This window comes from Osmerus mordax, chromosome 21 (assembly GCF_038355195.1).
Source record: "Osmerus mordax isolate fOsmMor3 chromosome 21, fOsmMor3.pri, whole genome shotgun sequence".
NCBI classification, from domain to species: domain Eukaryota; kingdom Metazoa; phylum Chordata; class Actinopteri; order Osmeriformes; family Osmeridae; genus Osmerus; species Osmerus mordax.
The window spans coordinates 12,459,493-12,521,780 of NC_090070.1; the positions used below are offsets into that span (position 1 = coordinate 12,459,493).

The 62,288-nt window shown below is 48.3% G+C and overlaps 3 protein-coding genes and 2 long non-coding RNA genes across 6 annotated transcripts; 3 read left to right on the forward strand and 2 right to left on the reverse strand.

The window, feature by feature from the left end:
* Nucleotides 1-863: 863 nt before the first annotated feature.
* Nucleotides 864-36,189, forward strand: LOC136964897 (pancreatic secretory granule membrane major glycoprotein GP2-like). Of its 2 annotated transcripts, none has more exons than XM_067258858.1 (4): nt 864-1,073; nt 35,631-35,790; nt 35,984-36,059; nt 36,154-36,189. In XM_067258858.1, the coding sequence occupies exons 1-4, from the start codon at nt 874-876 to the stop codon at nt 36,171-36,173; spliced, it is 456 nt and encodes a 151-aa protein (XP_067114959.1). In that variant the 5' UTR covers nt 864-873; the 3' UTR covers nt 36,174-36,189. The 2 variants fall into 2 exon arrangements, with proteins under 2 accessions (XP_067114959.1, XP_067114958.1); XM_067258857.1 differs by lacking the exon at nt 864-1,073 and adding an exon at nt 35,345-35,559.
* LOC136964906 (uncharacterized) lies at nt 26,107-27,015 on the forward strand. Its single transcript, XR_010879270.1, has 4 exons — nt 26,107-26,276; nt 26,453-26,517; nt 26,604-26,758; nt 26,959-27,015. It is a non-coding gene; the product is annotated as an uncharacterized lncRNA (long non-coding RNA).
* On the forward strand, nt 30,414-31,293 carry LOC136964907 (uncharacterized). The gene is made up of 4 exons (XR_010879271.1): nt 30,414-30,554; nt 30,731-30,795; nt 30,882-31,036; nt 31,237-31,293. It is a non-coding gene; the product is annotated as an uncharacterized lncRNA (long non-coding RNA).
* A 1,001-nt stretch (nt 36,190-37,190) lies between the features above and the next one.
* LOC136964971 (pancreatic secretory granule membrane major glycoprotein GP2-like) lies at nt 37,191-43,715 on the reverse strand. The gene is made up of 9 exons (XM_067258950.1): nt 43,700-43,715; nt 40,428-40,969; nt 39,990-40,080; nt 39,502-39,871; nt 38,927-39,089; nt 38,461-38,612; nt 38,046-38,291; nt 37,737-37,896; nt 37,191-37,211 (listed from the first exon to the last, which is right to left on the reverse strand). Exons 1-9 carry the CDS (start codon nt 43,713-43,715, stop codon nt 37,191-37,193), a joined length of 1,761 nt encoding a protein of 586 aa, XP_067115051.1.
* A 2,140-nt stretch (nt 43,716-45,855) lies between these two features.
* Nucleotides 45,856-54,170, reverse strand: LOC136965436 (NLR family CARD domain-containing protein 3-like). Its single transcript, XM_067259591.1, has 9 exons — nt 53,933-54,170; nt 53,563-53,599; nt 51,652-53,427; nt 50,916-51,092; nt 49,996-50,169; nt 49,618-49,788; nt 49,305-49,463; nt 49,013-49,062; nt 45,856-48,874 (listed from the first exon to the last, which is right to left on the reverse strand). Exons 1-9 carry the CDS (start codon nt 54,168-54,170, stop codon nt 48,327-48,329), a joined length of 3,330 nt encoding a protein of 1,109 aa, XP_067115692.1. The 3' UTR covers nt 45,856-48,326.
* Nucleotides 54,171-62,288: the final 8,118 nt, after the last annotated feature.

Consider the following 62,288-nt stretch of genomic DNA (forward strand, 5'->3'; position numbering starts at 1 on the left):
CGGTAAGAGGATACAATTATTTGTGAGCAGAAATTATGAAATATTCTAAGGTCTAAGCAAAGGGATGGAAATGTTCTACCTACAGACAGGCTGAAACAGGCTGCTGCTGCTTAGCCTAGATGATTCAATACGTTTATCTATTGATTAACTAAATTTTTGCACTTTTATCCACAACTTAGCATCAGATGGAAAGACTAACAACCCTCCTTCCTTTTCCTTCCTTTGCCTCTTCTAATCCCTTCAATTTCTTCTTCATCGCCTTTCCTTCCTTCTCCCTGTCTTCTTGTTATACCCCGCGCCCCGCGTCCATCTATCTCTCCAGGCAAACACCACCCACGCCATCTACTCCAACACTCTGTTCCTCTACGCTGTGGGCCAAAACAGGGTCAGCACCCCTATCGATGTTCCATTCAGCTGCGTTTATCCCATGAACACCCACGCCAGCATTGACCTGGCCGTCGTGCCCCGCATGCCGTATGTAAGGGCGCCTCAACACCCTCTCGCTTGAGCACTCAGACCAATGTATTTATAGATTAATAGAGAAGTGTGCACAAAATCAATTTGGAAAGTTAGAAAATTAACATTGTTTGAGACTTAAAACTTTAAACTTTAAAATTCACGTAGACTGACATTTGTACAACACGTTGTACAAAATAGGAAATTCTAAGAAATAGACGATATGAGTCCAAGACACCAAGACGATTAACGTCTAACGGTTTCTTAGGACATCATTGGACTTTAGGCAAGAAAAATCTAATTCCATTAATACTTTAGCCAATGCAGGAACATGATAAAAAATCCACAATTTCTTGGTCTGTGGACAGGATGAATGGAATCGGAATTGTAGCAGTTGGTCCCAAGGCCAGGGCCTCCATGTCCCTGTTCCCCAACTCCAGCTACACAGCTCCTTACCCAGCAGGCCCGGTCACTCTGCCCCTGGGCTCCGTCCTGCATGTGGGCGTGTCTGTTGAGGAGACGGAGATTGGACGCTTTGTGGTCGTTCTGGAGGACTGCTACGCCACCCACTCCCCTGATCCTAATGACCTCCTGAAATACCTCCTCATCCAGCACAAGTATGTGACCCTGAATATTGACATGTGTGTTTGTGTGTGTGTAAAATCAGCTGAAGAGAGATTTGTGTTTATTTTCCCTCTCTCTCTCTCTCTCTCCTCCTCCAGGTGTCCTACTGACCGTCACCAGGTGACCATGGAGGAGAGTGGCTTGTCCCTCCAGGCTCGCTTCTCTGCACTGCTGTTCCTGTTCCAGGGGGACTACAGGGACGTCTACCTGCACTGCAGCCTCAACCTGTGTGACCAGAGGAACTCCTCCTGCTCTCCTGTGAGTCCTCCCACCCTCCTTCCTGGTCTCTCTGACTCTCTGATCTCTCTGCCTCTAGTCCATCTGCCTCTGGTCTCTCTGCCTCTGGTCTCTCTGACTCTCTGGTCTCTCTGTGTGTGGTCTCTCTGTCTCTGGTGTCTTTGCCTCTGATCTCTCTGTGTTTGGTCTCTCTGCTTCTAGTCCATCTGCCTCTGGTATCTCTGTGTCTCGTCTCTCTGCCTCTAGTCCATCTGCCTCTGGTCTCTCTACCTCTCGTCTCTCTTGTACTTAAAATCTATCTCTCTTCAATTCCCTTTGAGATTTTTTTCTTAACTCTCTCTCCGGTCTCTCTCTACAGGTGTGTTCTAGAAGGACGGGCCGCTCTGTCTCTGAGTCCCTCAAGCCCCTCACCATCGGACCAATCACCTGTGAGTATGGGGTCCAGCCCCGCCTCCCGATCTGTCAATCATGATGATGTCACAGTGAAGGTCTCTAAAGTAAGAGTTTGTGTCTTACCTTTCAGGGACCAGAGTCTAAAGTGATCTGATGTCACTCCTTCCTCAGAACTGATTTCTGGAAAAACAACATGTAGCCATAATCATAGTGACCACGACATAATCTCTCCTGTCTAATGTAAACTGCGGTGTTTCACTGTGTAACCTTTGTAATGGAAAATAATGGTACTTCTTTGCATCAACGCACTACCATCTTAGAAAACACCACCATTGTTTTATAGTGGTTATTTTCAGTTCCTTATTGGGTGTCGTCCTTTCATAAATAAAATGTATCTGTCAGAATCCAAGTGTGGACCCAAAAGCAGACTCCAAAAATAAGTGTCTTAAAGATCCTGTAAAGTGGAATTAAAAACGAGTTTCAAGTTCACCACACCACAGAATAATGTGTTATTAACTACCCTTCCAAATCCGAATGAAAAAACCCCACCGACAAGTATGTTAAATTATGCTTTGAAATCGTAAGAAAATCATCAGTCTTCTCTGTTCGAGACTGGGGGGACGTGTCGCCTGAAGGACCTGAAGCTCGGCCCCCTCTCTCAAGTAAGCTACCTACGACCCAGATAATGGACGCTACGTCAAGCCAAACAAAACAGTGTAGAATTAAAATGTATTTGTTCAATGAGTGAAACATACAGATGCATATAAATGAAATGTTCCCCTGAGCTGTAACACAGGAGTAAAAGCCTAATATCAAGTTAGAGGTTTGACATTCTCCCCGAGGCAAGTAGGGTGAAGTGCCTTGCCCAAGACACAACGTCATTTGGCACGGCTGGGAATCAAATCAACAACCTTCTGATTAATAGCCCGACTCCCTAACCGTTCAGCCATCAGAATCAGAATCAGAATGGGATTTATTCGCCATGAAAGTTTGCACAGACAAGGAATTTGCTTTGGCAGGAAGGTGCATACAATAAACATATACCTAAAATTTAAATATGTGGACTATCTATACTAAGGGTACATAAACTAGCAGTACTAAGTGGGATTAGAATAGAATTAAATATACAATAAAATAAAATATAAGTTGCCGTAAATTACAATATAAAAATATAAAAATACAAAAATACAAATATTAAAAAAAATACAAATGTAAAAGATACCATTATTGTAATGCAGTGCAAAAAGCAGTGTGTTTTAAGCAAGAAGTCATTAGAGTCAATGTGGTCCGTTGGCCTTGTTGAAGAGGCCAACAGCGGAAGGGAAGAAACTGTTTTTGTGGCGTGAGGTATTGGTCCTGATGGACCGCAGTCTTCTGCCGGAGAGGAGTGACTGAAACAGGGAGTGTCCAGGGTGGGAGGAGTCGGCCACAATCTTCCTCGCTCGCCTCAGGGTCCTCGAGGTGTGCCTACCTCAATTCTGGACTTCTGTGTGCGTGCTGCAGTGGCTGTTTGGCAAGCTCAGAAGAGCGTGCTGACATGGAATTCTGCTGACATCGTTTTGTGTTTTCGGTTAAACTGCTTTGATTTTTCAAGCGTGATTGGGATACTGTGTTTTTTTTCCGGGATTATCAATCTAAATTAATGCACTGACCAATAAAGTTAATTGTTAAAACTCAAACTTTAGATTTTACTGGGGCACAGCAGATTTATACTGGGGCACGTGCCCCACTATAAAGGGTTTAGCGACGCCCCTGGATCATCTCTACAAAGATAATCCACCAAAGGCCGAACAAAACTCAAAAACATCTGTTACTATGAAAATTAATTAAATATTACTGAATTATTATTATTATTATATTTATTAAATGTAATGTACATAAACAGAAACATCCAAGGTCGTGAAAATAATCGTGTCTTCTTCTGACCCTTCTGGCTCTAAGCACACACTGACCCTTCTGGCTCTAAGCACACACTGACCCTTCTGGCTCTAAGCACACACTGACCCTTCTGGCTCTAAGCACACACTGACCCTTCTGGCTCTAAGCAAGCTTCCTTTGGCACTTACTTTGGTTGTTCACAATGTGTGCTTCATGTTTTGGCTACTCGCGATGTTTTTTGGCTATCTTGTTGTTATGATCAGTGACCTATGCACTTTGTAAAGCTCTCTCTTGGAAGTCGCTTTGGATAAAAGCGTCTGCTAAATGAATAAATGTAATGTAAGCACATACTGACCCTTTTGGCTCAAACTCCACACTGTGGAAGGTTACGTGAATAATTTCTCTCTCTGGATATGGACTCACTACTGGAGCAAAATAAGATACCTGACAAACTCACGCATGTTGCACACGCACATACACACACATATACACAAATACACATACACACGCATACACACTCATACACACAAACACATATACACATATCGCCAAATCCCTCACACAGCTAATCACACAACCTGACAGGGTGACATTTGTCCTGTCAGGTATGAAGCAGGTATGATGCAATGTGCAACATGTGAAGAACCTGAGCAGCAATATGTGCTGTGCTGTCCATTCCAAAAAACTGTAGCCGAGCAGGTTCTTGTGCAGAAGTGAATACACAACTCACATTCCTGTTCATACTGTGTGAGTGTCTAAAAGTATGTGAATATGCAAATTGTTTAACATTTAAGAAACATTCTGAATGTTCCATGCCTCAATGGAATACCAGTCATGCTATGTATACAGGGGCGCCACCAGGAATTTTTGGCCCCATGAAAAAAATAAAAGAAGCTTGAGCTTGTTTCCATTACACACCTGCTCCTGATCATCGTTACCACTACTTAACCTGTGGCCTGACATACAGTCCCTGCCGGATCGTTAGACGTACCAGTACGTTGCGCTTTAGTGCCTGTATTTAAAGTATTCCACTAGTCATTCGCTTTGCAAATTTTTCCTTATTTTTCTGACCGGACTCCTGCTCCTCTGTTTCAGCCTCTGCACCCTTGAGACCCATTCACTCCCGCCTAGCCACCCTCACCACCGACCTGCACGTTTGTTACCACCATCACCTGTACCCACCCGTCACCAATAAATACCTTTTTTTTCACCACCTACCAGTCCCGGTCTGCATTTGGGTCCCATCACTGGGATTTGTGACAATTAGATTCTAAGGGCCCCTGTCAGTCAGGGGCCCTTAGAATCGTCACAACTTTTCCCCCTATACGGTGCCCCTGTATGTACACTATGTGCCTTGTCCCTCTATACGGTGCCCCTGTATGTACACTATGTGCCTTGTCCCCCTATACGGTGCCCCTGTATGTACACTATGTGCCTTGTCCCCCTATACGGTGCCCCTGTATGTACACTATGTGCCTTGTCCCCCTATACGGTGCCCCTGTATGTACACTATGTGCCTTGTCCCCCTATACGGTGCCCCTGTATGTACACTATGTGCCTTGTCCCCCTATACGGTGCCCCTGTATGTACACTATGTGCCTTGTCCCCCTATACGGTGCCCCTGTATGTACACTATGTGCCTTGTCCCCCTATATGGTGCCCCTGTATGTACACTATGTGCCTTGTCTTTATAAGTTCCCAGACATTTTGTGAAAGATAACCTGTAGCGTGATCAGGGGCTTGGTTGTCAGCCGGTGACAAGGAGACACAAACAGGTTCAGGTTGTTTTTTTCTAAAACCAGCAAGTCTCACACTGAACCCGATGTGTTTATTTCTGATCAAAGAATCAAGATTGTGAAGGAATACAAATATCTTGGTATCTTGATTGATAATCAACTTACTTTTAAAAAACATGTTAAAAAATATGCAAACATTTAAAATTCACCTTAGCCAACTTTAGGCATCTTAGAAATCACATGTTCACCAAGGCTGCTAAAATGTACTTGTTCTCGTTGTTTTTATCTCATATTAACTACTGCTTACCCACCTGGTCTACTGCCAACTCCACTACCCTTAAACCAGTAATGTCTCTTTACAAACAGGCTCTCAAAATACTTGACAAAAAGCCTAAATCACACCATCACTGTTTAGTCCTCCATAAGTACAGACTTTTAAGTTGGGACAACATGATCACATTCAAGAACTGCTGTTTAATGTTCAAAATCCGGTTTAACCTGGCCCCCCCCACCACTATGCAGCCTAGTCAAGTTTAGAACACCAGCAACCAGTGCTACTCAAGGGGCAGCAAGAGGAGACTGTGTTATTCCTTTTAAAAAAAAGTGTATTTGGACAGTCGGTTTTCTCAATTAGGTCAGCCCGGGAATGGAACCATCTACCTCAAAACATTAGAGAATCAACCTCATCCAACTGTTTTAAAAGTCATCTTAAAACATGGTTGATAAATAACCAAAAATGTGATCACTAGTGGGTAAGCAGTAGAACTTGTATATTGGGATTGTATTTTATTTTATTGTTTCTTATTTTTTATTTTTTTTTGTATATATTGTCAATGTTATGTTTGATATACGTTATATTTCCCTCTGGCACAGGGACTGCCAATGGAAATTAGCCTTTTGGCTATAATAGGGTGCATTTACATTTTAATGTTTATGAATGTACACTGTCCCTCTTGATCAAATAAACAAATTAAAAAAAAAATAATAATAATTGAACGGCTTCATGACCATCCCTATGGCAAACCAGCTCAGGCTCTCTCCTGTCTTTTTAAATGTTTTAATCCTGGAAATGATGACAGAACACCCTGCATATAAATAACTATAAGCTTTAAATTGTGGGTTTCTGTTTCTGAAGGTTTGCATTCTATAATTATTAATTTCATACTAGGGAATAGTGGGAACACTGGGAAATAAGTATAGCCTACTAAATAAACATACTACATTTCCTTTAACGTAATCACTTATCTGGACCAAAACCAGGGATTTATGTGTAATAGTCAAGGCTTGATGAAATCTGACTCTAATAAAGAAGTAAAAATTGCCGTCATCAGATTTATTCGCTGCAAACCTCAATCACAGGCCTCAACTACAGTTTGTTAGTAAAGGTTATTATGAGATATAGAAAAAACAGAGATGGAAATAAAACACAAGCAGACACTAATACTGTTTTTAGGTTATGCCAGTATAAATAGTGAAGATCGGTTCAAACAAGAATGTTTTCTCTTCCTAGTTCAAAACTGTAGATCTCTATGTTTACACTAGAAGGCAGTATTTAACCAATGTACCGTAGTAAACAGTGCCAGCTTTGGCCAAGTCATCGGGCCTTTCTAGCGACACAATGTCTTTTCATCTTTAACAGCCATCATGATGATGCAGATCTGGAATGTGAGGATATGCGTGAACATTTTAAATCATATTTTAGTCATCCATCCAGCATCATCTTCAATCTGCATGGCCTCAACCACAGGCCTCAACCACAGGAATTAACCCTTGTGCTGCCTTCGGGTCACAATGACCCATCGTTGTGCTGCGACAACTTTACCCAATACAAAAACAAATAAAAAGCATTTTCTTTTGACCTTCGCTCTGTGGGGGGTCTGAGACAGCCCGACGGTTAAAAGAAAATGCTTCACTTTATTTTTGTATGAGGTAAAGTTGTCGCAACACGTGGGGGGGTCACAATGACTGAAGGGTCACAATGACCCGAAGATAACACAAGGGTTAAGTAAATCATTAATAATGAAGTTCATTATTATTATTAATCATTCACAGATTATGTACCATACAATAAAATAATACTTGTACATTGTACAACATTTCACAACAATCCACCCCTGCAATGCTGATGCTACCAACCCTTTTCAAAATCTAACATACTGTTCTGACGTTTCATGTTGAAATTTGCCAGAAGGGGATGTGATTTTGATAACTTACCATAAAGGAATTTACAAGTCAATTGTCAAAAGTCTTCCAAAACATACCAAAGGTCCACCACTATATCTGGAAAAATACAAATTAGCCACCAAAACTGTTTTTCTGTTAGGTCAGTATCAATGTTCAAGATCTGTCCAAGCAAGAATACATTTTCTCTTCCTAGTTCTAAACTGCAGATCTCAATGGTTACACTAGATGCCAGTCTTTAATCAATGAATGAAACAGTGCCAGCTTTGGCCAGGGTAGAGAACCCATCAAGAGAACCCATCAAGAGAACCCATCAAGAGAACCCATCCAGAGAACCCATCAAGAGAACCCATCAAGATAAACCCATCAAGAGAACCCATCCAGAGAACCCACCCAGAGAACCCATCAAGATAAACCCATCAAGAGAACCCATCCAGAGAACCCACCCAGAGAACCCATCAAGATAAACCCATCAAGAGAACCCATCTAGCTGTACGTCTTTTCATCTTTAACAGACATCATGGCCTAGGATGTGAAGAGATGTTTGAGTGTCTGTATGTGTGTGATGTGTGTATGTATGTGTGTGATGTGTGTATGTATGTGTGTGTGTGTCTGTGGGTGATCTAGCCCTGTGACTGCTGATGTAACTTCTTCCCATAGAAGTCTCCATGACAACTTCAGCTGCTCCCACTTCTAATGTCCTGCTGTCTGAAGTCTATCAAAACCCAGATCGGCGACTCAAATCAACAACCGTGTAACAATCCTAATACATTTATTTTGAGATTTGAAGTATTCATGCAACATTTCATGCTACAGTAGCTGCCTATCCAGGAGGTAGCTCTTTCATGTCCTGGAACTGTGGGGTGTTCTGATGGTTTATCTGATTTACTGGCACCGTTCTCTCCTTCCCTTAGGACAGTGGTTCCCAACAGTGGTTTTTAGGCTTGTGACCCCAATTTGACTCAAATCAACAACTGTGTAACAATCGTCGTTGTCGTCGTCATCTGCCGCTTGTCCGGGGGTCGGGTCGCGGGGGCAGCAACCTAAGCAGGGAGGCCCAGACTTCCCTCTCCCCGGCCACTTCCACCAGCTCTTCCTGGTCTAATACATTTATTTTGAGATTTGATGCATTCATGCAAATTTTCTCAGTGTGTTAGGCTCATTCTTTAGTGTCATGCCATCAAATGATGGGACGGTTCTAGCTAAGCAGGTTTATGTGCCAAAAGAACATACCACAACTCAAATAACTACTGAGTGTCTCAACAAGACAGAAATATGCAAATGTGATTCTACAGTAGCTGCCTATCCAGGAGGTAGCTCTTTCATGTCCTGGAATTTGTGGGGTGTTCTGATGGTTTATCTGATTTACTGGCACCGTTATCTCCTTCCCCGGGGACCTACCTGTGCTCTACCGACATTGAAATATTATTAAGTTACATTATTCCAATGTACTTGTACTTGTCATAAACGGCAATAAACTTGAAACTCAAACTGAATTTAAATAACTTCTAATGGTACAGCTCTGCATACAAGGACATTAGGAGCGTTACTCCAGTTGGTGCATTATACAAAGAAACAGCATACAAACCAAAACAAAAGGTCCTACCGAATATTAAATCATGTTGAACACACAACATTGCAGTGTTGTGAACTTGGTGTCATCCCAAGTAAACTTGAGCCCCATTAAAATATTCCACTGGGCTTCTCAGAGTCAGTCAGGCCAGGGATGCATTGCTCAATCAGAGGAAATTGGGTAGCATGTCAGGCAGTCAATGTGACGTGCTGTGTGACTACTTAAGTAGGGTGGTGTCCCTGTCAATAATTCAATTGATGCACTAATGCATTAATGTTCAATACTTCTTTCAGTTTTTTTCTACGTTTGTTTTATTCCAAATACAGTATCCTATAGTTTTTCCCTCTTCATTGATAAATACTGAGCTTGTGTCTGTCAGTACCATGGACAGAGGCTGTGGTTCCATCTTTAGGAGGGATCCTGCAGTGGACCCCTGCAGCACCACGGACAGCGGCCACTCTCTACCACCACTAATTTACTAATTTAAAGATCCTGTGAAGTGGACCTGAAAGTAAGTTTTAAGTTCGCCACACCACAGAATAATGTGTTATTAACTACCCATCCAAATTCGAATGAAAAAATAACACCGACAAGTATGTTAAATTAGGCTTTGAAATCGTGAAAAAATCAGCAGTCTTCTCTGCTTGAGACTGGGGGGGCGTGTCGCCTGAGGGAGCTGAAGCTCCGCCCCTCGCTGCCTAGCGCCTACCTCCGACCCAGATAATGGACGCTATGTCAAGCCGAACAAAACCATATAGAATTAGAATTTATTTGTTCAATGAGTGAAACATACAGATGCATATAAATGAAATGTTCCCCTGAGCTGTAACAGTAAAACCAGAAACAGCAGACAGTGAACTCTCCAACTAGGCTACTTCTAACACATTATCTACCATTTCACCAAAATACCATCATTCTACACCGAGTAGCCTAATATCAATTTAGCGGTTTGCATTAACTCATAGCAGAGATACCTCTGGAAAAGTGATCTAGTATAATTATAACAAGCACACAGAACTGAGTGATGAACTGCTGGCAGCGGTGGATGGTCCAGGTGCGACCGGAGGAGGAACGGCCGGGAGGGCGATGCTCGGTACGGCTCCGCGCTGCAAGAGAAGCCGTGTGTCCCTGAAACCCGTTTGTCTCTGGTCCATGTTAAAACTATCCGCCATGAAATGGTCACTGCAGAGGCGGCTGTTGGAGTTTATCCGAAGCTTTCCATCAGCGTGGCTCTTCACAAAATCTATCCACCTATTTTTCCTTTCATTATCAATAGGGAACTTAAATGGTGTTGCAGTGCAGCTGGAGTTCTTGCATCCAGGGAAGATGCAGTTGCGGTTGGTGGGAGACATCCTGAAGCTAGCTAGCTAGCTGATGTAGGCTACAATAACAGTACAGCAGGAGGAGCCATTCAGTGATCTGAGGTAGATAGGGCGAAATGACGTAGATAGGGCATTGTTTGGCTCCGCCCATTAAACCTGATCTGAAAACGGAGGAGAAACTGTTCTTCGGTCTAACTCCACATTTCAGTGCGACAAAGTTTTAGCGCTTTGCACATGCTTTCAGGAACTCATTTCACACGTATATAATGTGCTTAGAAGCAAAACATGGAATTTACTTTACAGGATCTTTAACAGTCACTTTTATCCAAAGCGATGCATACATAGTGTGTCTGGTAAGAACAGGACATCATTATGTCACAACCTCATTATATCTCAAACATAACATCACTAAAAGGTCAACTGCCACCCAAAAGCCTAATACCTCACATAGATAATCACACAACCTGACAGTGTGACATTTGTCCTGTCAGGTATGAAGCAGGTATGATGCAATGTGCAACATGTGAAGAACCTGAGCAGCAATATGTGCTGTGCTGTCCATTCCAAAAAACTGTAGCCGAGCAGGTTCTTGTGCAGAAGTGAATACACAACTCACATTCCTGTTCATACTGTGTGAGTGTCTAAAAGTATGTGAATATGCAAATTGTTTGACGTTTAAGAAACATTCTGAATGTCCCATGCCTCAAGGGAATACCAGTCATGCTATGTATACAGGGGCGCCACCAGGAATTTTGGGCCCCATGAAAAAAAAAAAAAAAAAGTTTAGAATTTCTATTCGTTTTTTATTTTATTTTCGGCCCCTGTCAGTCAGGGGCCCTTAGAATCGTCATACCTTTTCCCCCTATATGGTGCCCCTGTATTTACACTATGTGCCTTGTCTTTATAAGTTCCCATACATTTTGTGAAACATAACCTGTAGCGTGATCAGGGGCTTGGTTGTCAGCCGGTGACAAGGAGACACAAACAGGTTCAGGGTCTAGCCCCAAAATAATGGTTTTGTTATAATGAACAAGGAAGTAGGGTATTTTATACACAAAAATAAATGTATTCTTCTACTGGACGATTCAGGGCATTGGGTGTGTTTTCTCTTTGTACTATATGGTTCTGGACACCTCCTCCTCTCTCTCACCTCCCCACACTATCCTTACCCCTGGAATTCAGGTCCACATTCTCTTTATGAATAAACCTGAGAGCAACAGGTGCATTTACATCCCTCCTACCTGACAGAGAACTCGCCTACATGTGCTGACAGCAGGCAGGTGCAGAACAGAATTCAAAGGCCCATTTGAGGCTTTATCAGTGTCTTCACTTTGACTGAGGAGGAGAGAGCAGTGTGATCAGATCAATGTTCTAGTGCATGTAAGTACTAACATCTACCTGGGTACTTCAATGTGATTATATATTTGCATTTGCTTATCTTTCTTACAAACACGGATTACTTAATTCACAATGATGTGATATTTCTGATTTGGCTGCATTCTAAAACTGAAAACGCATCTGCAAATCCTCCCCTACATATTTTGTACAAATGTTCTCTTACTGTTACCCCAGATGTCTGACATCATGAATGTATATAAAGTCAAGAGAACCCGTAGACTAACTAAGGCAAGCAGGAACACAATTATTTAACCCTTGTGCTGCCTTCGGGTCATTGTGACCCATTGTGGTGTTGTGACAACTTTACCGAATACAAAAATAAAGTAAGGAATTTTATTTTAATCGTGGTTCACAATGACCTGAAGGTTACACAAGGGTTAAGGCTGGCAAATTAACTTGCTGGCAAAAAGCAGTTTATGCAGCTAATAGCAGGTGGAAGTCTGAAATTACAGCCGACTTGTTTATCGTTTTCCTTGAAAAGGTGCTTGTACTGTATTGGCAACATTGTTGCTACAGTAGATTACCTTTAGATTCATTTATTAGCAGGTGGAAAGTGTCTGGTAGCCTACTAATTACAGCAAACGTGTTTGTTTTCCTTAAAGGGGTGCCTGTATACTGTCCTTTATAAGGAATAGGATGACAAAGGATGGTGCAGATCAGGGCCATAATCATAATATATATTGGGGGGGGACACACATCCCCCTAATATTCGAGTGGGAGTCAGGTGGCTGAGCAGTTAGAGAATCGGGCTAGTAATCAGAAGTTCGCTGGTTCGATTCCCGGCCGTGTCAAATGACGTTGTGTCCTTGGGCAAGGCACTTCATCCTACTTGCCTCGGGGGAATGTCCCTGTACTTACTGTAAGTCGCTCTGGATAAGAGCATCTGCTAAATGACTAAATGTAAATATTCTAATCTGGTCAAAATGTCCCCCCAATATATTGATATGAAAATATAAATAAAATATAAATGTGCTACGCTACGACAGGCAACCACGCAAGCTGTCTGAAATTATCATAAACATTTTTAACATATTCATAACTAAACAGAAAAAGTTTTCAGAGGGGGACCCTCAGACTCTCCAGCAGGGATTTCGTCCTCCCCAGTGTTGACTCCATGGCTACGACCTTGGTGCAGATAGCCTACTGTAATGAGTGTTGTAATCAAGACCATCGAAACCGAGGCCAAGTCATGACCAAGACCAGAGTGTATAGTTCTTGGGCTGTTTAAGAATATGGTGCACCCTCAATTATCTTGGGCACTTTAATCTGACTCGAATTAAGACGGCTGCACACTGTACGGTTTGGGCTAAATTTGGTTGTCCAAGACAATCTGTCAGAGAATGACCAAACAAGACTGGGTTGTAAATTATATTCAGGTTTGGGGAGTAACGGATTACATGTAACGGCGGTACGTAATCGGGATACAAAAGAAAGGTATGTAGTCCGGTACAGTTACAAAAAAAAAAAGACGTAATCAGATTACAGATACTTTTAGGAAAAATTTGGATTACAAACAGGATTACACATATAAAATACGCATTTCTGTGGGCAATGTAGAACACAAGACAGATTAGAAATATCATATTTTGATTAAAAGTTATGACCATTATAGTGATTAGTGGAACATTTTGAAAAAACGGAATTCCCCTCCTCCAAAAGTAGCTAGCTAGCGCTATGGCTGGATACTGCTCTCCATAACTAAAAAACGTTCGACTTTCTTCCACAATCGACCAAATTGGCCAAACAAGGCATGTACATTTAGCTTAAAGTGTACATAATATAGCTAGAATTCATGTTTTTCCAAGTTTCACAGAAATCTGCTAAAATCGAGGCTAAAAAGTGCTCCTACTGTCATAGCTGCCTGACACGAATGGCCAAACCGGACACGTAATTCTTTCCTGAAATAACTCAGGTCACTCCCACAAACAAATTATTCGTAAGTAAAAGGTTTAGACTTTTAATTGACAATATTGACAACACGTATTAAGAAACTTGTCTTTACACATAATATCGTCTCCAATTTCAATTCGAAGCGGTAAATATTGGCAATCTCCCATGGTATCCGCTCTGCCTGTGCTTTGAAATAATCCAAAAGTAACGGAATGTAATCAGGTTACATTACTTAAATATTGTGATACTTGGATTAGGTTACTGATTACAATTTTTAACAGGTAAACGTATTGGATTACAATTTTTGAGTAATCCTCCCAACCCTGATTATATTGAACATGCCCCAGGACTCAAAAGTCCTTAAAAGGCTTGGTAACGCACAAGAGACAATCTGGAAGAGAATCCCCCAGTCTCAATCTCCACCCCAAACACTGAACCCTCACGTCTCAATCTCCACCACAAACCCAGGACCCTCACAGACTTTCTTGAAGTCACATGGAAAGTGATTGAAAGAAAGAGGCTTCAAGGGATCAAAATACTCTAAATAGGAATGGGACAGCATTTTCCGGCATTGTCCCGTGACCTTTTCAACGCCAAAACATGTTACCAGAGCCACCCCAAGGCATATGCGAACTAAGCGGCTGCTTAGGGCCCCCGTGGCCACCAGAGGGCCCCCAAGAGCACATAAAATTACAGTTTAATTATAAAATTATCTATATTATGTTGATGGTAATCATAAAAATTCAGAGGGCCCCTCTATGCCCAAGGGCCCCTGGGCACGTGCCCAGGTTGCCCATATGGTAGATCCGGCCTTGCCGACAAGACTGGATTGTAAAGGTGGGCAATCAGACTGATTAGCAAGGACACACACCTGTGACAGCAAAGGGCAACATAGAATATGGGGGACATCTAGTGGGGGAACAAAACACTACAACACAGAAACACAGAACAACTGAAGGAGGACATGGGGAGAGATGTCATACACAATCTAGCTAGTTGGGAACAAGAACCACGTGTCTGTGTTGTTAAATTGTCTTGAATGTGACAGAAATGTTAAACTTTAACTCTAGTCAAGATGGCCTAACTTATTTAGCTAATATGTGAATGTAATAACTTTCTCAAAACTTTTAAGGTTTTACTCTGGCTTGCATGATGGGTCGCATGATGATGATGTCAGGAGGTCTGCTGTTATTCCTGTCCATTCAAGCTCTTAATCACATCACAACCACAGCTGCTGCTGAAACGACAACCACAGCTGCTGCCACGACAACCACAGCTGCTGCTGAAACGACAACCACAGCTGCTGCTGAAACGACAACCATAGCTTCTGCCACGACAACCACAGCTGCTGCTGAAACGACAAACACAGCTGCTGCCACGACAGCCACAGCTGCTCCCACGACAAACACAGCTTCTCCCACGACCACCACAGCTGCTCCCACGACCACTACAGCTGCTCCCATGACCACCACAGCTGCTCCCACGACCACCACAGCTGCTCCCACGACCACCACAGCTGCTCCCACTACCACTACAGCTGCTCACACGACAACCACAGCTGCTCCCACGACCACCACAGCTGCTCCCACGACCACCACAGCTGCTCCCACTACCACTACAGCTGCTCACACGACAACCACAGCTGCTCCCACGACAACCACAGCTGCTCCCACGACTACCACAGCTGCTCCCACTACCACTACAGCTGCTCCCACTACCACTACAGCTGCTCCCACTACAACTACAGCTGCTCCCAAAACAACCACAGCTGCTCCCACTACCACTATAGCTGCTCCTACGACAACTATAGCTGCTCCCACGACAACCACAGCTGCTCCCACTACCACTACAGCTGCTCCTACGACAACCACAGCTGCTCCCACGACAACCACAGCTGCTCCCACGACAACCACAGCTGCTCCCACTACCACTACAGCTGCTCCCACTACCACTACAGCTGCTCCCACGACAACCACAGCTGCTCCCACGACAACCACAGATGCTCCCACGACAACCACAGGTGGTCCCACGACCACCACAGCTGCTCCCACGACCACCACAGCTGCTCCCACGACCACCACAGCTGCTCCCACGACCACCACAGCTGCTCCCACGACAACCACAGCTGCTCCCACGACCACTATAGCTACTCCCACGACAACCACAGCTGCTCCCACGACAACCACAGCTGCTCCCACGACCACCACAGCTGCTCCCACGACCATTACAGCTGCTCCCACGACAACCACAGCTGCTCCCACGACAACCACAGCTGCTCCCCTGACAACCACAGCTGCTTCCACGACAACTTCAGCTGCTCCCACGACAACCACAGCTGCTCGCACGACAACCACAGCTGCTCGCACAACAACCACAGCTGCTCCCACTACCACTACAGCTACTCCTACGACAACCACAGCTGCTCCCACGACAACCACAGCTGCTCCCACTACCACTACAGCTGCTCCTACGACAACCACAGTGGCTCCCACGACAACCACAGCTGCTCCCACGACAACCACAGGTGGTCCCACGACCACCACAGCTGCTCCCACTACCACTACAGCTGGTCCCACGACCACCACAGCTGCTCCCACGACCACCACAGCTGCTCCCACGACCATCACAGCTGCTCCCACTACCACTACAGCTGCTCTCACGACAACCACAGCTGCTCCCACGACAACCACAGCTGCTCCCACGACAACCACAGGTGCTCCCACGACCACCACAGCTGCTCCCACGACCACTACAGCTGCTCCCACGACAACAATAGCTGCTCCCACGACCACCACAGCTGCTCCCACGACAACCACAGCTGCTCCCACGACAACCACAGGTACTCCCACGACCACCACAGCTGCTCGCATGACAACCACAGCTGCTCCCACGACCACTACAGCTGCTCCTACGACAACCACAGCGGCTCCCACGTCAACCACAGCTGCTCCCACGACAACCACAGGTGGTCCCACGACCACCACAGCTGCTCTCACGACCACCACAGCTGCTCCCAATACCACTACTGCTTCTCCCACGACAACCACAGCTGCTCCCACTACCACTACAGCTGCTCCCACGACCACCACAGCCGCTCCCACTACCACTACAGCTGCACCTACGACAACCACAGCTGCTCCCACGACCACCACAGCTGCTCCCACGACAACCACAGCTGCTCCCACGACCACCACAGCTGCTCCCACTACCATTACAGCTGCTCCTACGACAACCTCAGCTGCTCCCACGACAACCACAGCTGCTCCCACTACCACTACAGCTGCTCCCACGACCACCACAGCGGCTCCCACTACCACTATAGCTGCACCTACGACAACCACAGCTGCTCCCACGACTACCACAGCTGCTCCCAATACCACTACAGCTGCTCCTACGACAACCACAGCTGCTCCTACTACCACTACAGCTGCTCCCACGACCACCACAGCTGCTCCTACGACAACCACAGCTGCTCCAACTACCACTACAGCTACTCCCACGACAACCACAGCTGCTCCTACTACCACTACAGCTGCTCCCACCACCACCACAGCTGCTCCTACGACAACCACAGCTGCTCCCACTACCACTACAGCTACTCCCACGACAACCACAGCTGCTCCCACGACAAACACAGCTGCTCCCACTACCACTACAGCTGCTCCCACGACCACCACAGCGGCTCCCACTACAACTACAGCTGCACCTACGACAACCACAGCTGCTCCCACGTCTACCACAGCTGCTCCCACTACCACTACAGCTGCTCCTACGACAACCACAGCTGCTCCCACTACCACTACAGCTGCTCCCACGACCACCACAGCTGCTCCCACGACCACCACAGCTGGTCCCACAACAACCACAGCTGCTCCCACGACAACCACCGCTGCTCCCCTGACAACCACAGCTGCTCCCACTACCATTACAGCTGCTCCTACGACAACCACAGCTGCTCCCACGACAACCACAGCTGCTCCCACTACCACTACAGCTGCTCCCACTACCACTACAGCTGCTCCCACGACCACCACAGTGGCTCCAACTACCACTACAGCTGCACCTACGACAACCACAGCTGCTCCCACGACAACCACAGCTGCTCCCACTACCACTACAGCTGCTCCTACGACAACCACAGCTGCTCCCACTACCATTACAGCTGCTCCCACGACCACCACAGCTGCTCCCACGACCACCACAGCTGCTCCCACAACAACCACAGCTGCTCCCACTACCAATACAGCTGCTCCTACGACAACCACAGCTGCTCCCACTACCACTACAGCTACTCCCACGACAACCACAGCTGCTCCCACGACAACCACAGCTGCTCCCACTACCACTACAGCTGTTCCCACGACCACCACAGCGGCTCCCACTACCACTACAGCTGCACCTACGACAACCACAGCTGCTCCCACGACTACCACAGGTGCTCCCACTACCACTACAGCTGCTCCTACGACAACCACAGCTGCTCCTACTACCACTACAGCTGCTCCCACGACCACCACAGCTGCTCCTACGACAACCACAGCTGCTCCCACTACCACTACAGCTACTCCCAGGACAACCACAGCTGCTCCCACGACAACCACAGCTGCTCCCACTACCACTACAGCTGCTCCCACGACCACCACAGCGGCTCCCACTACCACTACAGCTGCACCTACGACAACCACAGCTGCTCCCACGACTACCACAGCTGCTCCCACTACCACTACAGCTGCTCCTACGACAACCACAGCTGCTCCTACTACCACTACAGCTGCTCCAACAACCACCACAGCTGCTCCTACGACAACCACAGCTGCTCCCACTACCATTACAGCTGCTCCCACGACCACCACAGTGGCTCTAACTACCACTACAGCTGCACCTACGACAACCACAGCTGCTCCCACGACAACCACAGCTGCTCCCACTACCACTACAGCTGCTCCTACGACAACCACAGCTGCTCCCACGACAACCACAGCTGCTCCCACTACCACTACTGCTGCTCCCACGACCACCACAGCGGCTACCACTACAGCTGCACCTACGACAACCACAGCTGCTCCCACGACTACCACAGCTGCTCCCACTACCACTACAGCTGCTCCTACGACAACCACAGCGGCTCCTACTACCACTACAGCTGCTCCCACGACCACCACAGCTGCTCCTACAGCAACCACAGCTGCTCCCACTACCACTACAACTGCTCCCACGACCACCACAGCAGCTCCCACGACCACCACAGCTGCTCCCACAACAACCACAGCTGCTCCCACGACAACCACAGCTGCTCCCCTGACAACCACAGCTGCTCCCACTACCACTACAGCTACTCCCACGACAACCACAGCTGCTCCCACGACAACCACAGCTGCTCCCACTACCACTACAGTTGCTCCCACGACCACCACAGCGGCTCCCACTACCACTACAGCTGCACCTACGACAACCACAGCTGCTCCCACGACTACCACAGCTGCTCCCACTACCACTACAGCTGCTCCTACGACAACCACAGCTGCTCCCACTACCACTACAGCTACTCCCACGACAACCACAGCTGCTCCCACTACCATTAGAGCTGCTCCCACGACCACCACAGCTGCTCCCACGACCACCACAGCTGCTCCCACAACAACCACAGCTGCTCCCACTACCACTACAGCTACTCCCACGACAACCACAGCTGCTCCCACGACAACCACAGCTGCTCCCACTACCACTACAGCTGCTCCTACGACCACCACAGCGGCTCCCACTACCACTACAGCTGCACCTACGACAACCACAGCTGCTCCCACGACTACCACAGATGCTCCCACTACCACTACAGCTGCTCATACGACAACCACAGCTGCTCCTACTACCACTACAGCTGCTCCCACGACCACCACAGCTGCTCCCACTACCACTACAGCTACTCCCACGACAACCACAGCTGCTCCCACTACCACTACAGCTGCTCCCACGACAACCACAACTGCTCCCACTATCACTACAGCTGCGCCCACGACAACCACAGCTGCTCCCACGACAACTACAGCTAATCCCACGACAACCACAGCTGCTCCCACGACAACCACAGCTGCTCCCACTACCACTACAGCTGCTCCCACAACAACCACAGCTGCTCCCACTACCACTACAGCTGCTCCCACGACCACCACAGCTGCTCCCACGACAACCACAGCTGCTCCCACTACCACTACTGCTGCTCCCACGACCACCACAGCTGCTCCCACAACAACCACAGCTGCTCCCACGACAACCACCGCTGCTCCCCTGACAACCACAGCTGCTCCCACTACCATTACAGCTGCTCCTACGACAACCACAGCTGCTCCCACAACAACCACCGCTGCTCCCCTGACAACCACAGCTGCTCCCACTACCATTACAGCTGCTCCAACGACCACCACAGTGGCTCCAACTACCACTACAGCTGCACCTACGACAACCACAGCTGCTCCCACGACAACCACAGCTGCTCCCACTACCACTACAGCTGCTCCTACGACAACCTCAGCTGCTCCCACGACAACCACAGCTGCTCCCACTACCACTACAGCTGCTCCCACGACCACCACAGCGGCACCCACTACCACTATAGCTGCACCTACGACAACCACAGCTGCTCCCACGACAACCACAGCTGCTCCCAATACCACTACAGCTGCTCCTACGACAACCACAGCTGCTCCTACTACCACTACAGCTGCTCCCACGACCACCACAGCTGCTCCTACGACAACCACAGCTGCTCCAACTACCACTACAGCTACTCCCACGACAACCACAGCTGCTCCCACTACCACTACAGCTGCTCCCACCACCACCACAGCTGCTCCTACGACAACCACAGCTGCTCCCACTACCACTACAGCTACTCCCACGACAACCACAGCTGCTCCCACGACAACCACAGCTGCTCCCACTACCACTACAGCTGCTCCCACGACCACCACAGCGGCTCCCACTACAACTACAGCTGCACCTACGACAACCACAGCTGCTCCCACGTCTACCACAGCTGCTCCCACTACCACTACAGCTGCTCCTACGACAACCACAGCTGCTCCCACTACCACTACAGCTGCTCCCACGACCACCACAGCTGCTCCCACGACCACCACAGCTGGTCCCACAACAACCACAGCTGCTCCCACGACAACCACCGCTGCTCCCCTGACAACCACAGCTGCTCCCACTACCATTACAGCTGCTCCTACGACAACCACAGCTGCTCCCACGACAACTACAGCTAATCCCACGACAACCACAGCTGCTCCCACGACAACCACAGCTGCTCCCACTACCACTACAGCTGCTCCCACAACAACCACAGCTGCTCCCACTACCACTACAGCTGCTCCCACGACCACCACAGCTGCTCCCACGACAACCACAGCTGCTCCCACTACCACTACTGCTGCTCCCACGACCACCACAGCTGCTCCTACTACCACTACAGCTGCTCCCACGACCACCACAGCTGCTCCTACAGCAACCACGGCTGCTCCCACTACCACTACAACTGCTCCCACGACCACCACAGCAGCTCCCACGACCACCACAGCTGCTCCCACAACAACCACAGCTGCTCCCACGACCACTACAGCTACTCCCACTACCACTACAGCTACTCCCACGACAACCACAGCTGCTCCCACGACAACCACAGCTGCTCCCACTACCACTACAGTTGCTCCCACGACCACCACAGCGGCTCCCACTACCACTACAGCTGCACCTACGACAACCACAGCTGCTCCCACGACTACCACAGCTGCTCCCACTACCACTACAGCTGCTCCTACGACAACCACAGCTGCTCCCACTACCACTACAGCTACTCCCACGACAACCACAGCTGCTCCCACTACCATTACAGCTGCTCCCACGACCACCACAGCTGCTCCTACAGCAACCACGGCTGCTCCCACTACCACTACAACTGCTCCCACGACCACCACAGCAGCTCCCACGACCACCACAGCTGCTCCCACAACAACCACAGCTGCTCCCACGACAACCACAGCTGCTCCCCTGACAACCACAGCTGCTCCCACTACCACTACAGCTACTCCCACGACAACCACAGCTGCTCCCACGACAACCACAGCTGCTCCCACTACCACTACAGTTGCTCCCACGACCACCACAGCGGCTCCCACTACCACTACAGCTGCACCTACGACAACCACAGCTGCTCCCACGACTACCACAGCTGCTCCCACTACCACTACAGCTGCTCCTACGACAACCACAGCTGCTCCCACTACCACTACAGCTACTCCCACGACAACCACAGCTGCTCCCACTACCATTACAGCTGCTCCCACGACCACCACAGCTGCTCCCACGACCACCACAGCTGCTCCCACAACAACCACAGCTGCTCCCACTACCACTACAGCTGCTCCTACGACAACCACAGCTGCTCCCACTACCACTACAGCTACTCCCACGACAACCACAGCTGCTCCCACGACAACCACAGCTGCTCCCACTACCACTACAGCTGCTCCTACGACCACCACAGCGGCTCCCACTACCACTACAGCTGCACCTACGACAACCACAGCTGCTCCCACGACTACCACAGCTGCTCCCACTACCACTACAGCTGCTCATACGACAACCACAGCTGCTCCTACTACCACTACAGCTGCTCCCACGACCACCACAGCTGCTCCCACTACCACTACAGCTACTCCCACGACAACCACAGCTGCTCCCACTACCACTACAGCTGCTCCCACGACAACCACAACTGCTCCCACTATCACTACAGCTGCGCCCACGACAACCACAGCTGCTCCCACGACAACCACAGCTGCTCCCACTACCACTACAGCTGCTCCCACAACAACCACAGCTGCTCCCACTACCACTACAGCTGCTCCCACGACCACCACAGCGGCTCCCACTACAACTACAGCTGCACCTACGACAACCACAGCTGCTCCCACGTCTACCACAGCTGCTCCCACTACCACTACAGCTGCTCCTACGACAACCACAGCTGCTCCCACTACCACTACAGCTGCTCCCACGACCACCACAGCTGCTCCCACGACCACCACAGCTGGTCCCACAACAACCACAGCTGCTCCCACGACAACCACCGCTGCTCCCCTGACAACCACAGCTGCTCCCACTACCATTACAGCTGCTCCTACGACAACCACAGCTGCTCCCACGACAACTACAGCTAATCCCACGACAACCACAGCTGCTCCCACGACAACCACAGCTGCTCCCACTACCACTACAGCTGCTCCCACAACAACCACAGCTGCTCCCACTACCACTACAGCTGCTCCCACGACCACCACAGCTGCTCCCACGACAACCACAGCTGCTCCCACTACCACTACTGCTGCTCCCACGACCACCACAGCTGCTCCTACTACCACTACAGCTGCTCCCACGACCACCACAGCTGCTCCTACAGCAACCACGGCTGCTCCCACTACCACTACAACTGCTCCCACGACCACCACAGCAGCTCCCACGACCACCACAGCTGCTCCCACAACAACCACAGCTGCTCCCACGACAACCACAGCTGCTCCCCTGACAACCACAGCTGCTCCCACTACCACTACAGCTACTCCCACGACAACCACAGCTGCTCCCACGACAACCACAGCTGCTCCCACTACCACTACAGTTGCTCCCACGACCACCACAGCGGCTCCCACTACCACTACAGCTGCACCTACGACAACCACAGCTGCTCCCACGACTACCACAGCTGCTCCCACTACCACTACAGCTGCTCCTACGACAACCACAGCTGCTCCCACTACCACTACAGCTACTCCCACGACAACCACAGCTGCTCCCACTACCATTACAGCTGCTCCCACGACCACCACAGCTGCTCCTACAGCAACCACGGCTGCTCCCACTACCACTACAACTGCTCCCACGACCACCACAGCAGCTCCCACGACCACCACAGCTGCTCCCACAACAACCACAGCTGCTCCCACGACAACCACAGCTGCTCCCCTGACAACCACAGCTGCTCCCACTACCACTACAGCTACTCCCACGACAACCACAGCTGCTCCCACGACAACCACAGCTGCTCCCACTACCACTACAGTTGCTCCCACGACCACCACAGCGGCTCCCACTACCACTACAGCTGCACCTACGACAACCACAGCTGCTCCCACGACTACCACAGCTGCTCCCACTACCACTACAGCTGCTCCTACGACAACCACAGCTGCTCCCACTACCACTACAGCTACTCCCACGACAACCACAGCTGCTCCCACTACCATTACAGCTGCTCCCACGACCACCACAGCTGCTCCCACGACCACCACAGCTGCTCCCACAACAACCACAGCTGCTCCCACTACCACTACAGCTGCTCCTACGACAACCACAGCTGCTCCCACTACCACTACAGCTACTCCCACGACAACCACAGCTGCTCCCACGACAACCACAGCTGCTCCCACTACCACTACAGCTGCTCCTACGACCACCACAGCGGCTCCCACTACCACTACAGCTGCACCTACGACAACCACAGCTGCTCCCACGACTACCACAGCTGCTCCCACTACCACTACAGCTGCTCATACGACAACCACAGCTGCTCCTACTACCACTACAGCTGCTCCCACGACCACCACAGCTGCTCCCACTACCACTACAGCTACTCCCACGACAACCACAGCTGCTCCCACTACCACTACAGCTGCTCCCACGACAACCACAACTGCTCCCACTATCACTACAGCTGCGCCCACGACAACCACAGCTGCTCCCACGACAACCACAGCTGCTCCCACTACCACTACAGCTGCTCCCACAACAACCACAGCTGCTCCCACTACCACTACAGCTGCTCCCACGACCACCACAGCTGCTCCCACGACAACCACAGCTGCTCCCACTACCACTACAGCTGCTCCCACGACCACCACAGCTGCTCCCACAACAACCACAGCTGCTCCCACGACAACCACCGCTGCTCCCCTGACAACCACAGCTGCTCCCACTACCATTACAGCTGCTCCTACGACAACCACAGCTGCTCCCACAACAACCACCGCTGCTCCCCTGACAACCACAGCTGCTCCCACTACCATTACAGCTGCTCCAACGACCACCACAGTGGCTCCAACTACCACTACAGCTGCACCTACGAAAACCACAGCTGCTCCCACGACAACCACAGCTGCTCCCACTACCACTACAGCTGCTCCTACGACAACCACAGCTGCTCCCACTACCATTACAGCTGCTCCCACGACCACCACAGCTGCTCCCACGACCACCACAGCGGCTCCCACTACCACTACAGCTGCACCTACGACAACCACAGCTGCTCCCACGACTACCACAGCTGCTCCCACTACCACTACAGCTGCTCCTACGACAACCACAGCTGCTCCTACTACCACTACAGCTGCTCCCACGACCACCACAGCTGCTCCCACTACCACTACAGCTACTCCCACGACAACCACAGCTGTTCCCACTACCACTACAGCTGCTCCCACGACAACCACAACTGCTCCCACTATCACTACAGCTGCGCCCACGACAACCACAGCTGCTCCCACGACAACTACAGCTAATCCCACGACAACCACAGCTGCTCCCACGTCAACCACAGCTGCTCCCACTACCACTACAGCTGCTCCCACAACAACCACAGCTGCTCCCACTACCACTACAGCTGCTCCCACGACAACCACAGCGGCTCCCACTACCACTACAGCTGCTCCCACGACGACCACAGCGGCTCCCACGACCACCACAGCTACTCCCACGACCACTACAGCTGCTCCCACGACCACCACAGCTGCTCCCACGACAACCACAGCTACTCCGACGACCACTACAGCTGCTCCCACGACCACCACAGCTGCTCCCACTACCACTACAGCTGCTCCCACGACAACCACATTTGCTCCCACAACAACCACAGCTGCTTCCACAACAACCACAGCTGCTCCCACTACCACTACAGCTGCTCCCACGACAACCACAGCTGCTCCCACTACCACTACAGCTGCTCCCACGACAAACACAGCTGCTCCCACTACCACTACAGCTACTCCCACGACAACCACAGCTGCTCCCACGACCACCACAGCTGCTCCCACGACCACCACAGCTGCTCCCAAGACAAACACAGCTGCTCCCACGACCACCACAGCTGCTCCCACGACAACCACAGCTGCTCCCACGACAACCACAGCTGCTCCCACTACCACTTCAGCTGCTCCCACGACAACCACAGCTGCTCCCACTACAACCACAGAGGCTCCAACAACAACCACAGCTACTCCCACTACAACCACAGCTGCACCTACAACTACAACAGACGCTCCAACAACAACCACAGCTGTCCCTACAACTACAACAGAGGCTCCAACAACAACAACAGCTGCTCCTCCTACAACCACCGCTGCACCAACCACAACAGCAGCCCCACCAGTTCCAGAAGTCAAGTTAGAGTTCAAACTGGAGCAAACATTCTCAGAGGACCTGAAGAATACATCCTCTCCAGAGTTCCAAACGTTGGCAAATAAAGTAACCACTGCAGTGAGTGAACTTTATATTTACTTTCATCATAAAATTGGGCATGGACTCAGTGTTGTTTGGTTGATCGGGACGCTATCATTGTAATATGTTTTAAACTGTTTCCTCTTGAAGAGTTTTATAGGTCGCATGGTGATATCTCAGTGTGAATTTTATATTTTTTATTTTATTTGACACAGCTCAACAATGTCTACAAAAACAAATATGGATCCAGCTTCAATCGCACTAAAATTCAAGGCTTCAGGTATGTAAATGTGCATTTTATTAAAATAATAATACTCATTTTGGATAATGGTACTCTGTTCATTGTCATATGTTTTGTTTTTACAGACAAGGGTCAGTTGTGGTAGATACTGTACTGGTGTTTAACAACATCAGTTCAGTCCCCGAGCCCACTGATGTGGCTGCCACTATGGTGGAGGCCGTGTCCGGCAACAGCTCTAACTTCTCCCTCCCAGTGAACACATCTTCAATTGCGGTGACAAGTAAGATTGGGATAAAACATTTTATTTCCAGGAAACATAATACATTTAGCTATTATAGATTAACAACGTAGAGGAGTGCTGAAGGTAAAGAATTTATGTCAAACTGCTCAAATGAGGATTTATATTTCTGCATTCTTTTTTAATGAAGTGACAATGTGAGACTGTCATTTATTGTGTCTAAAACATTTGTTTTCTAACAGGGGTTGTCTCCACAACAGAAGCTCTGACAACAACCACAGCTGCACCCACAACAACCACAGCTGCTCCCACGACAACCACAGCTGCTCCCACGACCACTACAGCTGCTCCCACGACAACCACAGCTGCTCCCACGACCACTACAGCTGCTCCCACGACCACCACAGCTGCTCCCACGACAACCACAGCTGCTCCGACGACCACCAAACCTGCTCCCACGACCACCACAGCTGCTCCCACTACCACTACAGCTGCTCCCACGACAACCACAGCTACTCCCACTACCACTACAGCTGCTCCCACAACAAGCACAGCTGTTCCCACGACCAGCACAGCTGCTCCCACTACCACCACAGCTGCTCCCACGACAACCACAGCTGCTCCCACAACAACCACAGCTGCTCCAACGACAACCACAGCTGCTCCCACTACTACTACAGCTGCTCCCATGACAACCACAGCTGCTCCCACTACCACTACATCTGCTCCCATGACAACAACAGCTGCTCCCACTACCACTACAGCTGCTCCCACGACAACCACAGCTGTTCCCACGACCACCACAGCTGCTCCCACTACCATTACAGCTGCTCCTACGACAACCACAGCTGCTCCCACGACAACCACAGCTGCTCCCACTACCACTACAGCTGCTCCCACGACCACCACAGTGGCTCCAACTACCACTACAGCTGCACCTACGACAACCACAGCTGCTCCCACGACAACCACAGCTCCCACAACAACCACAGCTGCTCCCACTACCACTACAGCTGCTCCTACGACAACCACAGCTGCTCCCACTACCACTACAGCTACTCCCACAACAACCACAGCTGCTCCCACGACAACCACAGCTGCTCCCACTACCACTACAGCTGCACCTACGACAACCACAGCTGCTCCCACGACTACCACAGCTGCTCCCACTACCACTACAGCTGCTCCTACGACAACCACAGCTGCTCCTACTACCACTACAGCTGCTCCCACGACCACCACAGCTGCTCCTACGACAACCACAGCTGCTCCCACTACCACTACAGCTACTCCCACAACAACCACAGCTGCTCCCACGACAACCACAGCTGCTCCCACTACCACTACAGCTGCTCCCACGACCACCACAGCGGCTCCCACTACCACTACAGCTGCACCTACGACAACCACAGCTGCTCCCACGACTACCACAGCTGCTCCCACTACCACTACAGCTGCTCCTACGACAACCACAGCTGCTCCCACTACCACTACAGCTGCTCCCACGACCACCACAACTGCTCCCACGACCACCACAGCTGCTCCCTCAACAACCACAGCTGCTCCCACGACAACCACCGCTGCTCCCCTGACAACCACAGCTGCTCCCACTACCATTACAGTTGCTCCTACGACAACCACAGCTGCTCCCATGACAACCACAGCTGCTCCCACTACCACTACAGCTGCTCCCACGACCACCACAGTGGCTCCAACTACCACTACAGCTGCACCTACGACAACCACAGCTGCTCCCACGACAACCACAGCTGCTCCCACAACAACCACAGCTGCTCCCACGGCAACCACCGCTGCTCCCCTGACAACCACAGCGGCTCCCACTACCATTACAGCTGCTCCTACGACAACCACAGCTGCTCCCGCGACAACCACAGCTGCTCCCACTACCACTACAGCTGCTCCCACGACCACCACAGCGGCTCCCACTACCACTACAGCTGCACCTACGACAACCACAGCTGCTCCCACGACTACCACAGTTGCTCCCACTACCACTACAGCTGCTCCTACGACAACCACAGCTGCTCCCACGACCACTACAGCTGCTCCCACGACCACCACAGCTGCTCCCACGACCACCACAGCTGCTCCCACAACAACCACAGCTGCTCCCAGGACAACCACAGCTGCTCCCCTGACAACCACAGCTGCTCCCACTACCACTACAGCTTCTCCCACGACAACCACAGCTGCTTCCACGACCACCACAGCTGCTCCCACGACCACCACAGCTGCTCCCACGACAACCACAGCTGCTCCCACGACCACTACAGCTGCTCCCACGACAACCACAACTGCTCCCACTATCACTACAGCTGCTCCCACGACAACCACAGCTGCTCCCACGACAACCACAGCTGCTCCCACGACAACCACAGCTGCTCCCACTACCACTACAGCTGCTCCCACAACAACCACAGCTGCTCCCACTACCACTACAGCTGCTCCCACGACAACCACAGCGGCTCCCACTACCACTACAGCTGCTCCCACAACCACCACAGCTGCTCCCACGACCACCACAGCTACTCCCACAACCACTACAGCTGCTCCCACGACCACCACAGCTGCTCCCACAACAACCACAGCTGCTCCTACGACAAGCACAGCTGCTCCCACTACCACTACAGCTACTCCCACGACAACCACAGCTGCTCCCACGACAACCACAGCTGCTCCCACTACCACTACAGCTGCTCCCACGACCACCACAGCGGCTCCCACTACCACTACAGCTGCTCCCACGACAACCACAACTGCTCCCACGACAACCACAACTGCTCCCACTATCACTACAGCTGCGCCCACGACAACCACAGCTGCTCCCACGACAACTACAGCTAATCCCACGACAACCACAGCTGCTCCCACGTCAACCACAGCTGCTCCCACTACCACTACAGCTGCTCCCACAACAACCACAGCTGCTCCCACTACCACTACAGCTGCTCCCACGACAACCACAGCGGCTCCCACTACCACTACAGCTGCTCCCACGACGACCACAGCGGCTCCCACGACCACCACAGCTACTCCCACGACCACTACAGCTGCTCCCACGACCACCACAGCTGCTCCCACGACAAACACAGCTACTCCGACGACCACTACAGCTGCTCCCACGACCACCACAGCTGCTCCCACTACCACTACAGCTGCTCCCACGACAACCACATTTGCTCCCACAACAACCACAGCTGCTTCCACAACAACCACAGCTGCTCCCACTACCACTACAGCTGCTCCCACGACAACCACAGCTGCTCCCACTACCACTACAGCTGCTCCCACGACAAACACAGCTGCTCCCACTACCACTACAGCTACTCCCACGACAACCACAGCTGCTCCCACGACCACCACAGCTGCTCCCACGACCACCACAGCTGCTCCCAAGACAAACACAGCTGCTCCCACGACCACCACAGCTGCTCCCACGACAACCACAGCTGCTCCCACGACAACCACAGCTGCTCCCACTACCACTTCAGCTGCTCCCACGACAACCACAGCTGCTCCCACTACAACCACAGAGGCTCCAACAACAACCACAGCTACTCCCACTACAACCACAGCTGCACCTACAACTACAACAGACGCTCCAACAACAACCACAGCTGTCCCTACAACTACAACAGAGGATCCAACAACAACAACAGCTGCTCCTCCTACAACCACCGCTGCACCAACCACAACAGCAGCCCCACCAGTTCCAGAAGTCAAGTTAGAGTTCAAACTGGAGCAAACATTCTCAGAGGACCTGAAGAATACATCCTCTCCAGAGTTCCAAACGTTGGCAAATAAAGTAACCACTGCAGTGAGTGAACTTTATATTTACTTTCATCATAAAATTGGGCATGGACTCAGTGTTGTTTGGTTGATCGGGACGCTATCATTGTAATATGTTTTAAACTGTTTCCTCTTGAAGAGTTTTATAGGTCGCATGGTGATATCTCAGTGTGAATTTTATATTTTTTATTTTATTTGACACAGCTCAACAATGTCTACAAAAACAAATATGGATCCAGCTTCAATCGCACTAAAATTCAAGGCTTCAGGTATGTAAATGTGCATTTTATTAAAATAATAATACTCATTTTGGATAATGGTACTCTGTTCATTGTCATATGTTTTGTTTTTACAGACAAGGGTCAGTTGTGGTAGATACTGTACTGGTGTTTAACAACATCAGTTCAGTCCCCGAGCCCACTGATGTGGCTGCCACTATGGTGGAGGCCGTGTCCGGCAACAGCTCTAACTTCTCCCTCCCAGTGAACACATCTTCAATTGCGGTGACAAGTAAGATTGGGATAAAACATTTTATTTCCAGGAAACATAATACATTTAGCTATTATAGATTAACAACGTAGAGGAGTGCTGAAGGTAAAGAATTTATGTCAAACTGCTCAAATGAGGATTTATATTTCTGCATTCTTTTTTAATGAAGTGACAATGTGAGACTGTCATTTATTGTGTCTAAAACATTTGTTTTCTAACAGGGGTTGTCTCCACAACAGAAGCTCTGACAACAACCACAGCTGCACCCACAACAACCACAGCTGCTCCCACGACAACCACAGCTGCTCCCACGACCACTACAGCTGCTCCCACGACAACCACAGCTGCTCCCACGACCACTACAGCTGCTCCCACGACCACCACAGCTGCTCCCACGACAACCACAGCTGCTCCGACGACCACCAAACCTGCTCCCACGACCACCACAGCTGCTCCCACTACCACTACAGCTGCTCCCACGACAACCACAGCTACTCCCACTACCACTACAGCTGCTCCCACAACAAGCACAGCTGTTCCCACGACCAGCACAGCTGCTCCCACTACCACCACAGCTGCTCCCACGACAACCACAGCTGCTCCCACAACAACCACAGCTGCTCCAACGACAACCACAGCTGCTCCCACTACTACTACAGCTGCTCCCATGACAACCACAGCTGCTCCCACTACCACTACATCTGCTCCCATGACAACAACAGCTGCTCCCACTACCACTACAGCTGCTCCCACGACAACCACAGCTGTTCCCACGACCACCACAGCTGCTCCCACTACCATTACAGCTGCTCCTACGACAACCACAGCTGCTCCCACGACAACCACAGCTGCTCCCACTACCACTACAGCTGCTCCCACGACCACCACAGTGGCTCCAACTACCACTACAGCTGCACCTACGACAACCACAGCTGCTCCCACGACAACCACAGCTCCCACAACAACCACAGCTGCTCCCACTACCACTACAGCTGCTCCTACGACAACCACAGCTGCTCCCACTACCACTACAGCTACTCCCACAACAACCACAGCTGCTCCCACGACAACCACAGCTGCTCCCACTACCACTACAGCTGCACCTACGACAACCACAGCTGCTCCCACGACTACCACAGCTGCTCCCACTACCACTACAGCTGCTCCTACGACAACCACAGCTGCTCCTACTACCACTACAGCTGCTCCCACGACCACCACAGCTGCTCCTACGACAACCACAGCTGCTCCCACTACCACTACAGCTACTCCCACAACAACCACAGCTGCTCCCACGACAACCACAGCTGCTCCCACTACCACTACAGCTGCTCCCACGACCACCACAGCGGCTCCCACTACCACTACAGCTGCACCTACGACAACCACAGCTGCTCCCACGACTACCACAGCTGCTCCCACTACCACTACAGCTGCTCCTACGACAACCACAGCTGCTCCCACTACCACTACAGCTGCTCCCACGACCACCACAACTGCTCCCACGACCACCACAGCTGCTCCCTCAACAACCACAGCTGCTCCCACGACAACCACCGCTGCTCCCCTGACAACCACAGCTGCTCCCACTACCATTACAGTTGCTCCTACGACAACCACAGCTGCTCCCATGACAACCACAGCTGCTCCCACTACCACTACAGCTGCTCCCACGACCACCACAGTGGCTCCAACTACCACTACAGCTGCACCTACGACAACCACAGCTGCTCCCACGACAACCACAGCTGCTCCCACAACAACCACAGCTGCTCCCACGGCAACCACCGCTGCTCCCCTGACAACCACAGCTGCTCCCACTACCATTACAGCTGCTCCTACGACAACCACAGCTGCTCCCACGACAACCACAGCTGCTCCCACTACCACTACAGCTGCTCCCACGACCACCACAGCGGCTCCCACTACCACTACAGCTGCACCTACGACAACCACAGCTGCTCCCACGACTACCACAGTTGCTCCCACTACCACTACAGCTGCTCCTACGACAACTACAGCTGCTCCCACGACCACTACAGCTGCTCCCACGACCACCACAGCTGCTCCCACGACCACCACAGCTGCTCCCACTACCATTACAGTTGCTCCCACGACCACCACAGCTGCTCCCACGACAACCACAGCTGCTCCCACGACCACTACAGCTGCTCCCACGACAACCACAACTGCTCCCACTATCACTACAGCTGCTCCCACGACAACCACAGCTGCTCCCACGACAACCACAGCTGCTCCCACGACAACCACAGCTGCTCCCACTACCACTACAGCTGCTCCCACAACAACCACAGCTGCTCCCACTACCACTACAGCTGCTCCCACGACAACCACAGCGGCTCCCACTACCACTACAGCTGCTCCCACAACCACCACAGCTGCTCCCACGACCACCACAGCTACTCCCACAACCACTACAGCTGCTCCCACGACCACCACAGCTGCTCCCACAACAACCACAGCTGCTCCTACGACAAGCACAGCTGCTCCCACTACCACTACAGCTACTCCCACGACAACCACAGCTGCTCCCACGACAACCACAGCTGCTCCCACTACCACTACAGCTGCTCCCACGACCACCACAGCGGCTCCCACTACCACTACAGCTGCACCTACGACAACCACAGCTGCTCCCACGACTACCACAGCTGCTCCCACTACCACTACAGCTGCTCCTACGACAACCACAGCTGCTCCTACTACCACTACAGCTGCTCCCACGACCACCACAGCTGCTCCCACTACCACTACAGCTACTCCCACGACAACCACAGCTGCTCCCACGACCACTACAGCTGCTCCCACGACAACCACAACTGCTCCCACTATCACTACAGCTGCGCCCACGACAACCACAGCTGCTCCCACAACAACTACAGCTAATCCCACGACAACCACAGCTGCTCCCACGACAACCACAGCTGCTCCCACTACCACTACAGCTGCTCCCACGACAACTACAGCGGCTCCAACTACCACTACAGCTGCTCCCACGACCACCACAGCTGCTCCCCCGACCACCACAGCTACTCCCACGACCACTACAGCTGCTCCCACGACCACCACAGCTGCTCCCACGACAACCACAGCTGCTCCCACTACCACTACAGCTGCTCCCACGACCACCACAGCTGCTCCCACGACCACCACAGCTGCTCCCACAACAACCACAGCTGCTCCCACGACAACCACCGCTGCTCCCCTGACAACCACAGCTGCTCCCACTACCACTACAGCTGCTCCCACGACAACCACAGCTGCTCCCACTACCACTACAGCTGCTCCCACGACCACGACAGCTGCTCCCACGACAACCACAGCTGCTCCTACGACCACCACAGCTGCTCCCACAACCACCACAGCTGCTCCCACGACCACCACAGCTGCTCCCACGACCACCACAGCTGCTCCCACAACCACCACAGCTGCTCCCACGACAACCACAGCTGCTCCCACGACCACCACAGCTGCTCCCACAACAACCACAGCTGCTCCCACGACAACCACCGCTGCTCCCACAACAACCACAGCTGCTCCCACTACCACTACAGCTGCTCCCACAACCACCACAGCTGCTCCCACGAACACCACAGAAGGTACTGGTATTTTGCACGTGTATGTTTTTTTGTTGTTGCCCCCTCTACTTTGTTGTCTCTTCATTAACTCTATTTTATTCTCCATTTTCTTTCACAACACTCTCTCACTCTGTTCATAATTTTCTCTCTATCATGAAGTCACCCCAGAGCTGGTGTGTGGGAGGAAATTCCTGGATGCGGGTCTCCTCAAGTCTCAGCTAGCGGCCAAACATCTGGACAACTCCTCTGCTCACCTGGCCGACCCCCGCTGCTCCTCCCAGGAGATTAACGGGACGGTGTGGTTCCAGATGGAGCGCTGGGAGGGGAGCTGTGGAACCACTCTGACGGTGAGGACATGGTTACTCTACCAGTCTGTCCATCTTTGTCAGTTTTTCTGTACTACTGCCTGCCTGTCTCTAAACACCCGTTGTCTTCCTCCTTCTCTCTCCAGACTAACGGCAGCTACGCCATCTACTCCAACAGTTTTTTTGTCTACACGATCATTGAGACCTTTGAACAACCCCTAAGGATCCCTTTCTCCTGCTCCTATCCCCTGGAGACAGTGGTAAACATGGATATGGTCATCAAACCATACCTGGAGTAGGTGGACCCTCACAAACTCAAACATTGACACACTTAGTTTCCAATTTAAACTTGTTTGGTCTGACTTTGTCGTTTACTTGTTCCATATCTTGACAGACTTGAAGGTGCGATCAAAGAAGAGGGTGCCCAGGCCAGGGCCTCCATGTCTCTGTTCAGTGATGCCAACTACACAGCTCCTTACTCTGCAGGCCCGGTCACTCTGCCCCTGGGCTCCATCCTGCATGTGGGCGTGTCTGTTGAAGAGACGGACGCTGAGGCCTTTGTGGTCGTTCTGGAGGACTGCTACGCCACCCACTCCCCTGATCCTGATGACCTCCTGAAATACTTCCTCATCCAACACAAGTATGTGAGCCTGGAGAAGGGAAGAGAAGTATGTGTGTGTGTTTGTTTGTCTAACTCCCCTCTTCCTCCAGGTGTTCTACCGACCGTCGCCAGGTGACTGTGGAGGAGAGTGGCTTGTCCCTCCAGGCTCGCTTCGCTGCGCTGCTGTTCCTGTTCCAGGGGGACTACAGGGACGTCTACCTGCACTGCAGCCTCAACCTGTGTGACCAGAGGAACTCCTCCTGCTCTCCTGTGAGTCCTCCCACCCTCCTCCCTGGTCTCCCTGGTCTCTCTGACCTCTCTGACTCTGGTCTCTCTGACTCCATGGTCTCTCTGGTCTCTTTGGTCTCTCTGACTCCCTGGTCTCTCTGACTCCCTGGTCTCTCTGGTCTCTTTGGTCTCTCTGACTCCCTCGTCTCTCTGACTCTCTGGTGCCTCTCCACAGATGTGTTCAGGAAGGTCTGTCCGCTCTGTCGATGAACTCGTACCCCTCAAGCCCGTCACCATCGGACCAATCACCTGTGAGTATAAACCACAGCCATGATGACTCATAAAGTTTTCATAGTAACAGTCTCCCTGCTAACACTTTGTTTGTCCCTGACCTCTGACCTCCAGGGTCCCAGAGTCTGGAGTGAGCTGATGAAGTCACACCATCCCTATGGCAACCAGCTCAGGCTCTCTCATGTCTCCTGTCTTTTTGTTTAAACCCTGGAAATGATGACAGAACAACCTGCATATAAATAACTAGAAGCTTTAAATTGTGGGTTATGGTTTATGAAGGTTTGCATTATATAATTCTTAATTTCATACTAGGGAATATTGGGAACACTGGGAAATAAGTATAGCCTACTAAATAAACATACTACTTTTCCTTTAACTTACTCACTTATCTGGACCAAAAGCAGGGATTAATTGTGTAATAATCAAGGCTTGATGAAATTTTACTAAAATAAAGAAGTGAAAACTATCGAGTCATTCATATTCATTAGAATAGACTCTTTCATCCATCATCAGATTTATTCGCTGCAAACCTCAATTACAGGCGTCAACCACAGTTTGTTAGTAGAGGTTATTATTAACAATCAACAGAGATGGAAATAAAACTCAAGCAGCAACTAATACTGTTTTTATATTATGTCAAAATAAATATTCAAGATCGGTTCAAACTAGAATACGTTTCTCTTCCTAGTTCAAAACTGTAGATCTCAATGTTTACACTAAAAAGCAGTCTTTACCGTAACTTCACGTGACATGACACAAATAGGATACATGTGTTCGGCTTCTCTAATACTAACACCCACAATAACAATAGGTGTAGCTATCCATCTGTAGATTGAAAAATAGATGCTTATCTTTTCACTACTTGTTTAACATACAGATGTAAAGATACAAAGATAACATCAATTATGATTACATCTTTATTACATATTCAATTACCTTATACTTGCAAACTATTTCTCTGAATGAGAGATGTGGGGTTGCTAAGAACTGATAAAAACAATGACCTAAAATCACCACAGATAACATGGAAAATGTGAATAGACATTTTGGATAGTGTATTAATTTGAAATAGACTTCTTAATCAGTTTTTAAATAATTTAGGTGACTTTATATAAATAATTAACTTGTTTGATTCAGAAGTTCTGACGTTGTCACATCCTAACTCTCGGTCCCTGCAAAACAAAGAAAGACATGTCGTCTGTTAGTCAAAATCTGACGGTAACTTTCAAAGTTTCTGATTGGTCAGTGACTGTCATCCTCACATGCAATTGGTCCAAAGGTGAGAGGTGCCAGGGTTACAGTTGGGGTCACTGAACGACGTTTCCTGGCTGAACAAGACTGTGGTGACAGATAGGTGATGCAGTCATATATGTGTGTAATGTAGTTACATGCATTTAAATTTACATTACATTTACATTTAGTCATTTAGCCGACGCTCTTATCCAGAGCGACTTACAGTAAGTACAGGGACATTCCCCCGAGGCAAGTAGGGTGAAGTGTCTTGCCCAAGGACACAGCGTCAGTTGGCATGACTGGGAATCGAACTGGCAACCTTCGGATTACTAGCCCGATTCCCTCACCGCTCAGCCACCTGACTCCCCGCATTTATGTATATGTTTGATTATTATTTATCCAATTTCTGTATTTAATAATATTTCTGTCTCAGGGAGACCAGGGAGGAGGGTGGGAGGACTCACAGGAGAGCAGGAGGAGCTCCTCTGGTCACACAGGTTGAGGCTGCAGTGCAGGTAGATGTCCCTGTAGTCCCCCTGGAACAGGAACAGCAGCGCAGAGAAGCGAGCCTGGCGGGACAAGCCACTCTCATCCACGGTCACCTGGCGACGGTCACTAGGGCAACTGGAGGACAGGGAAGAGGCCGCACATTATATATGTAAACAAACCAGATACACACAAGGTCACACACATGCACACACACACACACGCATGCATGTGCACACACACACACGCAAACACACACACACCCTCACACACACACCGACACACACCCATTCTGGATGAGGTAGTATCTCATGAGGTCCGCAGGTTTGGATGAGTGGGTGGCGTAGCAGTCGTCCAGGACAACCACGAAGCGTTCCGTCTCCTTCTCGTCCACGGACACGCCCACGTGCAGGACAGAGCCCACCGCCATGGTGACGGGGCCCATGGCGTAAGGCTCGGTGTAGTTGGCGTTGTGGAACAGGGTCATGGACGCCTTGACCTTTGAACCCTGGCCGACAGCAGCGGATTTCACGCTGCATGGCGTCAAAAGAAAAGATGTATAAGATCGAGGGTCTACGATACAGGAAATCCCCTCTGAGACAGAATGTGTGCATGTGTGTGTGTGTGTGTGTGTGTTTGTGTGTGTGTGTGCATGCAAATGTGTGTGTGTGAGTGTGTGTGTGTGTGTGTGTGTCCACCTACGCCAGGTATGGTCGGATAGCCACACCCAGACTGGAGTCTGTCTCCAGAGGATACGAGCAGGAGAACGGGACGCTCAGGGGGCGAACAAAGGTCACGTTGCCTACTGGGTAGACAAACAGACTGTTGGAGTAGATGGCGTGGCTGCCGTTGGTCTGGTGAGGGCAGAGGAGAGGATGAGAGTTTGAAGGAGCCAGTGTATGGTGATCAGGGGTTGGAATGCAAAGAGGTACAAAAGGGTGCATCGATCTCGTTATGGGTTCAGGTTTTAGTCTCTGTTAGTGACCATATTACCACTTAGTCATTGAAAGCCAGCATGTCACAATGTTATAGTTTTTGTTCTATATGTCTGTCTGAGGAACATTATCGCCTACAGTTACACATCACAACTGCTTCACTGTACAGCGCTACAATTTTTTGGGGTCAGGGTTAAAAGGTTGGGTATAATCCTCAGTAACTTGGCTCTCACCCTGAGAGTGGTTCCACAGCTTCCCTCCCTGCGCTCCACCTGGTACCACACCGTCCCGTCATGCTCCTGGTGGGCGGAGCAGCGGGGGTCGGCCAGGTGAGCAGAGGAGGAGTCCAGGCCGATGGCTGCCAGGTGAGCCTTCACCAGCCCCACCTCCAGCGCGCTGGGACCACACACCATCACAGGAACAGGTATAGAGGGGTTCTCTGGAGGAGAGGGGGAGGAGGAGGAGAGACAGGGGAGGAGAGGAGTAGGAGGAGGAGAGGGGGAAGGGGAGAGATGGAGGAGGACAGATGGAGGAGAGGGCAAAGCACAGGAGGAGGGAGGAGAGAACAGGACACTTTAAGCCAACCGACATCAAAAACAACGCCATGACCGAGGCGATGTCATCATGTCAGTAAACCAGGAAGTATACCACGAATGCTAAAGCTGGGCGTGTCCAGGGCATGTCTCACCTGGTCTCTCACATGTCCAGGTGACACCATCTTTGCTCAGGCAGACCTCTCCCTCTTTACAGCTCACACACATCATTTTCCCCGTTGTCATGTCAACTGGTGGTGTCGTCAACGTGACACCTTGTGTTGTGGTTGTGGTTGTGGTGGTTGGTGGCTGTGTTGTGGTTGTGGTGGTTGGTGGCTGTGTTGTGGTGGTTGGTGGCTGTGTTGTGGTGGTTGGTGGCTGTGTTGTGGTTGTGGTGGTTGGTGGCTGTGTTGTGGTGGTTGGTGGCTGTGTTGTGGTGGTTGGTGGCTGTGTTGTGGTGGTTGGTGGCTGTGTTGTGGTGGTTGGTGGCTGTGTTGTGGTGGTTGGTGGCTGTGTTGTGGTTATGGTGGTTGGTGGCTGTGTTGTGGTTGTGGTGGTTTGTTGCTGTGTTGTGGTTGTGGTGGTTGGTGGCTGTGTTGTGGTTGTGGTGGTTTGTTGCTGTGTTGTGGTTGTGGTGGTTGGTTGCTGTGTTGTGGGGTTGGAGTCCACAGCTGAAACATAGATTGACGGACGACACAAATGACTGCATTAGTAAACGAATGACAGAATGAAAAAGCAGATTGACGAATGCCTTCCTCCTGACCTGCACAGTAGGCAAAGTAGCATCCTGGAGGCGTGACAAACTTGTAGACATAGTAGTTCCCTGGGCAAGCTTTGACATGGATGGGCTGGGACTGAACCCAACAGCATACCCCTCTGAAGCTGGCACACACAGCGCTCTTGACCACCTGGACACACACACACACACACACACACACACACACACACACACACACACACACAAAAGCACACAAATTATAATGCAGTCAAAATATAATAAAGCTATAATGGGATGGATGGATACTTTAGGAATTCCCTAAAGGATATTGTGGGTTAGTGTCAGGGTTGGGGTTAGGTTTGGGGTTAGGGCTAGGTTTATGGGTAGGGTTGCAGCAGGGTTAGGGGTTAGGTTTGGGGTTGGGGCTAGGTTTATGGGTAGGGTTGCAGCAGGGTTAGGGTTAGGGGTTAGGTTGTATCTTACCCCATCGCTGAGCTGCGGGTTTGGGAACGCCAACCAGAGAGGAGCCTGGGTGCCACACATGAACTGCTCCACACACTTGTTGGGCATGGACACGCTGGCGTTGCCAACAAACATGCGGTACCAGCCGTCCCACGCCACAAAGCGATCGCAGTGCCGGTCCTTAGGGGAGGACGGGTTGTTGGTGGCACGCCAGGGGTCGTTCAGGACGGTGTAGGTCTGGCATGGGTCGGCACACTGCTGTACCCCGTTGATGGTGAGGCAGTCCTGGCCGGGCGGGCACTGGTAGAACCCGCAGGTGAAGGTCACATGGGCCTGGTTGGAGCTGGAGGTGAGGGCGGCACGGCGGGCGCGGAGGTGGGGGGCGGGAGGGGCGTGGGCGAGGAGGGGCGAGCAGGTGAGGCCGTCGCCGGTGAAGCCGCTTTTGCAGACGCAGGAAACTGATTGGCTTTCTGAGGCCACGTCCTCTCCGGGGTGACCTGTGACGGGCGCCGTGTGACAGTTGGCGTGCGGGTGACAGGCCTCACAGCTGGTGATGATCACGCCTGTGGAGAGTGGAGACAGGGTTAAGTCTGGTGGTCACGTGCCTGGGCTAGAAAGGAGGATAGAGAGAGATACAGAGAGAGATGGAGGACAGAGAGAGAGGAAGGGAGGGAGGGAGGTGGAGAGATAATTAGGAGGGAGGGAGAGGAAGGGAAAGACAGAGGAGTAGAAAGGGAGGGGAAAGGGAGGGGCAGAGAGAAGAAGGTATAGAGATGGAGGGAGAGGGAAAGAGAAAACGAGAGAACGAAGGCAGAAGGCTGCGGTCATCCACCACCAACTTTGCACATTTTGCACTATGCTGCCCTATTTTGCTGCCCTATTTTATTTTATTTTATATATTTTGTAACTTTTTATATTTATATCTATTTTATTAGCTCTTTAGTTATTGTTAGTATTAGACTTTTTAAATTGTATTTATACATTCAACTTAAATAAAATAAAAAAATCTGTATATGTTTATTGTATGCACCTTCCGGCCACAGTAAATTCCGTCTTTGTGAAAACTTAAATGGCAATAAAAACTAATTTTGATTCTGAGATAGAGACGATGAGAAGAGAGATAGGGAGCAGAGAGATACATGTTGAGCAAGAGGGGAAGAGAGAATGAGTGGCAGATAAAAAAGGAAGAAAAACCAGAACAGTGGATAAACATTGGGGGAGAGAGAGAAGAATGCAAGGAGAGAAAGGAAGATCGATAGGTAAAACCAGTTCCTTACCTGAAGTGTATTTGATGTTAACCAGTACCAGTAAAGGTACCAGCAATACCAGTGAAGTTATTGTCCACATCAGAGAGTTGTTGATGACAAGGAAGGAAACTTTAAGGCAAAACTGCAAAGCAAATAAAGCATTACATTTATTTATCCAAGTCCTTATCTATTTCCTTTTATATTTTCTTAAAATATGCAAAACATTCCAGAGCAGAAAAATAATTTATTGATTAAACGGATTATGCAATCACATGTGAAAAACATATATCTAAAGTTATAATAGAATCGTAAAAATATTAACCATATGTAAAAACACATTGAATTATCTGAGAAATGTACATACTTCACTGGCAAAACTAAATTAAAAATTCAAAGATTGTTAAAACATTAAATTAAATTAAAAGAACAAAACAAGAAACTGTTCTTTTTTATCAAAAAAACTGTAACAAAAGTCAGGCTACAAGACGGCCAGACTTACCTGTCCTTGGATATGTCTGTTTGTAGCACACCTGGGCCTCTCTCCTTTATACACACAGGTGAGTGAGGAGATGAAGAACAGATGAGAGGGAGGGTCATGTGACAATGCATTCCGAAGTGAAAATTCCGCACAGGAAGTTGAATCATGACCACCTTTTATGGTTCAGGCACGAACAACGTCATCATTACCTTCTGCAACCATTCAATCTTTTCTGTTATTGAGCCAGAGTCTATATGCTTTGGAGGGTGGGGAAGGATAAATTAGATGTTATATATCGAATTAAGGCTACTTATGAGAAAAGCTGCAAAGACCTGTATCAACAGGCGAGGCTGTAGATATGTGGCACAGTGCAAACACTGTGAGAATTATGGGATGTTAATGATTTTACCACTCAAGACATTCTCGTTGACCTCTCACACTTAAGACATTGTCAAAAGAACAATGGTCTGTGTGTAGAAATGACTGGTGAGTATCTTGAATACACCCTATCCCACGGTGTTCCCACGGTGATGACTTTGAAGTCCGTGAGCCTCGAGTCTCTAACTTTGAGTCGTTCTAATACTTACATAATTGTGACATCAAACTCAGATCTCTCTTTCTTTCTCCATCTCTTTCTCCCCCCCTCCCTCTCTTTTCCACTCTCTCCCTCCATCTCTTTCCCTCCCCTTTTCAATGTCTCTCTCTCTCCCTCTCCTCCCCCCTCTCTCTCTCTCTCCCTCTCCTTCCCCCTATCTCTCTCCCTCTCTTCCCCCCTCTCTCTTTCCCTCTTGGTATTGGTATCAACTAATTCACCCAGCCAGTCCTATATCAGCCAGACATTACACAACCTTCTACCAAGAGAAAAGGCATCGGATTCTCACACAAAACATGGGCTGACTGAGCCAGCACGTCCACTAATGTGAGCACTGCATTGCTAACAATATCAGGTGGTCCTCCTAAACAAGTTTACACAAAAGGGAGTGCTATGTGTTCTGGAACGCAGAGTGTCAAAGGCAAGTTCAGCCCTTCAGGGAGAAACGCCTCGCTTCATTATGCCAGACATATTCTTAAATTATTATTTTTTACGGAAAGATATTAATATATAATTTATCACTGATAGAGACCACAGGATGGTAACTTGGTTTAATGTTTATAGTATATTTATGTTTTACAAAAACTGTACTTAGTGAAAATATGACGTGTGACCACAATAAAAATCCCATTCCAACAAGCAAAAACACAAACAGTCGTGTGTTGTTGCAACTGTAGTCCCAAAGATTGTGGAGTCTCTGTGTCTGTGTTTATCTGAGCAGTTTCTTTCACCTTTACTCCAGCAGGGTGTCACTCACACACAGGTGAAACACTGAGTCAGTCTCTCAGAAATGGGAGCCCTGCCATAGCAAAACAAAAGAGCATAACAGTTCAATGAAAAACGAACAAATGGAAAAACAATACGTAATAGCATACAGGTGCGACCAATATAAACAAATACAGTCATAAAAAGACTATGAAAGAACGAACAAGCAATCAAATGTCAAACAATGAGATAAAATTAAACAACTCCTTACTCAGTTCCTGAACCATCGTTTACTGCCACGTAAATTCATGTTGAGACATTTTCATCCCGTAGCTACACCAAGATATTAAAACAAATTGTTCTAATAGTAATGCATTTTTTTTTCTTCTATTTTTTCTGTGTAACGTTTTAATGGTTTGGTGTAAGAATTTGTAGTCAGTGTGTAGAGTTTAGCAAAAATAGCCCATAGTTTCAAGAAAATGCCTTTGCAATCAGTAAAAACAGTTATTCATATAATTGTATCATTTTAATATTTTCATTGATTCATCGCTATAGATACCTTGAATGTACAACTGTAGATTATTACAGTACATTGCTTTGGTAGAACGCTGGAAAAAAATATCAACTTATGCTTAACTCAATCAAATCTGTTATTATTATTGCTAATACAGTTTTTTTCAAATGCTTACACACATTTTTTTTTACTTGTCCTCTTTTTTTCAAAACTTGAAATTCAAAACACAAATCCAACAACTGCACACACAAAATGCAAAAGGTCTCGCTTCTCTTGCAAAATGAAGCACTGCATTCAAAATATCACAAACACGTCTCAAAAGCACACATTTGTCTCATGTTGCAAACACTTTTGCCATTATATTACATTTTTGGATATATCATATACACACAGTTATTCAAAACCTAAAGCTCCTCTTTCATGAGATCCTTTGTACATTTCTGTACAAGATACACAAATTCAAGTACAAGATTGAATGTACAGTTATTTCCGATTGCTTACATACAATAATTTTAACCTCTTAATATTCCTGTTAAATGTGCCTAAAAACGCCTAAACAGCATACCCAAAGTAAATTGGAAGCTGTTCTTGAACCATTTGGAGTACATGCATGTAAATGATCTCTTTTGAAAGCTGACGCTCTGAAGTTATGTCCCCTGTTGTCAGGACCCCTGTCAGTCCTACTAGTGTTGAGTAATAGAAGCTTGAACACAAGGAAAGTGAAAATTTCTATTTCCGCCTACATTTTGTTTTGAAAACAGAGGCCTGAAGAGGCCTAGGTATTAGCTGGAAGACTAAATTGGACCACAGGTTGAAGCCTTACCCAATTCAAATCAAAAGTCAAACATAATACCACAATATATTCATATTTGACACATGTTTTTATAAGAGTACATCCATGCATTTTCTAAAAGGGCCTTTTGGAGACTCCAAAATGACCCTTTGTAACCAAGGTCAAATACTCAGGATAAAAGGTATTATTTTTCATAATTGTTATCTCTAATGAAAGGTGGTACTTAGAACTATCATATATAATAGCTAAATCCCTAATTAGTATTACTGAAACACAAAAATTGAAGCATGAACACATTGGAGTGCTTTATCTGATTCCCAGGATTGGCGCACAAAGAAAACTGATTCTGTCAACCATATTGCGCAATCGACTTTTATTTTGACGGCTCCACAGACACATACAAATGAGGTATTGGCATTTTCAGCTAGCTGTCAGCTACAAGGCTAACGAGCTCATTTCAGACGGGCGGGGGGGGTGGGGGGGGGGCAGGACTCACAGACCTAGTTGGCTTTAGAGGGCTGTCAACGGGGCATGGAAGCTCCTATTGGGTCAAACAAGGTGTCAATCAAAAGGGGAGGGTTCAACGGACATTTTGATGCCTTCATATTGTAAATACTCCGTTGCTAACCGGAGAAAAGAACACTTTTATGTGAACAAGTTGTTTCTTCTGTCGGCTAACTTGCATAATGAAACAAAGGATAATGGCTATTCATGAAGTAAAACATTGTATTTGGACGAATTACTTTACATGGTTAGATACTTTGAACCCTTGGGACTGTAAGCAGATCAAGTTTTGATGGCATGATTTGCACACCTGGACCTATTTGAACCACTTAGGGTGAGTAAAACTTTTTTCTTTGGCATTGTTGAAGGAATGTTCACCGGAAAAAGACGTTGACTTTGCTTGCTATTGCGACTTGATCTTGAATTGGTTTATTTCAATGGAAGCACAAGAATCGTAGCTTTCCAATGATGTATAACATGTGTAGCGTCTAAAAAATATATTTGTTAGAATTTAGTGCGTCTTAACTGAGGAAGGGGGGGGCAGCATTTTTGTAACGCGGGCGAAACAGTAGCGTAAAATAACACACAGTTAGTGAAACCTGACACTCAAGGAGCAAAACAGAAGCCCAGACCTGCACAACTATAAGCACATTCTCATCCTCACACTATTTGCAAAATACTACACACAGTGTTTTGCAAATCACTAAACACACTTTTCTACATTAGACACATACATTTAAGATTATGTCACTTCATTGCGTTTTTTAGACACTGCCTTGTAAAATGCCACACATGTTAACGAATGGATCAAACACGGGCGTCAGGTGTACAAGCAGTGCTAAACTGTAAACATACGAATCAGGGGTAAGCAGGGCAACAGGTCAGTGTATCTGTCCTCACCTGTCCTCATCAAAAATGGAAGGCAATGTTGCAGGAAGAGGGAGAGTGAGGATGAGAGGGGGAGCCCGTGGAGGAAGAGTGGTAGGGAGAGGGAGAGGTAGACCTGAGGCTGTGGAAGAATAGGGCCAAATTTACAGTATCTAATGAAATTCGAACAACATTGAACATTGGTTGACCATATTGTGAACCATGGGGCAACATTGAGAGAGGCTGGACAGAGAGTTTAGCCCAACCTCAGCAGATATACTGTTGCAACAGTAATTTGGACATTTTGACATGAGCACAGATGAAAACTACTATTCTCTACTGTCTACAGTACAGTAAAATGTAGCATACTATATGCACTACATCAGTACTTTGTACACATTCACAGCAGTCCATGATTGAAACAATGTCCTGTATTTCATTTGCTGAATACTTTGTCTCCACAAATGTATTTGCTGTGTTTACAGTATGTAGCCTACTATACAGTTTTCAATTTGAAATATGTTCTGATTTTCTGCGAAAAACACATCTTTACGTAGACAATGTGGAGAAATACAGTAAATATTTTCAGCAGTGTGCAGTACTAGTCTTGTGTGTTGTGTTTGGTCAACATATTCATGTACTTGTACGTACTCTACTGGAACAATATCTCTGACAAGCAGGTTATGTCATTAGAAAAGAATAGTTAGTGTAAAAGTGTTTTCAATTTTGCACTACAGTGTGTAACTGGATCAAACAGAGTCCAATTTTATTAACCATGTGTGTGGCATATGGTGACAGAAATGGTCACCATATGACCATACATGATTGTATAGTTTTGAACAAAGTGTTTCATTCTGCAAAAGATTGGAGCTGCTACTTGTGTGTCTAGTTGTGTGAATCATGTGTTGTGTTTTGACAAAGTGAGCCCTGTTTTCAAAGTTGTGCCTAAGCAATTGGAAAAAACTGTAAATGGCAGAGATGAATGAAAAATTCATGGTAAACACGAAAACAAGATTGAAAACAAACTTATTTTTTTTACCATAAGCATTTGTGGTTGTGAATACAGTAGTACACAGTACAAAAGAAAGAGTGTAGTAGGACAGAAACCAAACCTAATTTTGAAAAAGGTGATTACGGAATGGTGTGTCTGTGTGTGCCATGAACTGTAGCACACAGTTCAATATTTTCTACAATATTGTCAGAATGTCTTCTTACAGTCACTGTACTGTTGCATGGTATGATACAGTAATCCACCAGACTGTAACCAATCATGCAGTGCACTGCAGTCAACGGATGCATGGGTGATAAAATATATGTATGTGTGTAGTATAACGTGTGTTGTACTGAAACAGCTATTATGTGTACATTAGAACATGTGTGTATTACAGTATATTGTTACATACCTGTTATATTTTCTACAGTAAAGGTTCAAATTATACCTACCACTGTAAATCAACTCAAATTAGGCTATTTATAGGCCTGTTCTAAAGCCATGATTGGTTGGTGTTGAGTAAAGCCATGAGTGTTTGCACATGTGAGGAGTTAGTGTGAGGCACTGATGAATTAGTGTGGCATTTAGATTGGTTGTGTTTTAAAAAGGAAATCAAGATGCTTCCCATTAGAATTTAGTGTGTTACGTGGAGAATTTTGTGTTGTGTTTTGCAAAAAGTGTTTTATGAAATTAAAAACTGAGTCTAAGGCCCAAAATGTGCGTATGGTTTTGCAGATTTGAGGTGTGGTTCTGGTTTTTGAGTGTCAGGTTTCAGAAATTGTGTGAAAAGTAAGGAATTTGTGTGTAAGCATTTGAAAAAAAACAGTATTTTATTGTCATGTGCATAAAAACTATGGGAAATATGTAAAAACAATCTTTTGACATCTCAAAATAACCACCAGGGGGAGCTCTTGGACAGGGTTTAGGAGATCAAAGGTCATCAGCTCGCAGTGTGTGAGAAAGAGAGAGACAGAGACAGAGAGAGAGAGAGAGAGACAGAGAGAGAGAGAGAGAGAGAGAGAGAGAGAGAGAGGCAGAGAGAGAGGCAGAGAGAGAGGCAGAGAGAGAGGCAGAGAGAGAGAGGCAGAGAGAGACAGAGAGAGACAGAGAGAGAGACAGAGAGATAGACAGAGAGAGACAAAGAGAGACAAAGAGAGAGAGAAAGAGACAGAGAGAGAGACAGAGAGAGAGAGAGTGTCCAGGCTGGTAAAGGGTCATATTAATAAGGTTTACGGCTGCCCTACTTGGCACAGGGACACGGAGTACCCTGGCAGCCCGATCCAAAACGCTGGGTAGAGGGGCTCAGAGAAGGTGGTGTTGAACGTGTACAGGTGGGTCATCGTGTCAGAGGAGACCCTGTAGAAGGACACGAGTCCAGCCGGCCAGTCCAGGTAAACTCCTACTCTGCTGGGTACTGGTAACCATGCAGCAGGGAGGTAAGTCCGTTGATGATTGTGCCACATGTATGGCCCAAAATTAGAGCACAGGAGACACCAGGACTTGTCATTATCTCCAAGGCTGCAGGCAGAAGTACTCCCTTTCCTCTGGATGCTTCCATATGTGACTCCTACCAATATCCAGTCCCCTTTCCACTCCACCTCCCAGTAATGGCGTCCAAACAGACTATCTGTACACAGCACCTGCTCCTCCTCATCAAACCTCTCTGAGCTATGGGGATACGGCTGGTCCTCCTCCACCAACTCCACCCTCCTGTTGTCCTCAGACAGAGAGAGGCCTCTGTAGGCTGTGTTTCGGTCGAATGTGAGGTACTTGTCATCTAAAGAACAGAGGGGACAGGCTGGATCAGAACTGTGTGTGATGGTACCAGGAGAAATGTATGTTTAAGTGTATGTATGTTTGCGTGTTTCACTATTTGTGGTGAAAATGGTTACATTTGATTTAAGACAGCACTTACACTGCTTAATAAGATGTGGTTTTACCCAGATCTCCTCATTTTGGTCCACACTGTAGGAGACACAAGTACGGACAGTAAGAAACACACACACAAAGATCTCATCTTCTGCTGTTGCAGACACATGAAAAAAGGATTTAAAATAAAATACAGAGGATCTTAAAACAGTAAGTTCCTCACTGACTATATAGACTGACTCATAATTATAGAATTATTCATGGGATAATGCACAAACTGTGCATTACACATAATGTATACAGTCTACTGTATGAATGTGTCATCAACCAAAACTAACTTGAGTTTCTTCAGTCTCGAGTTTGAATCTTTCAGTTTCTTCGGTCCTATGTCTCCTATGTGATTGAAGCTCAGGTCCAACTCTCTCAGGTAGCGGTTTGAGATGAGAGCTGAAGCCAGAGAAGCACAGCCTTCCTCTGTGACTCCACAGAACGACAGCCTGCAGAGAGAAGTTATCAGGACGTTACAACACTGCTGCCCTCTGCTGGTGGGTGTTGTTGACATCACTGGGTACATTGTTGAGAGACATACATTTACTTCTTCAACATGGTCTATGTGTCCCTGTCTGGTTCCATGTGTGTCTGATCACTGACCTCAGGATCTTCAGTCTACAGTGTGGACTCTTCAGTCCATCAGAGAGCAGCTTCACTCCTGAATCCTGCAGGTTGTTGTGACTCAGGTCCAACTCTCTCAAGTGGGAGATGGAGATGAGAGCTGAAGCCAACTCCCTACAATAGTTTTCTGTCAGGAGGCAGCTGTTCAGCCTAAACAAGAGATGTTAAATGTATCAGTGATTAAGTGACAAACATGTTATGTCTGTTTTTGAACAGACATAATGTCTGTTTTTGAACAGACATAACCAAGTTTGAGAAGCTCTAATAAAACTGAACCACTCAAAGCACTAATCTTACATTTCCTTTGGGGTCAATGAAGGACATTTTATTTAATTCATTTGGATCTAAGCTACTTACCTCAGTAAACTCAGTTTAGATGCTTTCAGGCTGGCAGCAATATCCATCAGTACTTCATCGCCACCAGAGGGAAAAATATATCCCAGGTGCAGCTCTCTCAGAGGACAGTCTGGTGACTGGAGGAAGGAGGCCAGTGATGCACAGTCCTCATGTCTGAGATACATGTCAGTCAGTCTGTAGAAACACAACATTCACGTGCTGCAGTGTGGTGAATTAAGACTGTTGACTGGTCTCCTAGCAACCAGGATTCACATCACATCTACATCTCTGTCATACCTGTCATCTATTATTATCACATCTCCTCCTCCCGATGCCTGCAGCGTTCAGATCACATCCTCACAGACCCTTCCCACCCTGCCCATTATCTGTTCCCATTACTCCCGTCAAGGAGAAGGTTCAGATCGACCAAAGCGCGCACCTCCAGAATGGCAAAGAGCTTCTATCCTCGTGCAATAAGGCTTAGCACAAGCCCCCATGGACTGCACTCTTACATTCTATCCTGCAACTATTGATGAACCTCAATGTATATTTATTTATCTATTTATTAATTGTTATTTCTTATCATTTATATGTGGCAGTTAATGTCCACAGCAACTTAAGTTTTTAGCTGTCTGTTGCTGCCTCTACTGTCTCGTTGTTTTTGTGACAATGACAAATAAATGTATTATTATTATTATTACCTCTGTGTTTCTTGTGATACATAAAGATGATACTCCTTATGTGTTTACAGATCATTTTGTAGTGTTTACTCTACTTTGTATGTAATCCATACAGCCAGTGATGTACTACATGTAAGGTGTGGTGAGGGGCGTGTTTGGAGATACACTGATTCGCTCTGCTGAGTAGAATTTGTCAGGATGGAAGAATGACCACAAATGTTTTCGATGAAATGCATGAAAACCCCTGACAAAGGCACTGACCTCAATATCTCCAGCTTACAGTGACAATCTCCCAGGGAAGCGAAGACATCACTCAGGTCACCGCCACCAGTCAGTTTATCTTCTCTGAGGTCCAGTTCTCTCAGATGAGAGTCCGGTGACTTGAGGGAGGAGGCCAGTGATGCACAGTCCTCTCGACTGAGATCCATGTCATTCAGTCTGTAGAAACAAACATGGTTAGTGCATTTTACCCATAGCCCTAACCCCCACAAACAATGGGTTAGCTTGTTTCTAACCCTAACCCTAGCCCTAACCCCCACAAACAATGGGTTAGCTTGTTTCTAACCCTAACCCTAGCCCTAACCCCCACAAACAATGGGTTAGCTTGTTTCTAACCCTAACCCTAGCCCTAACCCCCACAAACAATGGGTTAGGTTGTTTCTTACCCTAGCCCTAACCCCCACAAACAATGGGTTAGCTTGTTTCTAACCCTAGCCCTAACCCCCACAAACAATGGGTTAGCTTGTTTCTAACCCTAACCCCAAGAAACAATGGGTTGCACCGGTTGCAGCAGTGATGCTCAAGATTTAAATCCGATCTCTAACTGGCCAATGTGGCTAATGGGGAGACAGTACAGTGTCAGTTTGAAATCAAAACTTGAGGTGATGGATGCTGTAGCTCAATGGTAGAGCAACACAAGAGGGCACAGGTTCAAAACCCTTCTGCGAGTTGCTTTGGAGAATATCGTCTGCTAAATGAACACTTCACAAACACTCACATGGCCTTTCTGCTTTTCCTCACAGCAGGGATCATTCTCTTGCGCCAGGCATGCTGCCACAGGTCCAGCTCTTCCACCCCGCCCTGACACAGCAGGAGAGCGTTGGCCAGTGCCGAGCACCCGTCTAGCGACAAACTATCATCATCTTGTGCGAAGAGGAACTTGTGAATGTCCTCATGCACTGAGATGTCTTTCATCTCAATCAAGCAGAGGAAGAGGTTGATGTATATGTTAGATGAGAGATTCTCTACGTCTGGCTTCCTGAGGTATTTCCTCATCTCCTCATCAGTCTCTGAGCTGTCCTCTGTCTGGGGCAGAAGGCCTTGTAAGAGATTCTGGTTGGACTCCAGTGAGATGCCAAGAAGGAAGCGGAGGAACAGGTCCAGGTGTCCATTCTCACTCTGTAGAGCTTTATCCACAACTCTCTTCAGCAACTCATGCAGGGGCAGCTCTGCAGACACGTTCTCCAGGAAGGACTCCAGCGCTTTGATGTTCTTGGTGACACAGCAGTAGAACACATAAAGAGCAGCGAGGAACTCCTGAAAGCTCAGGTGCACAAAGCAGTACACCTTCTTCTTATACCGCCCACACTCTACCTTCAGTACTTCTGTGAACAGTCCACATTTCACTGCAGCGTCAACATCAAAGCCACATGCTTTAATGTCTTCCTTATAGAAAATTACATTTTTTCTTTCAAGCTGTTGGAACGCTAGTTTAGCCAGTTTCAGAATAAAGTCTTTACTGAATTCCAAGACATCCTGTCTTTCCATGTAGTTTTGCCCTTGGTACTTTTCCTGTGTAACCTCTGTTTGACTGATTAGGAAGTCTACGTACATCTCGGTCAGACTCGTCGGGATGTTTGAAGACTCGTTTTCTCTCAGTCTTTGTAACAGAACTACGGACGTGATCCGACACATGACGGGTATGCAACACATGATGTGGAGACTCCTCGTCGCCTTGACGTGTGAGATGATGGCGTCGGCCAGGACTTCATTGTCACTGAATCGCTTCCTGAAGTACTGATCCTTCTGTTCGTCGTCGAAGCCTTGAACTTCAACATCCAGCAGGTCGAGTTGGATGGTTTTACGAAGGCCCTCTACAATTGCTGAGGGTCGAGAGGTTATCCAGAGGAGAGCAGACTGGAGTAGATTCTTCCTTATGATGTTAGTCACCAGAATGTGAACTGGACATTTCTTTGTGACATCAGACACTCTCTCGTTGTTTGTGAAATCCAGAGACGGTCTGCTTTCATCCAGACCGTCGAAGATCAAAAGCACTGTGTGGTTCTCAAACACCTCCACTACTTCAATTTCATTAAGCTCCGAGTGGAATTCCTTCAGAAGACCCCAGACACTGAGGTGGTCTTGAATCAAATTCAGCTCTCGGAACGGAAGGACGAAGATGAAATCTATATCCTGATTGGCCTCCCCCTCTGCCCAGTCTAGGATGAACTTCTGTACTGAGATGGTTTTCCCGATGCCTGCGATGCCTTTCATCACCACAATCATGACCTCTTTTGTTCGTCCGGGTCGGGGTTTGAAGATGTCGTTGCACTTGATGGGTTTGTCTGATCTTGTTTTGCTAACGGACGTGTACTCGATCCTCCTGATCTCGTGTTCTGGGTTGACCCCTTCACTCTCGCCCTCGGTGATGTAAAGCTGTGTGTAGATGCTGTTCAGTGGCGTCTGATCATCCGTGGACGTCACGTACAGGAACGTATTGCTCTTCAGGAATTGAAACTTCTCCTTTAAACTGGCTTTAAGTTTCAGTTTGACACTGTTGGGCAGGATGGGGGGGGTAGAATGGAGGACGGGGTTATATACTGGGATAGATACATTTTGTTTACAACTTTGTTAACACCATTCTTTTTCTACGACAGTAGTTCCTGTTGTGGTGCGTCAGCCATCTTACCTTTCAATGGAGGCGCTGCAGTGTGGGGAAGCATCTTCTGAAAGTCGGAGAGATGAGCCACATGACAATGCAATCCCACACAATTTATAATTTTAAAATATGATTGAAGGCCTAGCCTGAAGAGGAGGGGTGGTGAGGGGAGGAGGGAGGAGGCGTGGGGAGGAGGGGTGGTGAGGGGAGGAGGCGTGGTGAGGGGAGGAGGGGTGGTGAGGGGAGGAGGCGTGGTGAGGGGAGGAGGGGTGGTGAGGGGAGGAGGCGTGGTGAGGGGAGGAGGCGTGGTGAGGGGAGGAGGCATGGTGAGGGGAGGAGGGGTGGTGAGGGGAGGAGGGGTGGTGAGGGGAGGAGGGGTGGTGAGGGGTTGAAGTTATACCCGTCCTCTGACCCTGTGCAGGAGCTGTTGTGTTGATGTTAACTGAGCCATGGATGATTGTGTGGCTGAATACAGGAGCCGAGATTTTGCTCCCAGACTGAGCGTGGTTGGAGGTCAGAAGAGGAGCTGCTGCACTTTGGTTCTCTTCATTTTTCGTTGTTTCCTTCTCCCCTGTCCCCCTCCTCTCTTCAGATTCCCCCTCCTCACGTCCTCCACATTTGGAACAAGTGTTTCCCATGGCCTGGTCTCCTTACTTCCCTTTCCCTCCCTCTCCCTCAGTCCCTCCCTCTCCCTCAGTCCCTCCCTCTCCCTCAGTCCCTCCCTCAGTCCCTCCCCCTCCCTCTCCCTCAGTCCCTCCCCTATCTCTCCCTCCTTATCTCCCTCTCTCCTTCTCTCTCTCCCTTTCACTTTCTTTCTCTCTCTCTTTGTCTCTCTGTTTTTCCCTCTCTGCTCTTTAACCTGTCCTTACAAGTCATAACACAGTTAAATTCTCCTGAATCCTGCCAGTTTCCTCCTTACTAAACCGATTAAATTCCAGGAATACCTTGCCAGATTTGTGAGTGGGTGTGTGTGTGTGTCTGACTGTGTGGGTGTGTGTGTGTCTGTGAGTGAGTAAGTGTGTGTGTGTGTGTGTGTGTGTGTGTGCAAGTCTGTGAGTGAGTGAATGTGTGTTTGACAGTGTGAGTCTGTGAGTGAATGTGTGTAAGTGTGTGTCGATGTGTGAGTGTATGTGTGTGTTGAGGAGAGGCTGTGTTGTGTCTTCTCTACGTCTGAATGCATCAACAAAGTCCCAGCGTTGCTCTCAGTCTCACCTAGCTGACCGTGAAACAGGAAACAGGAAACAGGAAAGAGTTACTGTAAAGCAACATGGTAGTGCGTGTGTTAGCTAACACCCTCACCGAGATCTACAGAGTGTGGTGTCCTTTAAGAGTGATTAGTGAAAGCTAATGTTATTATGATTATGATTTAACTGCTTGTAGCCGCTGTGAATTATATTTTTGTTGCTTGCTTTCCTACAGGTACACTCTTGTACTTCGCAAGTTCATGTTGTTTAATTGTAACTTGTTTAACTACATGCTCTTATGTTTCTTCCCATTGGCACGTATTAGCTTTTCACAATGTATGCTTCATGCTTTGGCGGCCCACAATGTTATTGAGGCTATCTCGTTGTTTATGATCATTGACTTATGCACTTTTGTAAAGCTCTCTCTTGGAAGTTGCTTTGGATAAAAGCGTCAGCTAAATGAATAAATGTAAATGTATGATAATGGATATACTTTTCTAATTGTGATAATCATGATGTTATCGTGGTAAAAATTATTGTGTGGTTTTGGAAAAGCACAACCCTTGCGATATCTGTTACAAAACTCCTTATAACTAAACAGACTTCCGTTCAACCGCATTCTACTGTTCTAATGTTCGACAGTGTTCTACAGTGTTCTACAGTGTTCTACAGTGTTCTCTGTACTCTGCTGAATTCCATGAATGCCCAAATGATCTTCTTAGAATTTGAGTAGATATAATCTGTTGTACGAAGGACACAGCCAGTAGAACACAGCCAGTAGAACACAAATTCAGTTAAACTTATTCACAATTCTTTAAAATAATACAGTGTCGTTCTCAGTAATACTCTTACCTCTCTGACTTTGGAAACAGAAACAAGATCGTTGTTGAACCGTCGAGGCTAATGTGAGTGGAGAGGAAACTGTGTGAACGTGTGCACCCGCATTATGCGCGTGTGTGTGTGCGTGTAAGTTGATAAAAGGAATGGAAGTCTGCCAAAAGCTGAGAGAGAAAAACATTCTACCACTCGGGGAGAAGTCTCTCTCTCTCAGGCAGACAGACAGGCAGACAGACAGACAGACAGACAGACAGACAGGCAGACAGGCAGGCAGACAAACAGGCAGACAGACAGACAGGCAGACAAACAGGCAGACAAACAGGCAGACAGACAGGCAGACAAACAGGCAGACAGACAGACAGACAGACATGCAGACAGGCAGACAGACAGACAGACAGACAGGCAGACAAACAGGCAGACAGACAGACAGACAGACAGGCAGACAAACAGGCAGACAGACATGCAGACAGGCAGACAGACAGACAGACAGGCAGACAGACAGACAGGCAGACAGGCAGACAAACAGGCAGACAGACAGGCAGACAGACAGACAGACAGACAGACAGGCAGACAGACAAACAGGCAGACAGGCAGACAGACAGACAGACAGACAGACAGACAGACAGACAGGCAGACAGACAGGCAGACAGGCAGACAAACAGGCAGACAGACAGACAGACAGACAGACAGACAGACAGGCAGGCAGGCAGGCAGGCAGGCAGGCAGGCAGGCAGGCAGACAGACAGCTTCCTCATGTTGTGTCCCTGTACCTCAACTCAACTTTTATTATCTTCTTTTGTCAACTTCCTTTTCTTCTGAGTGTGCCAAAAATAGCCACTGCAGCACGCACACAAAGTCCAGGACTCTGTACACAAGTCAGAAATAAGGTAGGCTAGGAAAACATTACAAAACTAAAGAAAGTTTCTAAATGATAGGCATACCCATCATCTTATTTTGACTAAAACATAAAAACAATATTACATGAAGCTCAAAAAACAGTATTTGCGCTCAAATGATAGCAAAGAAAATGTGCGCGCACGCATTAACTATTGATGTCCCTGCCAAAGCTGATATCACTTGCGTTCCTGAACTGTTGTATAGTGGGTTAAACAAGGGGAGTTTCTATAGCCTAGTAGTGCATTGTGTGCAGCACGCTTGGAAGAAAAAGGGATATGAATAGGGGCCTGTGCCCCAATAGAGCTTTATGTCTCACAACGCCCCTGACACAAAGTCCTTAGAAATCATAAAGTATGAGTGAACAAGTGAATGGGTGAATTTAGGAATGAATGATCAGCTGAATAAAATGACCTGACGGATGGTTGAATTCATTGAGTGAGTGAGTGAGTTAGTGAGTTAGTGAGAGTGAGTGAGTGAGTGAAAGAATGAAATAATGTAGCCCTGTTAAATAAGGTTAGTAACAAATTCAGAGTTCACGTTCTAACAATGGACACAGTAGCGTAGTCCAAACTGTCTGCCTCTCTGATTGGCTGATCAGTATGAGTAACAGAGCTTGTGATTAGAAGGTCCGTTGCTCTGTTGAAAGAGATGGTGGAGTAGGTCAAACTGTCTGCCTCTCTGATTGGCTGATCAGTATGAGTAACAGAGCTTGTGATTAGAAGGTCCGTTGCTCTGTTGAAAGAGATGGTGGAGTAGGTCAAATTGTCTGCCTCTCTGATTGGTCCTGCGTTGGAGTAGATGTTAGTGATGTCGTCTGGAGCTCCTTGTTCTCTCTGACGATTGGCTGCTCTGCCATGCAGGGGGAGGAAAGGAAAAATGATCTGAGTGAAATCTAGTTCTTTATTTCGGGGTGGAGGCATCAAATCCCTTTCAAGCGGGGTAGCAGCACAACATATTAAAAGGAACTTGACAGTGGGGCTGACACAGCCTGTCTCTGGGATCTGATTGGTTGATGTGTCATAGATGGGATTGGACATGGAGACAGTATCTGAATGATGATTGGCTGCCAAGGTGTGGGTGGATTTTACCCTGAGTGCTGTGGAAGCATCTGGTAGATTTGCAGAATATGTATTTAACACAATTTCTGCTAATATACTACTGTATGTTACATAGTTATTGTGTTATGCTCCAACTTGTAGCTGTGTGTTCAGTATAGTAAGGTGTGTCAGGTGTGTGTTCAGTAAGACGAGGTGTGTTACCTGTACAGGTGTGTGTTCAGTAAGACGAGGTGTGTTACCTGTACAGGTGTGTGCTCTCCTCTTCCTTTCTCCCAGAATCAGAGCAAGAACCAGCAGCAAGACTGCACTCAGAGCTACTGCACTGTACACCAGCCTTCCTGCACACACACACACACACACGCACACACACACGCACACACAAGGCTCTTCCATTTTACAGTTTTACTTCAGTTAACATAATAGTGAGTCATACAGCATTACAGTTTGCTCTCAGAAATGGAGAGAAAAAGGATTCAAACGGAGGAAATGACAGAGTGCCAGGCAGGAAGTGACTGTATGTGTTGGAGTGAAACTGTTTCATATACAAGGTACTGTAACAGTGCGTTCACACTGCAGCGACGCGAATCGCTTGCCATCGCTCGCCTTCCCACAGTTCACCATGCTCGGGGGCGTGTCAGACAGATTAATGTAGAATGTAGTTCTCTAAAGTCACTGTTGTAGTTGTCTGTTTAATAGACATACACCTTGACATGTGTAAAAAACGTTTTATTATATTACTCAAAGTCTCTGCTAATCTGTCGATACGATACATAGGGAGTTCCAGCCGGGCTAGCTAGTTACCACAGAACAAAGTTACGTAATGTGACTAGACTGAATTTGAAAGTACAAGCACCAACAACTTCGGCAACCTTGCGCCATGCATCGTTTTTTTAAATTAACATCTCTGTACGACTAAAACTATGTATCGTACAGGACTGGGTAATAAGCAGCCACACAAACGATTAGTTTCTCCACCTTGAAACCTAGAAAGCTAGAAATTTTCACCTTGGTTGCTACGTTACGAGAAACAAGAAAACACTCCGATTGGCCATCGCTAGCGAAAATCGCTCCTCATTTGCATAAAGTTGAAAAACTCTCAACTCGGTCGTGTCGCGTCGCTACCCACAATGCACCACGCAAGCGATTCGCCTGGCTCCATAGAAAATGAATGGAAAACATGTTGTCGCTCGCATCGTGTCGCTGCAGTGGACACGCACTGTAAGACTCCCATCTGTAATTACATATTTCCACCACTTGGTGGTGCAGTGAGACATGATTCTGCTGCTGTCAGAGTGGTGTCGGACAGTTGTAGTCCATTACAGAGCCGGATTTCTGGTAGTTGTAGTCCAATAAATACTAAATGATTATTGTTCTGTTATACAATTTTTTTTGGTAGTTGTAGTGCATGATACAACCTGGTGTTTAGCAGTTATAGTACAGTATACTGTTGTGTGTGTAAATGTGTGTGTGTGTATGTGTGTTTGTGTTTATATGTTATATGTGTGTGTATGTGCATGTGAATGTGTGTTTAGGTTTGTGTGTATTTGTGTGTGTGTGTGTGTTACCTTGTTGGTCTGGCATTGCTGTTGTCACAGGGACAGTGTCTCCTACATACACAGGAAACAGACAGTCAATCAGTGTGTGACAACTGCCTGGCACACACCCTCACTGACACACCCTCACTGACACACCCTCACTGACACACCCTCACTGACACATCCTCACTGACACATCCTCACTGACACACCCTCACTGACACACCCTCACTGACACATCCTCACTGACACACCCTCCCTGACACATCCTCACTGACACACCCTCACTGACACATCCTCACTGACACATCCTCACTGACACACCCTCACTGACACACCCTCACTGACACATCCTCACTGACACACCCTCACTGACACATCCTCACTGACACACCCTCACTGACACACCCTCACTGACACATCCTCACTGACACACCCTCACTGACACATCCTCACTGACACACCCTCACTGACACATCCTCACTGACACACCCTCACTGACACACCCTCACTGACACATCCTCACTGACACATCCTCACTGACACACCCTCACTGACACACCCTCACTGACACATCCTCACTGACACACCCTCACTGACACACCCTCACTGACACATCCTCACTGACACACCCTCACATTCAGAAGGGGAGAGGAGTTAAAAGAAGAGTTGAAGTGAAGGAGGAGATCAGTATGGAGGGAGAGAGGGGGAAGGAGACACAGAAAGAGAGATGGAGGGAGAGAGGGAGAAGGAGACACAGAAAGAGAGATGGAGGGAGAGAGGGAGAAGGAGACACAGAAAGAGAGATGGAGGGAGAGAGGGAGAAGGAGACACAGAAAGAGAGATGGAGGGAGAGAGGGAGAAGGAGACACAGAAAGAGAGATGGAGGGAGAGAGGGAGAAGGAGACACAGAAAGAGAGATGGAGGGAGAGAGGGAGAAGGAGACACAGAAAGAGAGATGGAGGGAGAGAGGGAGAAGGAGACAGAAAGAGAGATGGAGGGAGAGAGGGAGAAGGAGACACAGAAAGAGAGATGGAGGGAGAGAGGGAGAAGGAGACACAGAAAGAGCGGTGGAGGGAGATGGAGTCATACCGTCGGCAGATTTGGAGAACCGCGTTGCCATGGTGATTGTTGTTGTTGTGTGGAGGTGAGGCGTGGAGGCGGGGCGTGGAGGAGAAACTGGAGGGAATGATGAGCAACAAACACAGATGTCATGTGATGTGTGTGTGTCATGTGTAAGTGTATGTGGTGTGTGTGTGTTGGTGTGTATGCATGTGTGTGTGTGTATATGTATGCGATGTGTGTGTATGCATGTGTGTGTGTGATGTGTGGGTGTATGTGATATGATGTGTGTGTGTGTGTGTGTGTGTGTGTGTGTGTGTGTGTGTGTGTGTGTGTGTGTGATGTAAACAGACAGATAGGGGGACACAGAGGGGAGTGGGGCACTCAGGGCAGGGAGAACAAAAGGATATTACAAAACTGATTCATCATTTTCATTCATTTCATATTCATGTTCTTCAGACACAGAGACAGACACTAAGAATAGTGTGATATGATACTACATCATATCAGCACCCAGGAGTTTTGACATGAGTGTTGTTTTCAAGACCTGTTTCTGTAAGGCAGTACAAAAGTGCAGAGTGCTTTTTTGAACATTTTCATTTGTGCCTTATACTTTTGCGCAGAACATATTGGTAACGAAGGGAACGCTCACCTCTGACCACTGTGAGCTGGACTTCAGTTACAAGGTTAAGCCCCCATGTGGCGACTTCACACCAGTATTTCCCAGAATCTTCCTCAGTCAGGTTGGTGATGGTCACAGTGAAGACCCTCGTCTCTGTGTCGTCCAGGAGACTGTACCTCCCATGGAAAACCCTCCCAGAGTCTGTTTGATGCCTCTTGCTGCGGACAACTTCCGTCCTCCATCCATACCTCCCCTTGGACAACATCTTTTCATGTGTTTCAAAGCCCTGATCGTAGGGACAGCCGATGACAGCTTGACCTCTCTCCTCTCCTTTGATCACATTGACCTCTGAACCCTGAGTGCAGACCAGGACTGCAGGAGAGCAGAAACACACACAGAGTCACACACACACACACACACACACACACAGACACACAGACACACACAGACACACACACAGACACACAGACACAGAGTCACATACACACAGAGTCTTACACACACAGAGACACACACAGACACACAGACACACACACACAGAGTCTCACACACACAGAGACACACACAGACACACACACACACACAGAGAGACACACACGCACACAGAGTCTCACACACACAGAGACACACACAGGGACATACACACACACACACACAGAGTCAGCAGACAGACAGGTTAGCAGACAGACAGGTTAGCAGACAGACAGGTCAGCAGACAGACAGGTTAGCAGACAGACAGGTTAGCAGACAGACAGACAGGTCAGCAAACAGACAGGTCAGTAGACAGACAGACAAGTCAGCAGACAGACAGGTCAGGAGACAGACAGACAAGTCAGCAGACAGACAGGTCAGCAGACAGACAGGTCAGCAGACAGACAAGTCAGCAGACAGACAGGTCAGGAGACAGACAAACAGGTCAGCAGACAGACAGACAGGTCAGGAGACAGACAGACAGGTCAGCAGACAGACAGGTTAGCAGACAGACAGACAGGTCAGCAAACAGACAGGTCAGCAGACAGACAGACAGACAAGTCAGCAGACAGACAGGTCAGGTGACAGACAGACAGGTCAGGTGACAGACAGACAGGTCAGCAGACAGACAGGTCAGCAGACAGACAAGTCAGCAGACAGACAGGTCAGGAGACAGACAGGTCAGCAGACAGACAGGTCAGGAGACAGACAGACAGGTCAGCAGACAGACAGGTCAGTAGACAGACAGATCAGCAGACAGACAGACAAGTCAGCAGACAGACAGGTCAGGAGACAGACAGACAGGTCAGCAGACAGACAGGTCAGGAGACAGACAGACAGGTTAGCAGACAGACAGACAGACAGGTCAGCAGACAGACAGACAGGTCCGCAGACAGACAGGTCAGGAGACAGACAGGTTAGCAGAGAGACAGGATGTGGTACTCACCCCAAAGAGCGAGGAGGGACAGCTGCCGAGTCTTCCTCATTCTCCTGCTTTGTATCTCTCTCTATCTTTATCTCTATCTCTCTATCTCTCTCTATCTTTATCTCTCTATCTCTCTTTATCTCTCTCTCTCTACCTCTCTCTTTC

Coding starts and splice junctions, on each gene's coding strand:
- LOC136964897 (XM_067258858.1), top strand. CDS start 874: ATGTCCCTGTTCCCCAACTCCAGCTACACAGCTCCTTACCCAGCAGGC. Junction 1,074..35,630: donor TACCTCCTCATCCAGCACAA/GTATGTGACCCT, acceptor CTCTTCCTCCAG/GTGTTCTACCGACCGTCGCC. Junction 35,791..35,983: donor GGAACTCCTCCTGCTCTCCT/GTGAGTCCTCCC, acceptor GCCTCTCCACAG/ATGTGTTCAGGAAGGTCTGT.
- LOC136964971 (XM_067258950.1), bottom strand. Junction 39,090..39,501: donor AACCACAACCACAACACAAG/GTGTCACGTTGA, acceptor GTGTGGTCCCAG/CGCGCTGGAGGTGGGGCTGG. Junction 37,212..37,736: donor GGAGCTCCTCCTGCTCTCCT/GTGAGTCCTCCC, acceptor TTTGTTTTGCAG/GGACCGAGAGTTAGGATGTG.
- LOC136965436 (XM_067259591.1), bottom strand. CDS start 54,170: ATGGGAAACACTTGTTCCAAATGTGGAGGACGTGAGGAGGGGGAATCT. Junction 51,093..51,651: donor AGGAAAAGCAGAAAGGCCAT/GTGAGTGTTTGT, acceptor TTGTTTCTACAG/ACTGAATGACATGGATCTCA. Junction 50,170..50,915: donor TGTAAGCTGGAGATATTGAG/GTCAGTGCCTTT, acceptor GTGTTTCTACAG/ACTGACTGACATGTATCTCA.